This window comes from Bos javanicus, chromosome 29, assembly GCF_032452875.1.
Source record: "Bos javanicus breed banteng chromosome 29, ARS-OSU_banteng_1.0, whole genome shotgun sequence".
NCBI classification, from domain to species: domain Eukaryota; kingdom Metazoa; phylum Chordata; class Mammalia; order Artiodactyla; family Bovidae; genus Bos; species Bos javanicus.
This window is the reverse complement of record NC_083896.1, coordinates 26,910,742-26,971,689: the sequence shown is the minus strand read 5'-3', so window position 1 is coordinate 26,971,689 and position 60,948 is coordinate 26,910,742. Positions and strand designations below refer to the sequence as shown.

At 39.0% G+C, this 60,948-nt stretch overlaps 4 protein-coding genes across 4 annotated transcripts; 1 reads left to right on the top strand and 3 right to left on the bottom strand.

Moving 5' to 3' along the window:
* Positions 1 to 847: 847 nt before the first annotated feature.
* LOC133241775 (olfactory receptor 10G4-like) lies at positions 848 to 1,783 on the bottom strand. The gene has a single exon (XM_061407700.1). The coding sequence runs from the start codon at positions 1,781 to 1,783 to the stop codon at positions 848 to 850; it is 936 nt and encodes a 311-aa protein (XP_061263684.1).
* A 19,829-nt stretch (positions 1,784 to 21,612) lies between these two features.
* LOC133240950 (olfactory receptor 10G4-like) lies at positions 21,613 to 22,545 on the top strand. Its single transcript, XM_061405930.1, has one exon. It carries the CDS (start codon positions 21,613 to 21,615, stop codon positions 22,543 to 22,545), a length of 933 nt encoding a protein of 310 aa, XP_061261914.1.
* Positions 22,546 to 33,023: 10,478 nt separating this feature from the next.
* Positions 33,024 to 33,959, bottom strand: LOC133241774 (olfactory receptor 10G9-like). Its single transcript, XM_061407699.1, has one exon. It carries the CDS (start codon positions 33,957 to 33,959, stop codon positions 33,024 to 33,026), a length of 936 nt encoding a protein of 311 aa, XP_061263683.1.
* Positions 33,960 to 56,504: 22,545 nt separating this feature from the next.
* LOC133240949 (olfactory receptor 10G9-like) lies at positions 56,505 to 57,467 on the bottom strand. Its single transcript, XM_061405929.1, has one exon. It carries the CDS (start codon positions 57,465 to 57,467, stop codon positions 56,505 to 56,507), a length of 963 nt encoding a protein of 320 aa, XP_061261913.1.
* Positions 57,468 to 60,948: the final 3,481 nt, after the last annotated feature.

Below are 60,948 nucleotides of genomic sequence, written 5' to 3'. Positions count from 1 at the left end.
CATATTATGTGATGGCGACTAGAGGTGTCTGATGGTAGCTTCCTCCTGATCACACTGACCAAACCTGAGAAACCTCAGGGCTCTGTGAAGGTGGTGATGGTCCTCAGTCTCTGAAAGGAGCCTCTCAGATCCATAGCTTGTCCTGGCAGACCTACTTGGAGAGACAACAATCCTCTCAGATGTGTGGGACTCTTTCAGTGTGTAAGCACTGACCAGGGTCAAGATGTCCTGGGAAGCAGGGCAGTTACCTTGGAACCTTCATGCAAACACACACACAGGCATGCACACACACACACACACACACACACACACACACACATGCAGCCACAAAAAGAACTGAGGAAGCAGGTGCACAGCTGCCTCAGTAAGTGACTCTGATAATTTTGGCTGTTCTTAAGCAGTGTCCCCAGTTTGTGTGCATAAGACAGAAGCAAAAAAGTATATTATCAACTTAGGTATGTATAAATAGCTCACTATTCTGCATCCAAGATCCAAGTTGAATATTCACTCTTTAAAAAGGTAAAAATCATGTTATATGCCAATTGTATATGAAAAAAATTAAAAGAAAAGGTAAAATAAACATGTTGCAGAGAAAAGACTTCATAGATCAAAATTTAGCATGTTTATCATAAATAAAATATTTGTAATTTTTTCAATTTGAAAAAAATCCTTGGAACAAATATTTCTGACTAAGAAGTTTGGATAAAGATTAACACTGAGAACTTTATATACAAAATATTTTGCACTGATAAAATCATATATTGTACTATACACTCTTACATTTCTATGTTTCATTATACTATTCTATTACTATATTTGTTAAATGAGCAAGTCTACATTGCAGAGATTATTTGCTCTGTGAATGCACTACTTTGTCTTTAAGCTTCAACAGAGCTTTCTTCACTTCCTTGTTCCTCAGGGTGTAGACCACAGGGTTCAGAAGGGGCGTCATCACAGTGTAGAAAACAGCCACAATGCTGTCCATAGCCTCCTTGGAGCCTGGTCTCAGGTAAATGAAAACACAGGGAACAAAGAAGCAAAGGACCACAGTGCAGTGGGAGGCACAGGTCTGGAAGGCTCTCCATCTCCCTTCTGAGGTGCGGATCTTCAGGATGGAGTGGATGATGGACACGTAGGACAGCACTATCAGAAGAAAGCAGCCTGAAGCCACCACCCCAATGTTGACAAAGATCACCAACTCGTTGGCAGAGGTGTCTGCACAGGTCAGTTTGAGGATGGGTGGTGCATCACAGAAGTAATGCTGGATCTGATTGGGTCCACAGAAGGGCAAACGGAACGTCAGTGTGGTCTGGACAGCAGAGTGCAGAGAGCCACTGAGCCACGTGGTTGTGGCCAGGAGAGCGCGCGTCCTCCCACTCATCATGCTGGCGTACCTGAGCGGGTAACTGACGGCCAGGAAGCGGTCATAGGACATGACGGTGTAGAGGAAGCACTCGGTGCTGCCCAGGAAGTGGAAGGAGTAGAGCTGGGCCACACAGCCAGGAAAGGAGACAGGACTGCCTTCTGGGGACACCAGGGTCATCAGCATTTTGGGCACAGTGACCGTGGAGAACCACATGTCAATGAAGGACAAGTTGCTCAGGAAGTAGTACATGGGGGTGTGCAGGGGGGGATCCACTGTGATCACCAGCAGGATGAGAAGGTTCCCCACCACAGTGAAGGCATAGATCACCAGGAAGATTCCAAAGAGGAGCGTGTCCAGCTCTGGTGAATGGGGAAGGCCCATGAGGATGAACGTTGTCACTATGCTCATGTTTCTCATATCTCCACACTTTTGGTCTCTCTGTCTGTGTGGGTACATCAAGAGCATCCAACATTTTATTGAGAACTGAGAACTTCATTATACATGGTCTGTAATTCTAGAGTCATGCTCAACTTTGCTTACCACAAACCTCCCTTGAAAAAAGGAGATAGAATGATTTCATCTTCTCTCTCTTATATCCCTTTCATTCTCTCTGTGTGTCGCACACACACACACACACAGGCACACGCAGATAGATGTGAAAAAGGGAGAAAACAATACAAGTTTCTATTGATATATCATTAATACTACTAACAGCACCATAAAACGAGCCAAATTTTCTACTTTATACTTTCTCTGGATCATGTTAGCTTGTTGTATGCTCCAGGTCTCACAATGTTGAAATCAAAGTTTCAGGTTGGTCTCTCATCTCATCTGAAGTTCAGGATCACCTGCCTCAGTGGCAATGTCAGAGTGAAGTAAGATAATAAATGACAACTACTTAGTAAAGTAATGACATTCATAGGTACTCAGTAAATGACATCAAATTATTTGGAGCTGTTGCCTTGTTGTTTTAAATGTATAGATATAGCTATGGAGGGAGAGAAAGACAGAGACAGAGAGGGAGCAGACAGAGAAAACAAAGTCTCGTTGTGCTATAGAGACTTCTCAATTTCAAAGCTACAATTTTGAGGAAAATTTCATCACTGGTATTGGTACTGGTGTCTCACTAACTACCACTAATTATTTATATAGGAAATAAACTCAGAGCAGATTAAGAGTCTATAAACTTCATACAGAATCCTGACAATCTCTCATGTGATCCAGAAAATATGAACCGTCACAACACAGCTAGCTTCAAACTTGCCTTATTTTATGCAGTCACTTAGGAAGCTCTGAAAATATAAACTTCATATGTGTTGTCCCAACCACAATCCACTGGGAAGCGGCTAGTTTCTCACATATAGATTTCTATCCTAAACATTTAAATATAATACTTTCTCTTATCAGCTTTGTTAGAGATGATATTCTCCCTCAATCTTCCATTCCTTATACTCATAAATCCAGGCAATGGCCTCAAAAGAGAAGACAATTCTATGAAGCATATGACTCTTATGTAAAATCTACTACCTGTAACAAGAAAGAATCAAAATAAGAGAAAAAGGTCTATGTTAACTTAATATCAAGAAATATTGGAGAAATAACACCAGAAAGAATAAAGAGATGGAGCCAAAGCAAAAAACAATACCCAGTTGTGGATGTGACTGGTGATGGAAGCAAAGTCTTATGCTGTAAAGAACAATATTGAATAGGAACCTGGAATGTTAGGTCCATGATCAAGGCCAATTGGAAGTGGTCAAATAGGCAATGGCAAGAATGAACATCGACACTGTAGGAATCAGTGAACTAAATTGACTGGAATTGGTGAATTTAACTCAGATGATCACTATATCTACTACTGTGGGCAAGAATCCCTTAGAAGAAATGGAATAGCCATCATAGTCAACAAAAGAGTCTGAAATGCAGTACTTGCGTGCAGTCTCAAAAACGACAGAATGATCTCTGTTCATTTCCAAGGCAAACCATTCAATATCACAGTACCAACTCTATGCCCCAACCAGTAGGGGTGAAGAAGCTGAAGTTGAACAGTTCTATCAAGACCTACAAGACCTTCTAGAACTAACACCCAAAAAAGATGTCCTATTCATTATAGGGGACTGGAATGTAAAAGTAGGAAGTCAAGAGATATCTGGAGTAACAGGCAAATTTGACCTTGGAGTACAAAATGAAGCAGGGAAACAGCTAACAGTTTTGCCAAGGGAACACACTGGTCATAACAAACACCCCCTTCCAACAACACAGAGAAGACTCCACACGTGGACATCACCAGATGCTCAATACTGAAATCACATTGATTATATTCTTTACAGCCAAAGATGGAGAAGCTGTATACAGTCAACAAAAACAAAACGGAACTGACTGTGGCTCAGATCATGAACTCCTTATTGCCAAATTCAGACTTAAATTTAAGGGAGTAGGGAAAACCGCTAGACCATTCAGGTATGACCTAAATCAAATCCCTTATGATTATACAGTGGAAGTGACAAATAGATTCAAGGGGTTAGACCAGATAGAGGGCCTGAATAACTATAGAAAGAGGTTCCTGACATTGTACAGCAGGCAATGATCATGACATCCCTAAGAAAATGAAATGCAAAAAGGAAAAATTGTTGTCTGAAGAGGCCTTACAAATAACTGAGAAAAGAAGAGAAGCTAAACGCAAAGAAAAAAAGGAAAGATATACCCATTTAAATGCAGAGTTCCAAAGAATAGCATGGAGACATAAGAAAGCCTTCCTCAGTGATCAATGCAAAGAAATACAGGGAAACAATAGAATGGGAAAGACTAGAGATATCTTCAAGAACATTAGTGATACCAAGGGAACATTTCATACAAAGATGTGCACAATAAAGGACAGAAATGGCATGCACCTAACAGAAGCAGAGGATATTAAGAAGAGGTGGCAAAAAATACACAAACTATACAAAAAAGATCTTCATGACCCAGATAACCAAGATGGTATGATCACTCACCTAGTGTCAGACCTTCTGGAATGCAAAGTCAAGTGTGCCTTAGGAAGTATCACTACAAACAAAGCTAGAGGACTTGATGGAATTTCAGTTTGGCTCTTTCAAATCCTGAAAGATGATGCTGTGAAAGTGCTGCACACAATATGCCAGCAAATTTGGAAAACTCAGCAGTAGCTACAGGACTGGAAAAGGTCAGTTTTCGTTCCAATTCCAAAGAAAGGTAATGCCAAAGAATGTTCAAACTACCGCACAATTGCACTCATCTTTCACACTAGCAAAATAATGTTCAAAATTCTCCAAGCCTAGCTTCAGCACTACGTGAATTGTGAACTTCCAGACCTTCAAGCTGGATTTAGAAAAGGCAGAGGAACGAGAAGTCAAATTGCCAACATCCTTTGGATCATGGAAAAAGCAAGAGCGTTCCAGAAATACATCTTCTGCTTTAATGACTACACCAAAGCCTTTTACTGTGTGGATAACAACAAATTATGGAAAATTCTTCAAGAGATGGGAATATCAGACCACCTTACCTGCCTTCTGAGAAATCTGTATGCCAGTCAAGAAGCAACAGTTAAAACTGTACATGAAACAACATAATGGTTCCAAAGAGGGAAAGGAGTATGTCGTGGTTGTATATTGTCAATCCGCTTATTTAACTTATATGCAGAGTAATTCATGTGAAACGCCAGGCTGGACAAAGTACAAGCTAGAATCAATATTCCTGGGGAAAATATCAATAACCTCATATATGCAGATTACACCACACTTATAGCAGAAAGCAAAGAACTAAAGAGTCTCTTAATGAAAGTGAAAGAACAAAGTGGAAAAAGCTGGCTTAAACCTCAACATTTAAAAACTAAGATCATGACATCCAGCCCCATCACTTTATGGCAAATGGATAGGGAAGCAATGGAAACGGTGACAGACTTTATATTTTGGGGCTCCACAATCACTGCAGATGGTGACTTCAGCCATGAAATTAAAAGACACTGACTCCTTGGAAGAAAAGCTATGACCAAACTAGACAGCGTACTAAAAAGCAGAGATATTACTTTGCCAACAAAAGCCCGTTTAGTCAAAGCTATGATTTTTCCAATAGTCATTTATGGATGTGAAACTTGGACTATAAAGAAAGCTGAGTGCCAAAGAATTGATGCTTTTAAACTGTGGTGTTGGAGAAGACTCTTGAGAGTCCTTTGGACTGCAAGAGATCCCACCAGTCCATCCTAAAGTAAATCGGTCCTGAATATTTATCCTAACTGATGCTGAAGCTGAAACGCCAATACTTTGGCCTCCTGATGCAAAGAACTGACTCATTGGAAGGACCCTGATCCTGGGAAAAATTGAAGGCAGGAGGAGAAAGTGATGACAGAGGATGAAATGGTCGGATTATATCAGTGACTTGATGACATGAATTTGAACAAGATTCGGGAGCTGGTGATGGACAGGGAAGCCTGACATGCTGCAGTACGTGGGGTCGCAAAGAGTCAAACACAACTGAGTGACTGATCTGAACTGAACTGAATATCAAGAAAATCTGAAATTGTGTACAATGGAAAGTGAGGCAGAAATGATGTTTTTAGTTTAATCCAAAATATTGTTGAATTCAAGATTGTTGCTATTTTTCAAGGAAAGATTCACCAATGTGAGAGAAATGAGGTTCTCTGTTCTTAATAAAGCCCACACAGGGTGGATACTCTCGCCAGACAATCTGGCTGAAGCTACATTAAAGCTATATTCTTCAAATGATAGAGTAAACAGCAGTGACAATTACTCTAATATCATATGTGGGTATCAGAACCAAAAAAATGAAACAAACATATCTCTAAAATTTCTACTGTACCAGTGGAATCCCATCACCAGGATAAATCCCATAGATTAGATAAAGTATGAAATTTTTCATGCTGTGCATTGCAAGGTAGCCTGAGACCTAAGGCTGGCATTATCAGTGAGAGATAACAGGATTTGACTTGTCTGTTTATGCTGTAGCAACTTTGTCCCTTTTCGTATGTCCCTATTACTAATTGTACACATACAGATATGTATATGTTGTGTGTATATACATATATGTGTGTGTGTATTTATCTGCAGTTTGTGTTATGTATTACACATACAGAGAGAAAGAATAAGTATAGAAACAGGCAGAAAGTGAAAGACAGTCAAGAATTGATAACCACAAGTGATTAACAATAACTTATCTAACAATGTTAGATAACAATATCTTATCTCTCAGTGAAAGCTTAAGAGGGAAAGCAAGTGGAAATGAGAGAAATTTACCTTTCTAAGAACTCAACTTCACTGCATGATTATGTATATATATTTTATAAATTTATAAATATAACTATATTGATAATTTAAATTTAATATATTTAAATTTATAAAAATATAACTATATAAATTTATAAAATTCATTTGTGTTTACCCTTCACCCTGAAGAATGAACACTCAGCATGCTATGTCAAGGCACTAATTTGCAAGTTACTACTCAAAGAGCTGGTGTATCTGTGATTGCTTGTTGAGAAAGAGTGGTTCATTTCTGTTCAAGGACCCAATTAACTTAAGGGCAGAGATTGGAAACTCATGCAGCTAGAAAGGTGGAATGTAACCTGATTTGCTTTCTCGGGGAATAGGATTACTCTTGGGTGTTCAAGCTCCCTAGATGAACAGAAAAAAAAAACAGAAAGGGACTAATGAAGGATTTTTAATAATTACCTACATATTTCCCTATGTGTTTGTTATCTGAACACTCCTGAGAGGAGTTCATGACTTTCTGGAGCTAGTACTTATGCCTAAGAGGAAAGAAGGACTCAGTTACCCTATTTCCTTATCAGTGATACAGATAAACTCACAACTGTTTATTCTAAACATAAAATTGCCCAGAACCCATAAATGGTCATCTCAATTTTTCCCCTTTTATGTACCATGAAGTGATGGGACCAGATGCCATGATCTTAGTGTCTTGAATGTTGAGTTTTAAGCCAGCTTTTCCACTCTCAGTTATCCCTATTCATTAGGGAGTTGAGCCAGATTCTATGTTAACTATTTACTTCTTATAATTTAACTATTTACTTCTATAATTTAGGATCCTTTTCAAGTCCTAATAAACTCAGAGAAAACAGCTTCAAGGAATCAATCATACACATCATGTTACTACAAACAATATTTTAAAATTCAGGTTAACAGAGGAACAACACCATAATAATGTCTCTGAGAACAAGTTCAGGGCTCCACAGAAGTTATTTCAGTTATTTCAAGGAGAGTGTCAAGAGAATGCATCAAAATACAGCACAGTGTGTTGAAAGTTTCACTCAGCTTTCATCATTCCTAAGAAACCTGTATGCAAGTCAAGAAGCAACAGTTAGAACTGGACATGGGGGTGGTCCTAAGATGGTGGAGGAATAGGATTGGGGACCACTTTCTCCCCCACAAATTCATCAAAAGAACATTTATACTCTGAATAAATTCCACAAAACCACTTCTGAATGCCGGCTGAGGACATCAGGCACCGAGACAAAGAGCCCACTGTCTTCAAAAGGAGGTAGGAAAAAATATAAAAGATAAAAAGAGAGACAAAAGAGATAGGGATGGAGATCTCTCGGAGTCTTAAAAAAGAGAGAAGTTTCCAAACACCAGGAAACACTTTCACTGGCGAGTATGTGGCGAGCCTTGGAACCACAGAGGGCAACATAACCAGGAGGAAAAATAAATAAATAATTTAAACCCATAGATTATGTGCCCAACGGTAACTCCCAGTGGAGAAGCAGCATAGATGCCTGCATCTGCCACTAGCAAGCAGGGGCTGGGCAGGGAGGCGGGGGCTGCATTGCTTAGAGTAAGGACCTGGCCTGAATGCCCCAAGGGCAATCTGAGGGAACTAACTTGAGATAGCAAACCAGACTGTGGGATAGCCACCCTGCAAAAAACCCTAACTTAAGACACCACCAGGCCTGCTCACAGAACAGAGGACTGACTAGAGCTAGCCAGCTGCGGACCGGCCCATCCCCTGCCAGAGACAGGAAGGTGAGAGCAGCCAGAGCCAGAAGGGGGAGATCACGGCCCCAGAGAGGCATCATCTACCAAACTGCAAGCAGGCTTCATTGCTAACTAAGATTTCTTGGGATTCTGGACGGTTGACATCTGCCTGAGAAGGTACGCCGGTTGTACACCCAGAAAACGGAGCGGCAGGGACGGGGGAGATGATAAGTCACAGTGACTGCACTCGCCAAACACCTGGTCACCTGAGCTGCTCGGACCTGGGAAGGGCACACGACGCAGGCCCAACCAAGTCTGCACCTCTGAGGAGTACCTAAGTACCTGAACCTGAGCGGCTTAGACCTGGGGAGTGCATACAACCCAGGGCCAGCCTCACACAATTCCCACCAGAGCAACCTAGAGCCTAAGCAGTGTAGACAGGGAAAGCACACACGCTGTGAGCGGGGGCAAACCAAGTGTGGCTGAGACACTGCGAGCACATGCCAGTGTTATTTGTTTGCAGTGTTTCTCCCTCCCCACAGCACGACTGAACAACTGAGCCTAAAAAAGTGTTCACCACCGCCCCATTGTGTCAGGATGGAAATTAGACACTAAAGAGACCAGCAAACAGAAGCTAAAACAAACAGAGAGAACCGCCCTGGAAGTGACAGGTGCAATAGATTAAAACCCTGTAGTTAGCACTGACTACATAGGAAGGGGCCTATAGATCTTGAGAAGCATCGGTGCTGTATAAATGGAGAAGTCTTGAAGCTACTGTAAGAATAAGACTGAAACCAGAGACAGGGGGCTTAAGTCCAAATCCTGACAACACCAGAGAACTCCTGACTCCAGGAAACATTGATCAAAGGAGCTCATCAAACACCTCCATTCCTACACTGAAACCAAGCACCACACAAGGGCAAACAAGTTCCAGAGCAAGACATACCACGTAAATTCTCCAGCAACACAGGAACATAGCCCTGAGCTTCAATATACAGGCTGCCCAAAGTCACTCCACCCCCATTGACATCTCATAACTCATTACTGGACACTTCATTGCACTCCAGAGAGAAGAAACCCAGCTCCACCCACCCTAACACTGACACAAGCTTCCCTCACCAGGAAACCTTGACAAGCCACCTGTACAACCCCACCCACAGTGAGGAAACTCCACAATAAAGAGAACTCCACAAACTGCCAGAATACGGAAAGGCCACCCCAAACTCAGCAATATAAACAAGATGAAGAGACAAGGGAATACCCAGTAGGTAAAGGAACAGGATAAATGTCCACCAAACCAAACAAAAGAGGAAGAGATAGGGAATCTACCTGATAAATAATTCCGAATAATGATAATGAAAATGATCCAAAATCTTGAAAACAAAATGGAGTTACAGATAAATAGCCTGGAGATAAGGATTGAGAAGATGCAAGAAAAGTTTAACAAGGACCTAGAAGAAATGAAAAAGAGTCAATATATAATGAATAATGCAATAAATGAGATCAAAAACACTCTGGAGGGAACCAACAGTAGAATAACGGAGGCAGAAGATAGGATAAGTGAGGTAGAAGATAGAAAGGTAGAAATAAATGAATCAGAGAGGAAAAAAGATAAACGAATTAAAAGAAATGAGGACAATTTCAGAGATCTCTGGGACCATGTTAAATGCCCCAGCATGTGAATCATAGGAGTCCCAGAAGAAGAAGACAAAAAGAAAGACCATGAGAAAATACTTGAGGAGATAATAGTTGAAAACTTCCCTAAAATGGGAAAGGAAATAATCACCCAAGTCCAAGAAACCCAGAGAGTCCCAAACAGGATAAACCCAAGGCAAAACACCCCAAGACACATATTAATCAAATTAACAAAGATCAAACACAAAGAACAAATATTAAGAGCAGCAAGGGAAAAACAACAAATAACACACAAGGGGATTCCCATAAGGATAACAGCTGATCTTTCAATAGAAACTCTTCAGGCCAGAATGGAATGGCAGGACATACCTAAAGTGATGAAAGAAAATAACCTACAGCCCAGATTACTGTACCCAGCAAAGATCTCATTCAAATATGAAGGAGAAATCAAAAGCTTTACAGACAAGCAAAAGCTGAGAGAAGTCAGCACCACCAAACCAGCTCTCCAACAAATGCTAAAGGATCTTCTCTAGACAGGAAACACACAAAGGGTGTATAAACTTGAACCCAAAAAAATAAAGTAAATGGCAACAGGATCATACTTATCAATAATTACCTTAAAAGTAAATGGGTTGAATGCCCCAACCAAAAGATAAAGACTGGCTGAATGGATACAAAAATAAGACCCCTACATATGTTGTCTACAAGAAACCCACCTCAAAACAAGGGACACATATGACTGAAAGTGAATGGCTGGAAAAAGATATTCCATGCAAATAGAGATCAAAAGAAAGCAGGAATAGCAATACTCATATCAGATAAAGTAGAATTTAAAACAAAGGCTGTGAAAAGACACAAAGAAGAACACTACATAATGATCAAAGAATCAATCCAAGAAGAAGATGCAACAATTATAAATATATATGCACCCAACACGGAAGCACTGCAATATGTAAGACAAATGCTAACAAGTATGAAAGGGGAAATTAACAATAACACAATAATAGTAGGGGTAATACCCCACTCATACCTATGGATAGATCAACGAAACAGAAAATTAACAAGGAAACACAAACTTTAAACGATACAATAGACCAGTTAGACCTAATTGATAGCTATAGGACATTTCACCCCAAAACAATGAATTTCACTTTTTTCTCAGTGCAACGGAACCTTCTCCAGGATAGAGCACATCCTGGGCCATAAATCTAGCCTTGGTAAATTCAAAAAAATTGAAATCATTCCAAGCATCTTTTCTGACCACAATGCAGTAAGATTAGATCTGAACTACAGGAGAAAAACTATTAAAAATTCCAACATATGGAGGCTGAACAACACGCTGCTGAATAACCAATAAATCACAGAAGAAATAAAAAAAGAAATCAAAGTATGCATAGAGATGAAAGAAAATGAAAACACAACAACCCAAAACCTGTGGAACACTGTAAAAGCAGTGCTAAGGGGAAGGTTCATAGCAATACAGGCATACCTCAAGAAACAAGAAAAAAGTCAAATAAATAACCTAACTCTACACCTAAAGCAACTAGAAAAGGAAGAAATGAAGAACCCCAGGGTTAGTAGAAGGAAAGAAATCTTAAAAATTAGGGCAGAAATAAATGCAAAAGAAACAAAAGAGACTATACCAAAAATCAACAAAGGCAAAAGCTAGTTCTTTGAGAGGATAAATAAAATTGACAAACCATTAGCCAGACTCATCAAGAAACAAAGGGAGAAAAATCAAATCAATAAAATTAAAAATGAAAATGGAGAGATCACAACAGACAACACAGAAATACAAAGGATCACAAGAGACTACTATCAGCAATTATATGCCAATAAAGTGGACAACTTGGAAGAAATGGACAAATTCTTAGAAAAGTACAACTTTCCAAAACTGAACCAGGATAAATAGAAAATCTTAACAGACCCATCACAAGCACAGAAATTGAAATTGTAATCAGAAATCTTCCAGCAAACAGAAGCCCAGGTCCAGATGGCTTCACAGCTGAATTCTACCAAAAATTTAGAGAAGACCTAACACCTATCCTACTCAAACTCTTCCAGAAAATTACAGAGGAAGGTGAACTTCCAAATTCATTCTATGAGGCCACCATCACCCTAATACCAACACCTGACAAAGATGCCACACAAAAAAAGAAAACTACAGGCCAATATCACTGATGAACATAGATGCAAAAATCCTTTAAAAAAAAATTCTAGCAATCAGAATCCAACAACACATTAAAAAGATCATACAGCATGACCAAGTGGGCTTTATCCCAGGGATGCAAGGATTCTTCAATATCTGCAAATCAATCAGTGTAATACACCACATTAACAAATTGAAAAATAAAAGCCATATGATTATATCAACAGATGCACAGAAAGCCTTTGACAAGATTCAACATCCATTTATGACAAAAATTATCCAGAAAGCAGAAATAGAAGGAACATACCTCAACATAATAAAAGCTATATATGACAAACCCTCAGCAAACATTATCCTCAATGGTGGAAAATTGAAAGCATTTTCCCTAAAGTCAGGAACAAGACAAGGGTGCCCACTTTCACCACTACTACTCAACATAGTTTTGGAAGTTTTGGCCACAGCAATCAGAGCAGAAAAAGAAATAAAAGGAATCCAAATTGGAAAAGAAGAAGTAAAACGCTCACTGTTTGCAGATGACATGATCCTCTACATAGAAAACCCTAAAGACTCCACCAGAAAATTGCTAGAGCTAATCAATGAATATAGTAATGTTTCAGGATATAAAATTAACACACAGAAATCCCTTGCATTCCTATACACTAATAATGAGGAAATAGAAAGAGAAATTAAGGAAACAATTCCATTCACCATTGCAACGGAAAGAATAAAATACTTAGGAATATATCTACCTAAAGAAACTAAAGACCTGTATATAGAAAACTATAAAACACTGGTGAAAGAAATCAAAGAGGACACTAATAGATGGAGAAATATACCATGTTCATGGATCGGAAGAATCAATATAGTGAAAATGAGTATACTACCCAAAACAATCTACAGATTCAATGCAATCCCTATCAAGCTACCAACGGTATTCTTCACAGAGCTAGAACAAATAATTTCACAATTTCTATGGAAATACAAAAACCCTCAAATAGCCAAAGCGATCTTGAGAAAGAAGAATGGAACTGGAGGAATCAACCTGCCTGACTTCAGGCTCTACTACAAAGCCACAGTCATCAAGACAGTATGGTACTGGCACAAAGACAGAAATATAGATCAATGGAACAAAATAGAAAGCCCAGAGATAAATCCACGCACCTATGGACACCTTATCTTTGACAAAGGAGGCAAGAATATACAATAGATTAAAGACAATCTCTTTAACAAGTGGTGCTGGGAAAACTGGTCAACCACTTGTAAAAGAATGAAACTAGAACACTTTCTAATACCATGTGTGTGTGTTAGTTGCTTAGTCCTGTCCGACTATTTGCAAGCCCATAGACTGTAGCCCACCATCCCTCTGTCCATGGGATTCTCCAGGCAAGAAAACTGCAGTGGGTTGCCATTTCCTTCTCCAAAACGAACTATAGAAAGAAAGAAAATGAAGTCGCTCAGTTGTGTCCAACTCATTGCAACCCCATGGACTGTAGCCTACCAGGCTCCTCCATCCATGGAATTTTCCAGGCAATAGTACTGGAGTGGGTTGCCATTTCCTTCTCCATTCCAAAAATAAACTCGAAATGGATTAAAGATCTAAACATAAGACCAGAAACTATAAAACTCCTAGAGCAGAACATAGGCAAAACACTCTCCGGCATACATCACAGCAGGAACCTCTATGACCCACCTCCCAGAATATTGGAAATAAAAGCAAAAATAAACAAATGGGACCTAATTAAAATTAAAAGCTTCTGCACAACAAAGGAAACTATAAGCAAGGTGAAAAGACAGCCTTCAGAATGGGAGAAAGTAATAGCAAATGAAGCAACTGACAAACAACTAATCTCAAACATATACAAGCAACTCCTGCAGCTCAATTCCAGAAAAATAAACAACCCAATCAAAAAATGGGCCAAAGAACTAAATAGACATTTCTCCAAAGAAGACATACAGATGGCTAACAAACACATGAAAAATGTTCAACATCACTCATTACCAGAGAAATGCAAATCAAACCCACAATGAGGTACCATTTCATGCCAGTCAGAATGGCTGCTATCCAAAAGTCTACAAGCAATAAATGCTGGAGAGGGTGTGGAGAAAAGGGAACCCTCTTACACTGTTGGTGGGAATGCAAACTAGTCCAGCCACTATGGAGAACAGTGTGGAGATTCCTTAAAAAAACTGGAAATAGAACTGCCATACGACCCAGCAATCCCACTGCTGGGCATACACACTGAGGAAATCAGATTTGAAAGAGACACATGTACCCCAATGTTCATCACAGCACTGTTTATAATAGCCAGGACATGGAAGCAACCTAGATGTATGTCAGCAGACGAATGGATAAAGAAAGCTGTGGTACATACGCACAATGGAGTATTACTCAGCCATTAAAAAGAATACATTTGAATCAGTTCTAATGAGGTGAATGAAAATGGAGCCTGTTATACACAGTGAAGTAAGCCAGAAAGAAAAACACCAATACAGTATACTAATGCATATATATGGAATTTAGAAAGATGGTAACGATAACCCTGTATGCAAGATAGCAAAAGAGACACAAATGTATAGAACAGTCCTTTGGACTCTGTGGGAGAGGCAAAGGGGTGGGATGATTTGGGAGAATGGCATTGAAACATGTATACTATTATATATGAAATGAATCTCCAGTCCAGGTTAATGCATGATACAGGATGCTCAGGGCTGGTGCACTGGGATGACCCAGAGGGATGGTATGGGGAGGGAGGAGGTAGGGGGCTTCAGGATGAGGAACACGTGTACACCCGTGGTTGTGATGTGTGGCAAAACCAATACAATATTGTAAAGTAATTAGCCTCCAATTAAAATAAATAAATTTATATTAAAAAATAAAATAAAAGTAATTATGCTCCAAAAAAAAAAAATTAGTGGTTTTGGGGCTGAATATCGGTGGTAGTGGCCACATTTGTGGGGAACTAGGTCAGGATAGGCCAGAATTTTTCATCTTATTTTTCATTTATTTTTACTTGTTTTGTTTATTCTTATTATTTACTTGTTTCTTTTTGTTAACCACTTTGTACTGAAGTATAGTTAATTCACAATGTTTTGGTAGTTTCAGGTGTACAAAATGTGATTTAGTTACATATATACATATATGTGTACTCATATATATGTATATATGCATATATATATATTAAAATTCTTTTCCATTATAGGTTATTATAAGATATTGAATATAGTTACTGTTCTATAAAATATGCCCTTGTTATTTATCTATTTTATATATAGCAGGGTGTTTACGTTAACTACAAACTTCTTATTTATCCTCAAGTTTCTTTTATTTCATTTTATTCTTGAAGCACTAAATAAATACTTCAAATAATCTCAATGAGGTCCTGACATAGAAGGGAAAACATGCCTTCCTATTTTCATATGGAGAGACTTTCTTGGCATAATGTATAATAAGACTTATCTGGCCTGTCATATGAACACAAAATTGTAGAATGACTGGCTTTTATCCCTCTACTGAACAACATGCTGATACTGTACTAATGCATAGGCAGTAATTTTGTACTTTGCCCTCTTCCTTACTCAGACAGTGCAGTGCTGTGCTCAGTTGCTTCAGTCATTTCCAACTCTTTGCGACCCTATGGACTGTAGCCCACCAGGCTCTTCTGTCCATAGAATTCTCCAGGCAAGCATACTGGAATGGGTTTCCATTCCTCTGCCAAGGGATCTTCCTGGCCTAGGGATTGAACCTGTATCTCCTGCATCTCCTGCATGGAGGGGAATTCTTTACCACTAAGCCACTGGGGAAGCCCAATCCAGACAGTGAATCTAGGTAACTCCATGGGATGCCTCTGCATTTGAGTATATCCAGAAGGAAAAATTAATAGCAAATGACTGTAACCTAATTTAGTGAGCTCAAACATGTTTGTGTGTTGCAGAAATAATGGTTTGATTCATCTTTTTGGCAACACTGGCATGTTGAATTTCCTGATAATAAAATGTTGAAGAAGAGAGTGTCATGAATATTAGCTGTTACCTCCTAACCATTTGGGAAATCAGTATCCAACCTTCTCCATGTGTTTTCTGCATTGTTTCAGTGTATATTTATTTTTGTGTTTTAATTTTCTCCCCTCCATTCACTCCATTGTCACATATAAGACAGGTTCATGATAACTTTATTATTTTATCCAAGTGTCACGTTTTGTGATTTATGGACAAAATGCATCTATACATTTTTTGAGACTCCAGATTTGATCTGTATGAAATAAACGGTGATATATTAGCATGACATTTTCTCTGAGAGGAGTGACATGAGGAATTAACTTGCATTGTTTTAGGTGCTGATATTGTGTGTGTATAAATCCAAGGGGTAGTATGTTTACAACTTGTATGTGATCTTTGTGGTGAACTGTCATGGATTGTTATTGATGTATTTGCTTATTCATATATTTTGGCTGTGTATCTTCTATACTCTCTGTGTATGTGGCACTGCTTTCTGCTATAGAAGCCAAAATACCAGATAGTTTCCCATTCATGTAGCTCAGCTGGTAAAGAATCCGCCTGCAGTGCAGGAAACCCCGGTTTGATTCCTGGGTTGGGAAGATCCCCTGTAGAAGGGAATGGCTCCCCACTCCAGTATTCCTGGGCTTCCCTGGTTGCTCAGCTGGTAAAGAATCTGCCTGCAATGTGGGAGACCTGGATTCGATCCCTGGGCTGGGAAGATCCCCTGGAGAATGGACTGGCTACCCACTCAAGTGTTCTGGCCTGGAGAATTCCATGGGCTGTATAGTCCATAGGGTAGCAAAGAGTCGGACATGACTGAGTGACTTTCACTTTCATAGCAAATACAGAACATGGGTATGGGATCTAGCCTTGAACAACAGAATTTATCAACCTTAACTTTGGATCAGAAGCAAGCAACAATAACAAGCACATATAAGGGAGAATGAATTTGGATGATGCAGTGATAGCACTGGCAACATCTGGGTTTGAAAGGCAGGACTGACTTCATGCCAGCCATGCTTTAGGAGGTTTACGTTTGTGGTGACCCTCTGTGGGGCTAAACTGCATGGAGATAGCAGTGGACCCTCACCAGATATTCATTGGCATGATTTTGCAATAATTCTACCAGTTTCCTATTTCTTTTACAAGTTTGGTTCTTTGGCTTTTCTGGGTTGTTACGTGTGAGTGTGTATGAGAAAGTATAATGGTATGCTTTAGCTGACACATAAAATTTTGTTTACCCTTCTTTCTTTCACTTAAAAATTATATTATGGGCCACTCTTCAATCAGTAAATCAATATCTAATTCTTATATTTTCTGGTTTCCTTATGCATATGAAAATGTATATAATTTAAATACAATTACATTATATCATATATGCTATATTATTATTTTTGCATTTTTTTTTAGTTTTCCTTCACTCCCACCCCTCAACCCCAGATTAGTTTAATAATTATATTTTCTGCTCCTTTATCAATACTTTTATAATATATAAACTGTCATTGTTTTCTTTACAAAAATGGCACAATGTTATCTACACTATGTGCATCATATATGCCCCCATGAAAATATCTCATGAAAACCCTACAAAGTTAACTGCTGTTGTTACAATCTTTTATATAGCTGCTTGATATTTTATAATGTAGCATATTTTGTTCACCCATTCCTCCTTAGGGATATTCTGTTGGCTTTTAGTTGTCATGCCACCATAAAACATGTGTCAGCAATAAAATCTTATTATTGTTATCAACTTGGAAATAATTATCTTTAGGTATTTCTATAGGAAAAGTCTCTCTAAAATTTTAAATAATAAAAAATCTTCGGAAATGTAGATGTTTTAAGCCACCTGAAGAAGATGGTGGAAGAGAGACAGTGAGATGAAGAGTGGCAGCAGGTGATGAGAGTTATAATTTCTGGACCATTTTAAGTTCAGAGAAAGCAGTTACAAGTCTACCTGCATCCCCTTTGAGGGGATGGGGTAACTGGATCCTTCTTTCTTCTTAGGTATAAATATTAGTTTCTGAAAGACATGAACTCTTCTCAAGATGATTCAAGTAACCAGCACATAGGAGAAATATGCATGATTATTAAAAACCTTTTATTAATCTTTCTGTTGTTCCTCTGCTTATCAAGGGAACCTGAAGACTCAAGAGTAATCCTATCCCTTGAGACACTAAATCAAGATAATCTCCTACCCATCCAGCTGTGTTAGTTTCCATTCTCTGCATTTAAACTAGTGGGGTTCTTGAACAGAAATCAAGCACTCTTTCTCACTGAGCAATCGCAGGAGCGTGTGTTCCTTTAGTTGTAACCTGCAAACAAGTATCTCAACATAGCATGTAGGAAGTAAGATTTTGGTATAAACAACAACAACCAAAAGCACAGATCAGTTTTATACTGAAATGAATCACATACTAGAAGGTGAGTTCTTAGAAAGGTGTATTTCTCTTATTTCCTCTTGTTTCCCTTCTTAAACTTATTCAGAGTTAAGTTACTTGGGGATTGTTAGACTTCCATCTAAATGTAGTCATCAAGTCTCTCTCATATATGTATACACACACACACACACATATGGTTGAACCTGGAATAAAACAAGTTTGAACACTCATCCATTTACAGAGTTTTTGAATAAATATATTGGAAAGTTCTTAGAGATTGCAACAATTTGAAAAAAATCACCTAGAAATCATAGCCTAGAAATATCAAAAAAATTAAGAAACTGTTAGGTATGTCATGAATACGTAAAACATATGGAGATACTAGTATATCCTTAAAGAGGCAAAGATGAGTGACATTTAACATAAAACTAATATTGTGTTAGCTTTTGTGCCATTTTACAACTTTACTTTCAAAGAGTTACATTCCCATACAGAATGCCTCTCTTCATCATAATGGAAGAAACTACATTAGCCTATCATCACAGATATATGGTTTTTTTTTTTTAGTAACAATGTTGTTAATATTGTACAATGAATATAGCTGTAATACTGTATCGCATAGGAGTTTTCTAACAATTCATTCATTAGTGTATGAACTAGGCTACCTTGAGGCAATCATTTAACTACATCTTCATTATCAATGCATGAATTGTTATAGCTGTAAATAAATGTGAATTTCTTTTTCACTTATCTTTTCATTTTGATGTCTAATATTAGTGATATGAGTAACACCTACAGTGTCTTCCATCCTAAATGACAACATTAAAATAGTGCTAAAACAGGTGATTCCCTTTGTAAACAGTTGACATAAACTTGCAATATCCATAAATACAGTACAATAAGGGTATTTTCTTATAATTTTCTTTATAGCATTTTCTTTTCTTTAGTTTATTATACAAGTATAGGATATAGTACAATATAACATACAAAATATTTGTTAATTTATTGCTATGCCATCAGTAAGGGAAGATTAGCGGTAGATTATTGGTCATTAAGTTTCTGGGAAGTCAAAGTTTTATATGGATTTTTGACTGTGCAGGGGCTGAGTGAGAAGTTGGTGCCACTAAGCCCTGCATTGTTCACAATGTAAATACATAGATGTATGTATGAAATAGTAATAAGGACCTATGAATAGCAACTAAGTTGCTATTGCATGGACAGGCAAGTCAAACACATACCTCTCAATGATATTCCTGCCTCAGGTCTCAGGCTACCTTGCAATTCACCTGATGAAAATTTTCATACGTTATCTAACCTGACTGTGATTTATCCTGATGATGGGATCCCCCTGGTACAGTAGAAATTTTAGAGATACATTTGTTCCATTTTTTGAGTTCTGATATCTGTCTATACATATATAGGGTTAACTCTGACTCCATTATTTATTCTCTTATACGAAAAATATAGCTTTAATGTAGCTTAAATCACATTGTCTGCAGATCAGATCCATTTTGTATAGGCTTTGCTAAGAGTAGATATCCTCAATTCTCCTATCTTGGTGAGTCTTCCCTCAAAAAATAATTCATAATAACCCTGACCTCAACAGTATTGCATTGTTACAAACATCATTTCTGCCTCACTTTCCATTGTACACAATCCCAACTTTTCTTGACTTCAAGCTGGCATATGCTCTTTTCTCTTATGTTGGCTCTCTCTTTCTTGTAACAGGTAGTAACTTTAAATAAGAATCAAATACTTGACAGAATTAACTTCTCTTCTGGGAGTATCACCTGGATTTATGAGGAGTGGAAGATGGGGGGTGGGGAGTTGCTGGGGAATATCATCTCTAACAAAGCCAACATTAAAGAATACATATATATTTAAGATAGTAATATGTATCATTATATTAGAAACCAGTCCCTACCCAGGGACTGTGGTTGGGATAACACATATGAAGTTTATGTTCTCAGAGCCTCATGAAAAACTATCTAAAAGAAGACAAGCATGAGGCCAGCAGTGTTGTGAGTGTTGCCATTTTCTGGGTCATATGGGAGGTTGTAGGGATTCTGGATGGAGTTTAGATTCTTAACCTGCTCTGAACTTACTCAAAAAACTGTAAGACAGTAAATTTGAATTGTTTTATGCTACTAAACGGAGAAGGCAATGGCACCCCACTCCAGTACTCTTGCCTGGAAAATCCCATGGACAGAGGAGCCTGGTAGGCTGCAGTCCATGGGGTCACTAAGAGTTGGACACGACTGAGCGACTTCACTTTCACTTCTCACTTTCATGCATTGGAGAAAGAAATGGCAACCCACTCCAGTGTTCTTGCCTGGGGAATCCCAGGGATGGGGGAGCCTGGTGGGCTACTGTCTATGGGGTCGCACAGAGTTGGACACAACTGAAGCGACTTAGCAGCAGCAGCAGCAGCATGCTACTAAATTTGTGATATTTACTAGAAGGAGTGATGCTGAAATTGAAGCCTCAATACTTTGGCCACCTGATGCAAAGAGCTAACTCATTGGAAGAGACCCTGATGCTGACAAAGATTGAGGGCAGGAGGAGAAGGGGATGACAGAAGATGAGATGGTTGGACAGCACCATTGACTCAATGGGCATGAGTTTGAGCACACTCTGGGAGATGGTGAAGGACAGGGAAGCTTCGTGTGCTGCAGTTCATGGGGTCACAAAGAGTCAGACATGACTTAGTGACTGAACAACAATAACAATGATGCATTAATAAATACATGCAATGGATTTCTTGTACTTTCATCTGCATATGTATGTATATATATATATCTCAATTTGTGTGTGTGTGAGAGAGAAAAAGAGAGACACAGAGGATGATAATGAAGGTATTCCATGCAGAAACGATCACAACATTGTAATTAACACCCAATTAAAAATAAAATTATTGTAAAGTAATTAACCTCCAATTAAAATAAATAAATTTATATTTTAAAAAAAGAAAAAACAAAGAAGTTTTGTAATAAAGTGGAGTATAATTTTAGAATTATCTACCATGTATAATGCAATTTCTATATAGAGAATAGGTTCTCAGTTCTCAATTAAATGTTGGATGCTCTTGATATTCCCATAGAGAGAAAGAGAGATCAAAAGCCTGGAGAAATGACAAATATGAGCCTAGTGACAACGTTCATCCTCACGGGCCTTCCCCATGCACCAGAGCTGGACACATTTCTCTTTGGAATCTTCCTGGTGATCTATGTCCTCACTGTGGTGGGGAACCTTCTCATCCTTCTGGTGATCACAGTGGATCCCCACCTGCACACCCCCATGTACTACTTCCTAACCAACCTGTCCTTCATTGACATGTGGTTTTCCACGGTCACTGTGCCCAAAATGCCGATGACCCTGGTGTCCCCAGAAGGCAGTCCTGTCTCCTTTCCTGGCTGTGTGGCCCAGCTCTACTCTTTCCACTTCCTGGGCAGCACCGAGTGCTTCCTCTACACCGTCATGTCCTATGACCGTTTCCTGGCCATCAGTTACCCGCTCAGGTATGCCAGCATGATGAGTGGGAGGACTTGCGCCATCCTGGCCACAACCACGTGGCTCAGTGGCTCTCTTCACTCTGCTGTCCAGACCACACTGACGTTCCGTTTGCCCTTCTGTGGACCCAACCAGATCCAGCATTACTTCTGCGATGCACCACCCATCCTCAAACTGGCCTGTGCAGACACGTCCACCATGGAGATGGTGATCTTTGTCAACATTGGGGTGGTGGCCTCAGGCTGCTTTCTCCTGATAGTGCTGTCCTACGTGTCCATCGTCCATTCCATCCTGAAGATCCGCACCTCAGAGGGAAGATGGAGAGCCTTCCAGACCTGTGCCTCCCACTGCACTGTGGTTCTTTGCTTCTTTGTTCCCTGTGTTTTCATTTACCTGAGACCAGGCTCCAAGGAGGCTATGGACAGCATTGTGGCTGTTTTCTACACTGTGATGACACCCCTTCTGAACCCTGTGGTCTACACCCTGAGGAACAAGGACGTGAAGAAAGCTCTGTTGAAGCTTAAAGACAAAATAGTGTATTTGCAGAGCTAATAATCTCTGTAATGTACACTCGCTCACTTAACAAATATAGTAATAGAATAGTACAATGAAACATAGAAATACAATATAGTATAGTACAATATATGATTTTATCAGTGTGAAATATTTTATGTATATAGTTCTCAGTATTAAACTTTATCCAAACTTCTTAGGAAAATTTGTTTCAAGGATATTTTTTAAATTGAAAAAATTACAAAATTTTTATTTATGATAAACATGTTAAATTTTGATCTATGAAGTAATTTCTCTGCAACATGTTTATTTTACCTTGTCCTCTAATTGTATTCATATATAATTGACATATAACATGATTTTTACCTTTTTAAAGAGTGAATATTCAATTTGGATCTTGGATGCAGAATAGTGAGCTATTTATATATACCTAAGTTGATAATATACTTTTTTGTTTATGTCTTATGCACACAAATTGAGGATACTGCTCAAGAACAACAACAATTATCAGAGTCACTGACTGATCAATACAGCTGTGCACCTGTCTCCTCAGGTTTGTGTGTGTGTGTGTGGCTGTGTGTGTGTCTGTCTGTCTGTCTGTGTGTCTGTGTCTGTGTGTGCATGTGTGCACACCTGTGTGTGTGTTTGCATGAAGGTCCCAAGGTAACTACCCCACACTTCCCAGGACCTCTTGACCCTGGTCAGTGCTCCCACACTGAAAGAGTCCCACACATCTGAGAGGATTGTTGTCTCTCCAGGCAGGTCTGCCAGGCCAAGATATGGATCTGAGAGGCTCCTTTCAGAGACTGGAACCATCACCACCTTCATAGAGCCCTGAGGTTTCTCAGGTTTTGTCAGTGCGATCAGGAGGAAGCTACCATCAGACACCTCCAGTCTCCATCACATAATCTGACCTTAAATTCCTGTATTAATGGACCAGATGCTCATATTCAGCACAACCATCCTATGCTGGGTCATTTCACTGTGGATGGTGATGAAGGTCATGCTGTTCTCTCAATATTTCTCTCAATACTTCAATATTTCTGTCAACTTCTCTCAATAGTTCAGAGTCTTGGAAATTCAGATTCACCAAACCTCAACCTGCTCTAGGACAAGGACACCCTACATTGTAGGCTGGAGCCAAGGGTGCTTCCTATTTAGAAGAAAGTCGAAAAATTAATGTGTAATTAAATCACTTGGCATCATGAGATTTCAACATATTTCTTTCACAAGTTAGAAAAATCAGGCCTAGTAAAGACAAAACACCCTTAGAAACCCCCCAGTGCATAGCTACACAGCTCATACAAGTGGACTTCTACGTGCAATGGGTGAAGTGCTATAACTGCATGTAAACAAAAGCAAATATTGGTTCAAATAAGGTTAGAAATAGTCATGCTTTGTATCTCTGTTTTTCAGCTGTGAAAGACCTTCTCTAGCAATACTATTTGGAGGATTCAATGAATTAGTAGAAGTAAAAGTGCTTTGAGAAGTGAAAGTATTGGTCATTCAGTCTCATCTGACTTTTTGTGACTCTGTGGACAGTAGCAGTACCAATATGCAATAGCTTCTTAATTAAAGTTTTAAAATTCAAACCTGGGACCACCAGCTAGATAGCCTGATTCTCAGTTCAATGCTTTTAAGAACTATTTTCGTGATTGACTAGTGATTCATGCATCTTCAGAAATACTGTATTTGTGAAGATGCATGTAAGTAGTTTTCTTTAAATCACTGATAATAAATTAGTATCATGATTAACACCATTATTGACAATGCATTTATTCCAAATGTTTTAATAAATTTGATATTCTGTATTTACTAGTTTTCAAGTAATTTAACTGCAATAAAGTTCATGAAACATTAAAATTACATGGAATTAAATTATTCTGGAATAATTCAGAGGCAAAAACATAAATGTTATTGAGCTTGGGATATATTAGACACCTTATTTATTCTTTACTAGAGACCTTATCATTACATGAACACTATGCCATAGGTACTACTGATACCTAATGTAGAAAACTGAAGATGATCAGGTTTCTTACTCAAATTCACACAGTTAGTAAGGAATGTGGTTAAGGTTTAATCCCAAATGGGTTGGGTTAAGTCATTCAGTTGTGTCTGACTCTTTGCAACACCAGAGACTGTAACCTACCAGCCTCCTCTGTCCATGGGATTTTCCAGGCAAGAGTACTGAAGTGGGTTGCCATTTTCTTCTCCAGGGGATCTTCCTGCCCCAGGGATTGAACCCAGGTCTCCCACATTGCAGGCAGATGCTTTACCATCTAAGCCCCCAGGGAAGCCCTGCACCCAAATACCCAGCATCAAAACCCATGGAGTGAAATTCTAGTGAAATTCTGTATTGGTATAACATAATTTCAGGAACCTTTTAATTCTTTGAGGACAAAACATCAGTTAACATCAATAATCACTGAAGCAACAAAGAAGAGAATTTTGTACAGTCGTGTGTAGTTTATATATCAAATGTAGGTTTTAAAAAAAAAAACGTATTTCCCCCATATACTATGAAAAGCACCTTAGCTACCCTAACTCTGCCTGACTTAGGTTCTAAGTGCTTTATAACACTATATATTTGTGAGCTTCACATTAAGGTGTGGACTTCTCAAGGAAAAATATTGTCTTTTTTTGTAGTATTCCACCTTCATAATTGTTGGTATCATTTATTTAAGATGCTCTCCCTGCTACAGACTCTTTCCACTTCCCAGTATGTTTATACATACTGAGGGACCCAACTTCTGATGCACAGTCATAATTTTAGATATCAATCCTAAACAGAGGCCTTCTCTTTCTGTACATGCTGTTCCTGCCTTCCTTGTTCAAGTCCCTAATAACTTCAGTTTGTCAGATATTTCCATTAGTAGATAAAGTTATTGCATCAAATTTCATGTATTTAAACTTTTTTCCCTCTTATTCAACATTTGCCTCTTATGTGCTGATTGTCCCAGCAAAGTATGCTGCATTTTGGACTCTTTGGTTGACCATGACGGCTACTTCATTTCTTCTAAAGGATTCCTGCCCGCAGTAGTAGAAATAATGGTCATCTGAGTTAAATTCACCCATTCCAGTCCATTTTAGTTCGCTGATTCCTAGAATGTCAACATTCACTCTTGCCATCTTCTGTTTGACCACTTCCAATTTGCCTTGATTCATGAACCTAACATTCCAGGTTCCTATGCAATATTGCTCTTTACAGCATTGGACCTTGATTGTATCACCAATCACATCCACAACTGGGTATTGTTTTGCTTTGGCTTCATCCCTTCATTCTTTCTGGAGTTATTTCTCCACTGATCTCCTGTAGCATATTGGGCACCTACTGACCTGGAGAGTTCCTCCTTCAGTATCCTATCATTTTGCCTTTTCATACTGTTCATGGGGTTCTCAAGGCAAGAATACTGAAGTGGTTTGCCATTCCCTTCTCCAGTGGACCACATTCTGTCATACCTCTCCACCATGACCCGTCCATCTTGGGTGGCCCCACATGGCATGGCTTAGTTTCATTGAGTTAGACAAGGCTGTGGTCCATATGAACAGACTGGCTAGTTTTCTGTGATTGTGGTTTCAGTGTGTCTGCCCTCTGATGCCCTCTCGCAACCATCTCACTTGGGTTTCTCTTACAGGCGGCTGCGCCAATGCAGGAGGGCTGAGAGGAGCTACTCCACATTCAAGGTCAGGAGGGGCAATCTCGTCCAAGGTAAGGAGCAGCGACTGTGCTTTGCTGGAGCAGCCATGAAGAGATACCCCACGTCCAAGGTAAGAGAATCCCAAATGAGACGGCAGGTATTGCAAGAAATTCCACTACTGGGCATATATACTGAGAGAACCATAATTCAAAAAAACCCATGTACCCCAATATCCATTGTAGCACTATTTACAATAGCCAGGATACAGAAGCAACCTAAATGTCCATTGACAGATGAATGGATGAAGAAGTTGTGATGCATATATACAATGGAATATTACTCATCCATGCAAAGGAGAAAAAAACGGGTCATTTGTAGTGATGTGGATGGACCTAAAGGCTGTCATACACAGTGAAGTAAGTCAGAAAGGAAAATACAAATACTATATATTAGTACATATATATATAGTCCATAGGGCTGTAAAGAGTTGGACATGAAATCTGGAAAGATGGTGCAGATGTGACTATTTTCAGGGTAGGAATAGAGACTCAGATGTAGAGAATGGACATGTGGACACAGTGGGGGAAGGAGGGGTGGGAAGAATCAAGAAAGAAGCATTAGTTCACCGACATGTATGAAACAGATAGCTAGTTGGAACCTGTTGTATAACACAGGGAACTCAGCTCGGTGCTCTGTGATGACCTAGAGGGGTGGTATGGGGCACTGGTGGGATGGAGGCTCAAGAAGGAGGGGATATGTGTATACTAATAGCTGATCTTCAGTTACCCAATGGGCAATTGAAACTTTGTAATAAACGTACATTGCAACACTGTAATAAAAATATAATTATCAAAACTATGATTGTTTTATATTTCAAAAAAAAATTAAGTCAATTAAGATGCTATACTTAATAGAGAGGATTTCCTTATTAATCAGAAAGTGTCAGGCTCCTCAACTTTCCACACTTCTCAAAATAAGACATCCTCCAAAAGACATCATGAAGAAGGTAAAAAAAACAGCACATAGAATGAGAGAAATAAGCTCAAAATATCAATTTGATAAGGACCTAGGATTCAAAATGCATAAACCACTCTGAATTTCAGAGGAAATATGATTAGAAACCATGCAATCAAGAAAAGAGTGGAGTGAAATATTTAAAAGGTGATAAAAAAAAATTACCATGTTGAACTTCTAAACCCAATACTATTATCCTTCAACTTGAAAGTAAAATAATGACTTTCTCAGACAAACAAATTTGTTGCCAACAGACCTGCCTTGCAAAAATTATCAAGAGAACTTCTTTAGGAAAAAAAACTATTGTTCAGAAGATATTATCTGATGTTTTCACATTGTTGTTCAGTTTGAAAAGAAGAGAGAGGAAGTACAGAAAAGCAGAGGAAAAAAAGTCTTATTCATAAAACAGATACTACAGAATTTTTTAAAATTTTAAGTAACTACAGACACCAAAGTCAAATATTTTAAACAGATATTTTTAGGTTAAAATGCTGCTGCATGGTTCCATTTATATGAGTTCAAAACAGGAATGAAACATAGTTGGTAAACTTACTGGTAAAAGAAAATCAATGGGAGTGCTAACAGTAATGTCAGGGTAGTTGTTATCTCTCATACCAAGAGAAGAGATTGCTATGGGAGAAAATCACAAAGGATGCTCCAGGGGTTCAGGCAACATTTTGTTTCAAACTGGATCATGTTCACACATATCTCATTTTAGCATTATGAAATATGTGTGCTATGCATGTAACTATTATGTGTATGAAAATTTTTATGCATGAGATTGTGTTTCGGAAATTTTCACAAATTAGAAGTGATTAACAGCTAGAGATCACCTTACTCGTGGCTGTCCTAACACACACTAATCAGACCACATCTAGATCAGGAGCTGTGACTTTAGTCACTATACCATTAAATCTATGATTCTGTATCATTCTGCACCTGTAGAGTTAAACAGGAATGTAATCAAAATTTTCATCCTGAATCTTTCTAATTTTTGATAGTACTATTAACCTCTGTGAGTCTCCTCAAAAACAAAAGTTTTTATGACTCTTCTTCAAAGTGGGAAGACCAAGGGCTTCCACATGGCCTAGAACAGCTCCTACTTACTCCAGGGTCAGAAAACCAACAAGAAGACTCTCTCAGATGCTGAGATATCAATTCCTACTCCACACTTATGAACTAGGAACTAATTGCAGGGTAAAGTATTTTTCCAAGGTAGACTTGGTTCAGCTCTCCATTTATCAGCTTGCAAAGCCAAAATTTAAGAAATTTAAAATGGTGTGGTATTTTCCTTCACTAGTTACTCTATGGAAAGAACATGGATCCATTTGAGGAAGGCTAGGAAAAATATTCAGAGTACAATGCTTATATTGTTACTGTAGGGAATACCTTATCTTTCATTCTTGACTGTGATAGATAGATATAGATATAGATATATCTCACCACAGTATATATATGTGTGTATATATGTGTACACACACACACACATATATATATAATGGGATATTTAATATAAATTACCAATGAGAAAGAAGGCAATCCTGCCATTTGTGACAACATGAACAGACCTTGAGGACATTAAGCTAAGTGAACTAAGTCAAAGATAAATATCTTATGATCACACATGTATGTGGAATCAGCAACAACAACAAATAGTCAAGTTTATAGATATAAAAAAAACAGAATAGTGATTGCTAATGTCAAAATCACTGCAGATGGTGACTGCAGCCATGAAATTAAAAGACGCTTACTCCTTGGAAGGAAAGTTATGTCCAACCTAGATAGCATATTCAAAAGCAGAGACATTACTTTGCCAACAAAGGTCCGTCTAGCCTTGACTAGAGGACTCAAGGCTATGGTTTTTCCTGTGGTCATGTATGGATGTGAGAGTTGGACTGTGAAGAAAGCTGAGCACCGAAGAATTGATGCTTTTGAACTGTGGTGTTGCACAAGACTCTTGAGAGTCCCTTGGACTGCAAGGAGATCCAACCAGTCCATTCTGAAGGAGATCAGCCCTGGGATTTCTTTGGAAGGAATGATGCTAAAGCTGAAACTCCAGTACTTTGGCCACCTCATGCGAAGAGTTGACTCATTGGAAAAGACTCTGAGGCTGGGAGGGATTGGGGGCAGGACGAGCAGGGGACGACAGAGGATGAGATGGCTGGATGGCATCACTGACTTGATGGCCGTGAGTCTGAGTGAACTCCCGGAGTTGGTGATGGACAGGGAGGCCTGGCATGCTGCAATTCATGGGGTCGCAAAGAGTCGGACATGACTGAGCGACTGAACTGAACTGAACTGAATATGGTAGTGGCAGGTGATAGAGAGTGAGCAAAATGAATGAAGGGGGTCAAAAGGTGAAAACTTCCAGTTATTAAATAAATAAGTCATGGGACAGTACAAACAATGTAGTGATCATACTTAATAACATTCTATTATATATTTGAAAGTTGCTGAAGAACAGATCTTAAAAGTTCTTACAAAAGAAAAAAATTGTCACTATGAATTTTGACAAATGTTAACTAGACTTACTGTGGTATTTTGCAATATATACAAATATTGAAATATTATTTTGTACACCCACTACTAATGTTATATGTCAAAAGGCAATCTACAGATTCTTAGCAATCCCTATCAAATGACCAATGACATTTTTCACAAAACTAGAGTAAAAAAATATTTAAGTTATAAGGAAACAGAAAAGACTCTGAAGAACCAAACCAATCCTGACAAAGATAAGTGAAGATGGAGGTATCAGGCTCCTTGACTTCAGACTATAATACAAAGCTACAGTAATCAAAACAGTACAGTACTACACAAAAACTTAAATTTAGACCAGTGGAACTAGATCGAAAGCCCAGAAATAAATCCACACAAATATGGCCAAGTAATCTATGACAAAGGAGGCAAGAATATACAGTAGAGAAAAGACAGTCTCTTCATAAGTGGTTCTGGGAATACTGTAAAGCTACATGTAAAAGAACTAGTTTGGAACACTCTCTAACACAAAAATAAAGTAAAAATGGTTCAAAAACCCAAATATAAGGCTGGACACTACAAAACTCTTAGAGGAAAATATAGGCAGAACACTCAGACATAAATCGCAGAAGTAGCTTTCCTATTCACCTACTAGATTAATGAAAATAAAAGCAAAAATAAACAAATAGGACCTAATTTTACTAAAAGCATTTGCACAGCAGAGAAAACTATAAACAAAACAAAAAGACAAGCCATGGAATGGGAGAAAATACTTGCCAATGAAGCGATTGTCAAAGGATTCATATCTAAAATATTCAAGCAACTCTGTGATTCATATCTAAAATATTCAAGCAACTCTCTCAAAAACACAACAGGAACTCAATCAAAAAATGAGCAAAAGATCTAAATACACATTTCTCAAAGGAAGGCCTGCATGCTGCATTCTCAGTCACTCAGTTGTACCCAACTCTTTGCAGCCTCATGAATTGTAGCCTGCCAGGCTCTTTTTTCCATGGGATTATCTAGGCAAGAATACTGGAAAGTGTTGCCACTTCCTTCTCCAAGGGATCTTCTACGCCCAGGGACTGAACCCACATCTCCTGCATCTCCCACATTGGCAGGCAGATTCTAACCACTTAGCCACTTGGGAAGTCCAAAGGAAGGCATACAGAGTGCCAAAAGCACATAAAAAGATGCTCAACATCACTAATAATTAGAGAATTGCAAATGAAAACTACAATGAAGTATTACCTCACACTGGTTAGAACAGCCATCCTCAAAAAATCTACAAATAATAAATGCTGGAGAGGCTGTGGAGAAGAGAGAAACCTTGTACACTATTTGTGAGAATGTGAATTGTCACAACCTCTATGGTGAACAGTATGGAACTCCTTAAAATAGTAAAAATAGAAATATCACATGACCTAGTAATCCCCTCCTGTGCATATATCCAGAGAAAAAACATAATTTGAAAAGATACGGACACTACAATGTTCATAGCAACACTATTTTAGAATATCCAAGACATAGTATCAACCTAAATGTCCACAGAGGCATGGAAAGAGAAAGTGGTATTTTTATATATTTTTTAATTATATAAATGAACTTATTTACAAAACAGAAACAGACTCACAGATTCCAAAAACGAACTTTATAGTTACCAAAGGGGAAACAAGGTGGGGTGAGAGATAATAGTTAGTAGCCTGGGATTAACATTCATATCAGTTCAGTTCAGTCACTCAGTCATGTCCAACTCTTTGCGACCCCATGGACTGCAGCACACCAGGCTTCCCTGTCCTTCACCAACTCCTGGAGCCTACTCAAACTCACGCCTATCAGGTCAGTGATGCTATCCAACCATCTCACCCTCTGTCGTCCCCTTCTCCTCCCGCCTTCAATCTTTCCCAGCATCAGGGTCTTTTCCAATGAGTCAGTTCTTTGCATCAGGTAGCCAAAGTATTGGAGTTTCAGCTTCAGCATCAGTCCTTTCAATGAATATTCAGGACTGATTTCCTTTAGGATGGACTGGCTTGATCTCCTTGCACTCTAAGGGACTCTCAACAGTCTTCTCCAACACCACAGTTCAAAAGCATCAATTATTTAGCACTCAGCTTTCTTTATGGTCTAACTCTCACATCCATACATGACTATTGGAAGAACCATAGCTTTGACTAGATGGACCTTTGTTGGCAAAGTAATGTCTCTTCTTTTTAATATGCTGTCTAGAATGGTCATAGCTTTTCTTCCAAGGAGTAAGCGTCTTTTAATTTTATGACTGCAGTCAACATCTTCAGTGATTTGGAGCCCAAGAAAATAAAGGTCTGTCACTGTTTCCATTGTTTCCCTATCTATTTACCATGAAGTGATCAGACCGGATGCCATGATCTTAGTTTTTTGAATGTTGAGGTTTAAGCCAGCTTTTTCACTCTCCTCTTTCACTTCCATCAAGAGGCTCTTCAGTTCCTATTCGCTTTCTGCCATAAGGGTGGTGTCATCTGCATGCCTGAGGTTTTTGATATTTCTCCCAGCAATCTTGATTCCAGCTTGTGGTTCATCCAGCCTGGCATTTCACATGATTTACTCGGCATATAAGTTAAATAAGCAGGGTGACAATATACAGCCTTGATGTATTTCTTTCCCAATTGGGAACCAGTCCATTCATATACAACTATATATAAAATAGATAATGAATAAGGACCTATGATACAGCACAAGGAACCCCACTCAGCATCCTATAATAACCTCCCTAGGAAAAGAATCTGAAAAAGGATGAATATATGTATATGTATAACTGAATTGCTATGCTCTATGCCTTAAATTAACATATTATTAGACATTAACTACACTCCAACAAATTTTTAAAATGATATTCAATAGAAAAGGTCAAATCAAATTACATTGCAAGGAACTATGCAGTTTAAGATAATATGATACATGCCTTGGTTTCACTAAATTAATAAACTGGAAGTGTGAAAGTGTATTAACATGTTAGTTGGTCTGTCGTGTCTGACTGTTTTTGACCCCATAGACTGTAGTGTGACAGACTCCTCTGTCCAGGAATTCTCCAGGCAAGAATACTAGAGTGGATAGTCATTCTCTTCTCCAGGGATTCTTCCTGACCCAGGGATCAAACCCAGGTCTCCTGCGTTGTAGGCAGTCTCTTTTCCATCTGAGCCACCAAGGAAACCCAATAAACTGAAATATCATGTTTAGAAAACCTAATATGGCCTTAAAATTTTCTCAGAAAAATTAGTCAAACAAATATTCCTGAGTAGCTGATTTAGATAAAATTTCATACTGAGAACTATAAATGTAATACATTTCTTGTTGATGACTAAATTATATTACTAAGTTTTTTAAATATGTGTATCTACATAATATAGCTTATTTGCTTTCTGAGTGCACTACTTTGTCTTTAAGCTTGAGCAGAGCTTTCCTCACATCCTTGTTCCTCAGGGTGTAGACCACAGGGTTCAGAAGGGGCGTCATCACAGTGTAGAAAACAGCCACAATTCTGTCCACAACCTCCTTGGAGCCTGGTCTCAGGTAAATGAAAACACCAGGACCAAAGAAGCAAAGGACCACAGTGCAGTGGGAGGCACAGGTCTGGAAGGCTCTCCATCTTCCCTCTGAGGTGCGGATCTTCAGGATGGAATGGATGATGGACATGTAAGACAGCACAATAAGAAGAAAGCAGCCTGAGGCCACCACCCCAATGTTGACAAAGATCACCATCTCCATGGTGGACGTGTCTGCACAGGCCAGTTTGAGGATGGGTGGTGCATCACAGATGTAGTGCTGGATCTGGTTGGGTCCACAGAAGGGCAAACGGAACGTCAGTGTGGTCTGGACAGCAGAGTGAAGAGAGCCACTGAGCCACGTGGTTGTGGCCAGGAGAGCGCACGTCCTCCCACTCATCATGCTGGCGTACCTTAGTGGGTAACTGATGGCCAGGAAACGGTCATAGGACATGACGGTGTACAGGAAACACTCGGTGCTGCCCAGGAAGTGGAAAGAGTAGAGCTGGGCCACACAGCTGGGAAAGGAGACAGGACTGCCTTCTGGGGACACCAGGGTCATCAGCATTTTGGGTGTAGTGACCGTGGAGTACCACATGTCAATGAAGGACAGGTTGGTTAGGAAGTAGTACATGGGGGTGTGCAGGTGAGGATTCACTATAATCACCAGCAAGATGAGTAGGTTCCCCACCAAAGTGAGGACATAGATCACCAGGAAGATTCCAAAGAGGAATGTGTCCAGCTCTGGTGCATGGGGAAGGCCCGTGAGGATGAACATTGTCACTAGGCTCATGTTTGTCATTTCTCCACTTTTGATCTCTCCTTCTCTCTATGGGAATATCAAGAGCACCCAGCATTTAATCAAAAACTGAAAACCCATTTTCTATACAAAAACTGCATCATATATGCTACATAGTTCTAGGATCATACTCAACTTTGTTTATAACAAGTCGCCTTTGAAAAAAAGGATAGGATGATTCTGTCTTCTCCCTCTCTTACCTCTCTAACTCTCTCTCACACAGAGAGACAGAAACACACAGATATATGTAAAAAAAAATAGGATAAATCAATTTTAAATTTCCACTGTTGTATCATAAATATTGCTAGTTCAGTTCAGTTGCTCAGTCATGTCTGAATCTTTGTGACCCCATGGACTGCAGCACACCAGGCTTCCCTGTCCATCACCAACTCCTGAAGCTTGCTCAAACTCATGTCCTTGCGTCACTGATGCCATCAAACCATCTCATCCTCTGTCGTCCCCTTCTCCTCCCACTTTCAATCTCTCCCAGCATCAGGGTCTTTTCCAATGAGTTAGCTCTTCGCATCAGGTGGCCAAAGTATTGGAGTTTCAGCTTCAGCATCAGTCCTTCTAATGAATGTTCAGGACTGATTTCCTTTAGGATTGGCTGGTTGGATCTTCTTGAAGTCCAGGGGACTTGCAAGAGTCTTCTCCAACACTACAGTTCAAAAACATCAATTATTTAGCACTCAGCTTTCTTTATAGTCCAACACTCACATCCATACATGACTGCTGGAAAAACAATAGCCTTAACTAAATGGACCTTTGCTGGCAAAGTAATGGCTCTGCTTTTTAATATGCTGTCTAGGTTGGTCATAGCTTTTCTTCTAAGGAGCAACTCTCTTTTAATTTCATGGCTGCAGTCACCATCTGCAGTGATTTTGGAGCCAAAAAAAAAAAAATAGTCTGTCACTGTTTCCATTGTTTCCCCACCTATTTACCATCAAGTGATGGGACCAGATGCCATGATCTTCGTTTTCTGAATGTTGAGTTAGAAGCCAACTTTTTCACTTTCCTCTTTCACTTTCATCAAGAGGCTCTTTAGTTCTTCTTCACTTTCTGTCATAAGGGTGCTGTCATCTGCATATCTGAGGTTATTGATATTTCTCCCTGAAAACTTGATTCCATGTTATGCTTCATCCAGCCTGGCATTTCACATGATGTATTCTGCATATAAGTTAAATAAGCAGGGTGACAATATGCAGCCTTGACATACTCCTTTCCCTATTTGGATCTAGTCTCTTGTTCGATGTCCAGTTCTAACTGTTGCTTCTTGACCTGCAAACAGATTTCTCAGGGGGCAGGTAAGATGGTCTGGTATTTCCATCTCATTAAGTATTTTCCACAATTTATTGTGATCCACACAGTCAAAGGCTTTGGTATAGTCAATAAAGCAGAAGTAGAAGTTTTTCTGGAACTTTCTTGCTTTTTCTATGATCCAATGGATGTTGGCAATTTGATCTCTGGTTCTTCTGCCTTTTCTAAATCCAACTTGAACATCTAGAAGTTCACAGTTCACATACTGTTGAAGCCTGACTTGAAGAATTTTGAGCATTACTTACCTAGCATTGGTAAAGAATCCGCCTACAGTGCAGGAGACCCCAGTTTGATTCCTAGGTGGGGAAGATCCGCCAGAGAAAGGATAGGCTACAAACTTGGACTTCTCTTTGGTTCAGCTGGTAAAGAATCTGCCTACAATGTGGGAGACCTGGGTTTGATCACTGGGTTGGGAAGATCCCCTGGAGAAGGGAAAGGCTACCCACTACAGTATTCTGGCTTGGAGAATTCCATGGACTATACAGTGACTGTGTGGATCACAATAAACTGTGGAAAATTCTGAAAGAGATGGGAATACCAGACCACCTGATCTGCCTCTTGAGAAACCTATATGCAGGTCAGGAAGCAACAGTTAGAACTCGACATGGAACAACAGACTGGTTCCAAATAGGAAAAGGAGTACGTCACGGCTGTATATTGTCACCCTGCTTATTTAACTTCTATGCAGAGTACATCATGAGAAACGCTGGGCTGAAAGAAGCACAAGCTGGAATCAAAATTGCTGGGAGAAATATCAATAACCTCAGATATGCAATGACACCACCCTTATGGCAGAAAGTGAAGAGGAACTCAAAAGCCTCTTGATGAAGGTGAAAGAGGAAAGTGAAAAAGTTGGCTTAAAGCACAACATTCAGAAAACGAAGACCATGGCATACAGTCCCATCACTTCATGGAAAATAGATGGGTAAACAGTGTAAACAGTGTCAGACTTTATTTTTGGGGGCTCCAAAATCACTACAGATGGTGACTGTGGCCATGAAATTAAAAGACGCTTACTCCTTGGAAGGAAATTTATGTCCAACCTAGATAGCATATTCAAAAGCAGAGACATTACTTTGCCAACAAAGGTCTGTCTAGTCAAGGCTATGGTTCTTCCAGTGGTCATGTATGGATGTGAGAGTTGGACTGTGAAGAAAGCTGAGCACCGAAGACTTGATGCTTTTGAACTGTGGTGTTGGAGAAGACTCTTGAGAGTCCCTTGGACTGCAAGGAGATCCAACCAGTCCATTCTAAAGATCAGCCCTGGGTGTTCTTTGGAAGGAATTATGATGAAGCTGAAACTCCAGTACTTTGGCCACCTCATGTGAAGAGTTGACTCATTGGAAAAGACTCTGATGCTGGGAGGGATTGGGAGCAAGAGGAAAAGGGGACGACAGAGGATGAGATGGCTGGATGGCATCACCGACTCAATGGACATGAGTTTGAGTGAACTCTGGAAGATGCTGATGGACAGGGAGGCCTGGTGTGCTGCGATTCATGAGGTTACAAAGAGTTGGACACGACTGAGCGACTGAACTGAATTGAACTGATACAGTCCATGGGGTTGCAAAGAGTCAGACACAACTGAGTGACTTTCATTTTGCTAGCATCTGAGATGAGTGCAGTTCTGCGGTAGTTTGAGAATTCTTTGACATTGCCTTTCTTTGGGGTTGGAATGAAAACTGACCTTTTCCAGTCCTGTGGCCACTGCTGAGTTTTCCAAATTCGCCGGCATTTGAAGGCAGAACTTTCACAGCATTATCTTTTAGGATTTGAAATAGCTCAGCTGGAATTCCATCACCTCCACTAGCTTTGTTCATAATGATGTTTCCTAAGGCCCACTTGACTTCACATTCCAGGATGTCTGACTTTAGGTGAGTGATTACACCATCGTGGTTATCTGGGTCATGAAGATCTTTTTTGTATAGTTCTTCTGTGTGTTCTTACCACCTCGTCTTAATATCTTCTGCTTATATTAGGTCCATACCATTTCTGTCCTTTATTGCGCCCATCTTTGCATGAAAGTTTCCCTTGGTGTCACTAATTTTCTTGAAGAGATCTCTAGTCTTTCCCATTCTATTGTTTTCCTCTATTTCTTTGCATTGGGTATCTCTCAATGCTATTCTTTGAAACTCTTCATTTAAATGCAAACTAGTACAGCCACTATGGAGAACAGTGTGGAGATTCCTTAAAAAACTGGAAATAGAACTGCCTTATGATCCAGCAATCCCACTGCTGGGCATTGTTGTTCATCGCAGCACTGTTTATAATAGCCAGGACATGGAAGCAACCTAGATGCCCATCAGCAGATGAATGGATAAGAAAGCTGTGGTACATATACACAATGGAGTATTACTCAGCCATTAAAAAGAATACATTTGAATCAGTTCTAATGAGGTGGATGAAACTGGAGCCTATTATACAGAGTGAAGTAAGCCAGAAGGAAAAACACCAATACAGTATACTAACGCATATATATGGAATTTAGAAAGATGATAATGATAACCCTGTATAAAAAAAAAAATTAAATGGGTATATCTTTCTTTTTCTCTGTTGCCTTTTGCTTCTCTTCTTTTCTCAGTTATTTGTAAGGCCTCCTCTGACAACCATGTTGACTTTTGCATTTCTTTTTCTTGGGGATGGTCTTGATCACTGCCCCCTTTATAATGCCATGAACCTCCATCCATAGTTCTTCAGGCACTCTGTCTATCAGATCTAATCCCTGATTTGATTATTTCCACTGTATAATCATAAGGGATATGATTTAGGTCATACCTGAATGGTTTAGTGGTTTTCCCTACTTTCTTCAATTTAAGTCTGAATTTGGCAGTAAGGAGTTCATGATCTGAGCCACAGTCAGCTCCCAGTCTTATTTTTGCTGACTGTATAGAGCTCCTCCATCTTTGACTGCATAGAATATAATCAATCTGATTTCACTGTTGACCATCTGGTGATGTCCATGTGTATAGTCTTCTCTTGTGTTGTTGGAAAAGGGTGTTTGCCATGACCAGTGAGTTCTCTTGGAAAAACTCTGTTAGCCTTTGCCCTCCTTTATTTTGTATTCCAAGGCCAAATTTGTCTCTTATTCCAGGTATCTCTTTACCTCCTACTTTTGTTTTCCAGTTCCCTATAATGAAAATGTTGGTAGGTGCCCAGTATGCTACTGGAGAAACAATGGAGAAATAAACCCATAAAGAATGAAGAGATGGAGCCAAAGCAAAAACAACACCTAGTTATAAATGTGACTGATGATGAAAGTAAAGTACGATACTGTAAACATCAATATTGCATAGGAACCTGAAATGTTAGGTCCATGAATCAAGGCAAATTGGAAGTGGTCAAACAGGAGATTGCAAGAGTGAACATTGACATTTTCAGAATCAGTGAACTAAAATGGACTGGAGTGGATAAATTTAACTCAGATGACCATTATATCTACTACTGTGGATAAGAATCCCTTAGAAGAAATGAAGTAGCCATCCTAGTCAACAAAAGAATCCAAAATGCAGTAGTTGGATGAAATCTCAAAAACGACAGAAAGATCTCTGTTCGTTCCCAAGGCAAACCATTCAATATCACAGTAATCTAGGTCTATGCCCTGACCAGTAATGCTGAAGAAGATGAAGTTGAATGGTTCTATGAAGACCTATAAGACCTTCTAGAACTAACATCCAAAATATATATATGTGTATATATATATATATATATATATGTATGTATATATATACATACATACCTTCTAGAACAAAATATATATATTTTGGGGGGGGGTGTTAGTTATATATATGTGTGTGTGTGTGTGTGTGTGTGTGTGTGCGCGTGTGTGTGTGTGTGTATATATATATATATTAGCACCATAAAACAATTCAAATTTTCTGTTTGATTCTTTCTATAGGTCAGGTCACCTGGGTTCTCTACTTCAGATCTCACAAAGCTGAAAATCAGTGTGTCAGCTTCATTTATAATCTCATATGGGGCACAAGATCACCTACCTCAGTGATCTTAGTAAAACCCATATACAATAGATAAGATAAATAATGTAAAGTAGTTAGCAAAGTACCCAGTGCTTTGTAAGTTCTCAATAATAGATAGCAAATTATATGATACTGTTGTCCTGCTTTAAAAAGCCATATAGGTATAGATAATATGGAGAGACAGAGACCGTAAGACAGAGAAGGAGGGAGACAAAATAAATAAATTATCTTGTGCTATAGAGACTTTGCAGTTTCAAAGCTACAGCTTAAGGGGAAATTTCATCACTAGTAGTATTGATTAGTTCTGCTGTTTCATTAACACACACCACCTGCTCATGTAGGAAATACCCTCAGTGCAGTTCAAGAATCTAAACTCCATACAGAATCCCTATCACCTCCCATATGATCCAGAAAATACCAGCCCTCATAACACTGCTGGCTGCATGCTTGTCTTTAAAATTTTAGACTAGACTAACGTTTGTTGTTGTTGTTCAGTCGCTCAGTCATGTCCGACTCTTTGCAACCTCCTGGACTGCAGCACAGCAGGCTTTCCTGTCCTTCACTGTCTCCCGAAGTCTAACCTTTAGGAGGTTCTAAGAACATAAACTTCATATGTGTTCTCACAACCACGATCCACTGGGTACAGGCTGGCATCTAATATTTTGATGCATATTTCTATCTTAAATATCTAAGTGTTTTCCAGTATTGGCTTTGTTAGTGATGATATCCCTTCCCCATCTTCCACTCCTCATACTCATAAAACACAGTGACACCCTCATAAGAGAAGACAATTCCATCAAGTATCTGATTCTTGTTTAAAATCTACTCCTTGTGACAAAAAAGTACAGAACCAACATAAGAGAAAGGAACCTATTTTTTACATGAATGTCAAGAAAAGTTGGAATTGTGTACAGTGAAAAGTGAGGTAGATGTTCTTAATTTAATCCAAAATGTAGTTGATTTCAAGATTGTTACTGTTTTTCAAGGAAAGACTCACCAATATGAAAGAAATGAGTTTCTCTGCTCTTAGCAAAACTCATACACAATGGATCCTATCGCCACACAAAGTGCCTTAAGCTACATTAAAGGTCAGTTCAGCTCAATCGCTCAGTCCTGTCTGACTCTGTGACCCCATGGATTGCAGCACACCAGGCTTCCCTGTCCATCACAAACTCCCAGAGCCTACTCAAACTCATGTCCATCACATCAGTGATGCCATCCAACCATCTCATCCTCTGTCATTCCCTTCTCCTCCTGCCTTCAATTTTTCCCAGCATATATTATACAATATATTTTAAAAATATACATTAAAGGTATATTGCCCAAATAAAAGAGTAAATAACAGAGACAATTACAGTAATCACCTATGTAAATATCAGAACTCAAAAAAGGAACAAATATGTCTCTTAAATTTCTACTGCACCAGTGGGTCCCATCATCAGGATAAATCACATTTATATTAAGTATGAAATTTTTCTTCAGGTGAATTGCAAGGCAGCCTGAAACCTAAAGCAGGAGTATCAGTGAGAGGTATTGATGTTCAACTTGTATGTTCATGCCATAGCAACTTAGTCACTATTCGTAGGTCCTTATTACTAGGGAAGATCCCCTGGAGGAGAAGTATGGCAACCCACTCCAGTATTCTTGCTTAGAGAATCCCATGGACAGAGGAGCCTGACAGGCTACAGTCCGTGGGGTCACAAAGAGTCAGGTATGACTGAGAGACTAAGCACAGCACAGCGTATTACTCACTGTGTATATACAGATATGTATATCTGTGTGTATAAACATATACATACATATGTATGCAGTGGGTGTGTGTCTGTGTGTGTGTGTATATAAAGAGAGAAAGAGAGAAAGAAAGAGAAAAAGAGAGAGTGAAATAGAGACAAAGACTTGATAACCACATTTAGAAGGAAGTCTAACAATCCCCAAGTATCTTACCTCTGAATGGAAGTTTAGGAAGGAAAGCAAGAGCAAGAGGAAATGAGAGAAATCTACTTTTCTAAGAACTCATCGCCACTGTGTGATTCCTTTCAATATAAAACTCATTTGTGTTTATCCCTCACCCTGCCAAAATGTTTAACTTGCTACATGCTATGTCGAGGCACTTGTTTGCAAGTTAATACTCAAAGTATTAGGTGTACCTGTGGTTGTTTGTGGAGTGGTTCATTTCTGTTCTATGACCCCACTACTTGAAGGGCAGAGAATGGAAACTCACATAGCTAGACAGGCAGAGAAGCACAACTTGATTTACTTTCTCAGGGAATAAGATTCCTCTTGAGTTTCCTGGATGATCAGAAAAACAATTGAAAGGGACTAATTAAAGGCTTTTAAAAATCACGCATATATTTCCCTGTGTGTTTGTTATTTGAACACTCCTGAGAAAAGTTCGTGTATTTCTGGAGCTTGCAGTTTTACCTAAGAGGAAAGAAGGATTCAGTTATCCTATTCCCTCATCAGTGTTGCAGATAAGCTCACAATGGTTTATTCTCAACATAAAATTGCACAGAACCCAAAAGTGATCATCTCCTTTTGTACTCCCATCTTATATCTCACTCTCTCTTGCACCTTATTTTACAGTGATTTAAAACTGCTGAATTTCTAAACATTTTTAAAAACTGAATTTATACATAACTATGGCATTCTTTATTATAGTTGTTTAGGTAAAGATATTTTAAAGAAAACAAAGAAGGCTGACCATAAAAAATGATGCATTGAACTATATTTATTGCATTTTATTTGGTTTTGAAACTTGAATGAGAAAAAAAATATATCAAGCTCAAGAACACTGTGTGTGGGGTGGGGGGTTGATTTCATTTTAAAATACAAATTTAGATGTGACATAATAGAGGTGCTAACTATTGATACAATAGCAATTATAGTATATAAGTACATCAGGTCAACATGCTGTAAACCTTAAATTTACACAGTGTTATATGTCAAATATATTTCAATAAGAAAGAACACTTGTGATGTAAATAAATGAATCTTTGAAGAATTATTTAAAAACAAAACAAATTAAAAAATAAAATAAAAATTATGCAGCTAATTTTCTTTGATCTTATGTAATACAGCTAGAGCTTAATAACCATACTACAGGTAGAGAAGAGTTGAGAACTTAAACCAATTTTCTAAATAGCACTTTAGTTAATAAAATAATTAAATTATAATTCCTTATTTTGCAGAAAATACTGACAGTATGCCATATCTAAAATGAAATTAATTCCAGATGAAGTAAAGATTTAAATAAAGAAGGAAAAAACAAAGCATTAAGACAACATATAAACAAAACCAGAAAATCTAGGGAAAACTTTCATAATGAATTTTGATATCTGGTCTTTCAAATCTTCCAGCTTTTCCTTTTCTAGATTATCTATGCCATTTTGTGAGTCACTCTCCATTTGAAAACACACTATAGGGTCCACATATCTACAGAATAAAGTGATGAGATTATATCTAGAATTTCACTGAATCTGTAAGCAATTTGAGGAGAATAAGAATCTTTAAAATATTGTCTTTCAAGCCATGAGCAATTTATGATGCATCATTTCTTCAGAAACTTTTATATATCTCTCAAAAAGCATTTTTCAGTTTCTATTGTTGTGGTCTTATACATCATTACTTATATTTTTATCCAGATCAAGGTTTTTTCAACCTCAGCACTATTGACATTTGGAGCAAGACGAGTCTTGTGGGGGTCTGTCCCATGCATCATAAGATGTTCAGCAGCATCCATGATCTCTAGCCAGTAGATGCCAGCCTCTGAGACAATCAACAACTTCTACAGACATTTTCAAATCACAGTTGAAAGCCAGTGATCTAGATATTTAATAAACATTTGCTTTTTATTTTGAACCAAAACAGCTGGGCACAAATTATAAGTGCATAAACCATTTTCACGTGTGTTATAAAGCACAGATTCTCTTTGCTATAATCCAATGTGTGGCTATACCACAATTTATTTTTAATTCCACAGTACATAGGCTGTTGAATAGCTTCCAATTTAGCCTGTTAAAATAGTGATACAAAAAATTAGAATATATGTTTCATGTGTATGTACATATGAAATTTTCTTTGGCAAATCTATATATAATATACTATATATAATATATATAATGTTATATATGTTATATTTTGTAGGTTATATGCTATATGTCTTCCTTTTGAGGCTTCCCTGGTGTCTCAGTGGTAAAGTGTCTGCCTGCCAATGCAGAAGATGTGGGTTTGATCCTAATGTGTCAGGACGATCCAATGGAGAAGGAAATGACAACACACTCTAGTATTCTTGCCTGGGAAACCCCATGACCAGAGAAGCCTAATGGGCTACAGTCCATGGGGTTGCAAAAGAGTTGGACACGACTGAGCGACTAAACAAAAACAGTCTTCCTTTTGGAGCCACATTCAGATTTGTGTAAGCACACACATGTGTTTCTATCAGATATATACCTAGGAATGGAATTGCTGAGTCAAGAGAATGTTTATCATTGTTTTAGTAGATCCTGCCAGAGTTTTACCAGTTTATTCTCCCAGTGTCAGTGCATAAAATTTCCAGTTGTTTCACATATGACCATCATTTGGCATCATTGGTCTTCTCCACTTTGGCAGCTAATGGGTGTGAACTGATATTTTATTGGGGTGGAATTTTTCCCTTCCTGATGAAAAATAAAGTTGAGTATCTGTTAGTTATTTGATTTCTAGATGATATTGTGAATGTTATCTTTTTGAAATTTCACTACTATCTTTCATTCTTAAACTTATCATTTCTTTTATTACCAAGTCACATTAACAGGATGAAAGGCAAACTGCAGAGTGGGAGATAGTACTTGTAATACATATTTTTCACAAAGAACTTAGATCCAAAATAAATTGTATTCACAAATCAACAAAAAATATAGAGAGCCCCCTCTCAAATTGGAAAACTGAGCAAAGAATACAGATCAGCAATTCACAGTTGATGATTAAAATAACCTTGGAAAGATGAGTAAACTCATTGAAAAGAAAGTGAAAGTGAAGTCGCTCAGTCAATGTCCGACTATTTGCGACCCCATGGACTGTAACCCACCAGGCTCCTCCGTCCATGGAATTTTCCAGGCAAGAATACTGGATTGGGTTGCCATTTCCTTCTCTGGGGGATCTTCCCAACCGAGGGATTGAACCCGGGTATGCTGCATTGCAGGCAGATGCTTTACCCTCTGAACCATCGAGACCCAGTTTCAATGGACACTATTTGTCCATCTATTCGTTAGATGGACAAATAGTGAAAACATCTGTTGGTGGCCTGGATGAAAGAAAAAGCTTTATCTTATATATTGTTGGTATAAATATGAATAGTTATAAGAAAGTAATTTGGTAATTGTTACTGAATTTATATATATTTATATAATTTAATCCAGTAATTCCAGTCCAGGAAGCTACGTCATAAAAATAAAAGAACCAGTGCTAAGTATTTATTCATATATGTGTTAATAGATAACTTATATTTGCAAAACAACTAAAAAGAGTGAAAATTCCTAAATGGAATGGTTGAATAAATCATGGTACTGCTACATCATGAAATATGTAGCAGCTAATAAAAGACTTATTTATAATCACATCAATTAACCTTGAGGGATTTTCATGATATTTTCTAATAGGAGTAGGTGTGGCTATCATTGTCAGTTTGTGTAAAACAAACTGACAATGTGTGTATTATAGGAGCATAGAGAGAGGAGTAAAAAGATAAAATCAGGTTACTAATTATAGGCTGAAGACTAGTGATGATAAAAACAAGCAAATATACTTTTAAGGATGAAAATAATAATATGAGATGGGTAATATAACCTAATTAATTAATAATTACATGCATATATATGTAAAATTGTAAAATAATAATTACATGCATACATATGTAAAATATGTAAAAATAATTACATGCATATATATGTAAAAAGAAACCAGAAAATAAAATAACTGGATATTGATATGTAGGGATGATTACAATACATATTTTAAGTGGAAAAAGCAAACTTATAAAAAGTATTTATCAGTTAAAACATACCCCCACATGCCCAAATCCAGGTAAAAAGAAACTCAAAAAGCCAAAGAGTCAAACTTATAAAAGGAACAGGGAACATGAAAGCCAGGCAGAATGTTTGCAAAATAATGCCAAAGGAATAACTGGTGAGGGTCCATGGCTGTCTCCATGCAGCTCAACTCCTCAGATGGCCCACCAGTACTACAAACATAAACCAACCTCCTAAAGCATGGCTGATACCTTGTTAGCTCTTTCAAAATTCTATGTTACCCTTGCCATTTCATTTTGAGTTTATTTGCCAATGAAGGAGATGTGGGTTCGATTCCTGGGTCAGGGAGATCCACTGGAGCAGGAAATGGCAAGCTACTCCAGTATTCCTTCCTGGGAAATCCCATGGACAGAGGAGACTGGTAGGTTATAGTCCATGGAGCTGCAAAAGAATCAGACACCTATTGAAAAGACTGTATTTTCTACATTGTATAATCTTGCCTCTTTTGTCATTGTAGAGATGTGGATGGACCTAAAATCTGTTATATTGAGTGATGTCAGAAAGAGAGAAACAACTATTGTATATTAACTCATATATGTGGAATCTAGAAAAATGGTACAGAGGAATCCATTTGCAAGGCAGGAATAGAGATGCAGATGTATGAAACAGACTTGTGGACACAGTGGGGAGGGTGGGACAGATTGCGAGATTAACATATACATACCACCATGTGTAGTACATATACATACCACCATGTGTAGTACATACAGCCTGTATGCAGGTCAAGAAGCAGCAGTTAGAACCAGACATGGAACAACAGACTCATTCAAAATTGGGAAAGGGGTAGGACAAGATTGTATATTGTCTCACTCTGCTTATTTAACTTATATGTAGAGTACATTGTGTGAAATGCTGGGCCGTATGAATCACAAGCTGGAATCAAGATTGCCAGGAGAAATATCAACAACCTCAGATATGCACATGACTGACACCACTCCAGTACTCTTGCCTGGAAAATCTCATGGACGGAGGAGGCTGGTGCACTGCAGTCCATGGGGTTGCTAAGAGTTGGACACAACTGAGTGACTTTACTTTCACTTTTCACTTTCAGTATTGGAGAAGGAAATGGCAACCCACTTCAGTGTTCTTGCCTGGAGAATCCCAGGGACGGGGAGCCTGGTGGGCTGCATAGTCCAGTCTATGGGGTCACATAGAGTCGGACACGACTGAAGCGACTTAGCAGTGGCAGCAGCAGACACCACTCTAATGGCAAAAAGGAACTAGAGTCTCCTGATGGGGGTGAAACAGGAAAGTGAAAAAGTTGGCTTAAAACACAACTTTCAGAAAACTAAGATCATGTCATTCAGTCCCATCGCTTCATGGCAAACACTTCTTGGAAAAGAGTGGAAACAGTGACAGATTTTATTTCTTGGTCTCCAAAATCCCTGTAGATGGTGACTACAGCCACCAAATTAAAAGATGCTTGCTCCTTGGAAGAAAACCTATGACAATCCTAGACAGGGTATTAAAAAGCATATAGTCAAAGCTATGGTTTTTCCAGTAATCATGTACAGATGTGAGAGTTGGACCATAAAGAAGGCTGACTGTCAAAGAATTGATGCTTTTGAACTATGGTGCTGGAGAAGACTCTCAAGAGTCCTTTGGACAGCAAGGACATCAAACTCATCAATCCTAAAGGAAATCAGCCCTAAATATTCATTGGAAGGACTGACGCTGAAGCTGAAGCTCCAACACTTTGGCCACTTGATGTGAAGAGCCGACTCATTGGAAAAGACCATGATGCTGGGAAAGACTGAGGGCATGAAGAGAAGGGATGACAGAGGATGAGATGGTTACATGACATCACCAACTCAATGGACATGAATTTGAGCAAACTGCAAGAGAGAGTGAAGGGCAGGGAAGCCTGGTGTGATGCAGTCCATGGGGTCGCTAAGAGTCAGACACAGCTTAGTGACTGAACAACAACCACGCATAAAATAGATAGCTAGTGGGAAGCTACTGTATAGCAGAGGGAGCTCAGCTTGGTGCTTTATGATGACCTAGAGAGGTAGGATGGAAATGTGGGGGATAGAGGTCCAAGAGGAAGGAAATATAAGTAAACGTATAGCTGATTCAAGCTTCCCAGGTGGCACTATTGGTAAAGAACCTGCCTGCCAATGCAGAGATATAAGAAACACTGGTTTGATCCCTGGGTCAGGAAGACCCCCTGGAGGAGGACATGGCAACCCACTCCAGCATTCTTGCCTGGAGAATCCCATGAACAGAGGAGCTCAGCAGGCTACAGCCCATAGGGTCGCAAAGAGTCAGACATAGCTTAAACAATTTAGCAGGCAGGCAGGCATAGCTGATCCACTGTGTTATACATCAGAAACTATCACAACATTGTAAAGCAATTACACTCCAATTTAAAAAGAAAGAAAGATCTTTAATCCATTTTGAGTTTATTTTTGTGTATGGTGTTAGAAAGTGTTCTAGTTTCATTCTTTTACAAGTGGTTGACCAGTTTTCCCAGCACCATTTGTTAAAGAGATTGTCTTTTCTCCATTGTATATCTTTGCCTCCTTTGTCAAAAATAAGGTGCCCATTGGTGCATGGGTTTATCTCTGGGCTTTCTATTTTGTTCCATTGATCTATATTTGTCTTTGTGCCAGTACCATACTGTCTTGATGACTTCGGCTTTGTAGTAGAGTGTGAAGTCAGGCAGGTTGATTCCTCCAGTTCCATTCTTCTTTCTCAAGATTGGTTTGGCTATTTGAGGTTTTTTGTATTTCCATACAAAAGTAAACTCAAAATGGATTAAAGATCTAAACATAAGACCAGAAACTATAAAATTCCTAGAGCAGAACATAGGCAAAACACTCTCTGACATACATCACAACAGGATCCTCTATGACCCACCTCCAAGAATATTGGAAATAAAAGCAAAAATAAACAAATGGGATCTAATTAAACTTAAAAGCTTCTGCACAACAAAGGAAACTATAAGCAAGGTGAAAAGACAGCCTTCAGAATGAGAGAAAATAATAGCAAATGAAGCAACTGACAAACAACTAATCTCAAAAATATACAAGCAACTCCTGCAGCTCAATTCCAGAAAAATAAACAACCCAATCAAAAAATGGGCCAAAGAACTAAATAGACATTTCTCCACAGAAGACATACAGATGGCTAACAAACACATGAAAAGATGTTTGACATCACTCATTATCAGAGAAATGCAAATCAAAACCACAATGAGGTACCATTTCACGCCAGTCAGAATGGCTGCGATCCCAAAGTCTACAAGCAATAAATGCTAGAGAGGATGTGGAGAAAAGGGAACCCTCTTGCACTGTTGGTGGGAATGCAAACGAGTACAGCCACTATGGAGAACAGTGTGTAGATTCCTTAAAAAACTGGAAATAGAACTGCCATACGACCCAGCAATCCCACTGCTGGGCATACACACTGAGGAAATCAGATTTGAAAGAGACTCGTGTACCCCAATGTTCATAGAAGCACTGTTTATAATAGCCAGGACATGGAAGCAACCTAGGTGTCCATCAGCAGATGAATGTATAAGAAAGCTGTGGTACATATACACAATGGAGTATTACTCAGCCATTAAAAAGAATACATTTGAATCAGTTCTAATGAGGTGGATGAAACTGGAGCCTACTATATAGAGTGAAGTAAGCCAGAAAGAAAAACACCAATACGGTATGCTGCTGCTGCTGCTGCTAAGTCACTTCAGTTGTATCCGACTCTGTGCGACCCTATAGACGGCAGCCCACCAGGCTCCCCCGTCCCTGGGATTCTCCAGGCAGGAACACTGGAGTGGTTTGCCATTTCCTTCTCCAATGCATGAAAGTGAAAAATGAAAGTGAAGTCGCTCAGTCGTATCCGACTCCTAGCGACCCCAAGGACTGCAGCCTACCAGGCCCCTCCATCCACGGGATTTTCCAGGCAAGAGTACTGAAGTGGGTTGCCATTGCCTTCTCCCCAATACAGTATACTAACACATATATACGGAATTTAGAAAGATGGTAATGACAACCCTGTTTTCGAGACAGCAAAAGAGACACAGATGTATAGAACAATCTTTTGGACTCTGTGGGAGAGGGATGGGGGGGGGGATGATTTGGGAGAATGGCATTGATACATGTATAATATCATATAAGAAATGAATCGCCAGTCCAGGTTCGATGCAGGATACAGGAAGCTTGGGGATGGTGCACCAGGATGACCCAGAGGGATGGTATGGGGAAGAATGTGGGAGGGTGGTTCAGGATGGGAAACACGTGTACACCCATGGCGGATGCATGTTGATGTATGGCAAAACCAATACAATATTGTAAAGTAAAAAAAAAAAAAATTAATTTAAAAAAAGGGAAAAAAAAGAAAGAAATTCAAAGAGCATTTTACAGTAATTAACATATGATATTCATCTAGTGTCTTTTGGGTTCCATAAATGTTTCTTTCAAACTAATAAGCATGACCCCTGGTCACTTTTGATAGGATGGGTATCCAAAATATGAGAACAATGTTCCTTGAAAATATTTTGCTGATGATAACCTTGAATGCAGAAAACATGCCCCACATTTTACCAAGGAAGAAGAGAGATATTTTTGTCTTCATTTTGCCCACAGTGAGAAAAAGAGGATCACACTGTAAACAAGTTAACACCTTAACGCAGTCCACCTAATGTCTCCACGTGCCCACCACAGGGACACGGCAGGAATGCGCCTCCTGGCTTCTTGTGGTTGGATGAGGCAGGTCCTGGGCAATATGAATGCATGGTCTGGGCATTGAGATTATCAGAGCAAGAAGGAGATCTGAAATGTTTTGAATTTAGCCTCCTGTGTCCAGATTTTCTTCTTAGAACTAAAAGACTCAGAATACATTATGATTTGGCCTGAAAAGTAGAAGCTCTGTGAATTTGGGTCAGATGCCAAAACACATAAGCTGAAAGAGATTTTGTATTATTCATATGCTACCTCTTATAATTATGAGTTATATGTTTGGGGTAATATTTTATCTTCTATGTAATTTTATTTTCAGACTGTGACTCACTCAGCTATCTAACTTCAGTTAGATGCCATGCAGTTTACTATGGCACCACGTATACACTTTATGACAATCTGAACCTCACTTGCTTACTTATGGGTTTCACTTTTGGTGGTACACAGTACCAGAGTTTTTGGAGCACACATGCTGTCTTGACATTCTGGATTTCCTGTGCCTTAAATACAGATGTGTGTGTGTGTGTGTGTGTGTGTGTGTGTGTGTGTGTGCGTGTGTGTGTGTGTGTGCACGTGGGCTCAGTCACTTTTGTCATGTCTGACTTTTTTCAACCCTATGGACTATAGCCTGCCAACCTCCTCTAGGTCCAGGGGATTCTCCAGGCAGGAATATTGGAGTGGGTTGCTATTTCCTTCTCCATAGAATCTTCCTGACAAAGAGATCAAACTCGTTTCTCCCACATTGGCAGGCAGATTCTTTACTGCTGAGCCACAAGGGAAGACCCGTTACCTATTTACTTTTTATAATGTAACTATTTACTTCTATAATTTAAGATCCTTTTCAAGTACTAATTAACACAGAAAATATAACTTCAAGCCATCAATCATACATATCACGCTACTACAAACAATATTTTAAAATTTCAGGTTAACAGGGGAATGACATGATACTAATGAGTCTCAGAGGACAAATTCAGTGCTCCACAGCGGTTATTTCAAGGAGGGACTCAAGAGAATACATCAAAATACAAGCATAATGTGTTGAAAGTTTTGCTCAGCTTTCATCATTTCTTAAGTGGAAAGCAAACATCACTCTGAATTATTTGATTCCTTTTTATTATTAATAATGAGATGGTAAAGTGTTTATACAATAAAGTAGCTCCAATTAATATTTGATAATAAAAGGGATTGCTGAAGTATTCCAATTATCCATTACTCTTTGTTTTCTGAGATCTTTCATTCCATCCCACCTCTATCATCTCTATTTATCTCTTCTCTTATCCCTTTTTCAATTGTATAAATTAGAAATGTACAAGGAATGATTATAGGCAGACCCTCTGAGTTTTAGGGTAATTTATACTGCTTCAATCATAGCACCTACAAGCCAAACGAGGAAAAAGAGGGGGAAAAAATTTAGACATAGGAAATTTGATGCAATAGTTTTATCTCCTAATGGAAATACCTGACAAACAAGGATTTGAAAAAGGAAATCAGGAATAGCATGGTGAGAAAGAGAAGGCCCCTGTTTAGGAGTGATATCTAATATTATGAGTGTGCATAAGAACTTGGGTCCCTCAGAAAGTATGAACATCCTGGGAAGTGGAAAGTGCCTGTAACAGGGAGAACATCATAAAGAAAACAGACCAAGATTTATGAAGGTGGATTACTATACAGGATAAGACAGTATTTCTCCTTCAGGAGTCCACAACTTAATGTGGAGCATGTAAGTAAGCAGTGTGATGAAGCATTTAGAATCTAAGTCAGGCAGAGGTAGAGTAACTAAGGTTCTTTTCACAGTATATGAGGGAGAGTTGTTCCAAAACCTACATTTGATATGTAAACTACACATAACTGTACAAAACTCTGCGCTTTTTTATTTCAGTGGTTATTGACGTCCAATGATATTGTCCTGCTCCCCCAAACAGTTAAAAGTTTCCTGATATTTAGTGGTAGCAATGCAGGGTAGAATTTAACACAATGGGCTTTGGTGTCAGATATCTGGGGTTAAGCCTTGACCAAATTCCTCACTAACTGTGCGAATCTGAGTAGCCAACCTAATGTTCAGTTTTGACTTCTTATGTATCAACAGTACCTATTTTATAAGGTTATTATAATGCTGCACTCAATATGCCAGCAAATTTGGAAAACTCAGCAGTGGCCACAGGGCTGGAAAAGGTCAGTTTTCATTCCAATCCCAAAGAAAGGCAATGTCAAAGAATGCTCAAACTACCGCACAATTGCACTCATCTCACATGCTAGTAAAGTAATGCTCAAAATTCTCCAAGCCAGGCTTCAGCAGTATGTGAACCGTGAACTTCCTGATGCTCAAGCTGGTTTTAGAAAAGGCAGAGGAACCAGAGATCAAATTGCCAACATCTGCTGGATCATGGAAAAAGCAAGAGAGTTCAAGAAAAGCATCTATTTCTACTTTATTGACTGTGCCAAAGCCTTTGACTGTGTGGATCACAATAAACTGTGGAAAATTCTGAAAGAGATGGGAATACCAGACCACCTGATCTGCCTCTTGAGAAATTTGTATGCAGGTCAGGAAGCAACAGTTAGAACTGGACATGGAACAACAGACTGGTTCCAAATAGGAAAAGGAGTACGTCAAGGCTGTATATTGTCACCCTGTTTATTTAACTTCTATGCAGAGTACATCATGAGAAACGCTGGACTGGAAGAAACACAAGCTGGAATCAAGATTGCCAGGAGAAATATCAATAACCTCAGATATGCAGATGACACCACCCTTATGGCAGAAAGTGAAGAGGAACTCAAAAGCCTCTTGATGAAAGTGAAAGTGGAGAGTGAAAAAGTTGGCTTAAAGCTCAACATTCAGAAAACAAAGATCATGGCATCCGGTCCCATCACTTCATGGCAAATAGATGGGGAAACAGTGAAAACAGCGTCAGACTTTATTTTTCTGGGCTCCAAAATCACTGCAGATGGTGACTGCAGCCATGAAATTAAAAGATGCTTACTCCTTGGAAGGAAAGTTATGACCAACCTAGATAGCATATTCAAAAACAGAAACATTACTTTGCCAACAAAGGTTCGTCTAGTCAAGGCTATGGTTTTTCCTGTGGTCATGTATGGATGTGAGAGTTGGACTGTGAAGAAGGCTGAGTGCTGAAGAATTGATGCTTTTGAACTGTGGTGTTGGAGAAGACTCTTGAGAGTCCCTTGGACTGCAAGGAGATCCAACCAGTCCATTCTGAAGGAGATCAGCCCTGGGATTTCTTTGGAAGGAATGATGCTAAAGCTGAAACTCCAGTACTTTGGCCACCTGATGCGAAGAGTTGACTCATTGGAAAAGACTCTGATGCTGGGAGGGATTATGGGCAGGAGGAGAAGGGGACGACAGAGGATGAGATGGCTGGATGGCATCACTGACTCAATGGACGTGAGTCTGAGTGAACTCCGGGAGATGGTGATGGACAGGGAGGTCTAGTGCGGAGAGCGAGCTCCGCCCATGGCAAAGGTCATGAGGAAGGAGGCTTGGCATACGCAAAGGCGGGATCAAACCTCAGGAGTCTCCCTGGAAATTCTCGAGCATTTACACCCAAAACCAGAGTCTGCCTACTTTCTGCTTTGTGCTTTCACCTACACCTCTGACTTTACGGGGGGCTGTCCCCCACTACCTCTCTGAAAAAGAGTTAGCTTACAGCTCCAGTTAATAATTCCCGGATGTGACAGTGTTTCAACCTACAAACTCCTTTGGAAATCCTCTAGCCTGCCTGAATAGGTTTTTCCGGCCACATGTGATTGTTCAGAGCCTCCCAACTGTGAGAGGCATGAGATGTTCTAAACTGTCTAAACACAGATTCTTTTGAGTAGTTAAAAGATTGATTAGAAATTGTATTGGTGAAGGGTTTTTCACTTATTGGGCCAATGTTTGCTGCTAAGTCTCCATACTCCTTACCTACTGTGTCCTTGGCAGTGTATTGATTGATATAATAGGTGTATAGAAATGTAAGTAGTAGCCTCAATGTTTGTAACCTTGGACCCTTGAGTTAATTCTTTTCTTGATTGAGCCCACCTCACCTTTGCCCTATAGGAATGCAGCTTTGTCCAATGCTCTTTTGGAGGCTGGTGCCTGACTTTGGAATAATCACATTTAGAGAAAGATAAGTTTCTTAAAATGTTAACAGGCCTCCTGGCCAGAAGATGATGTAATTCACCTGAACTTTTGCATATGATAAGTTTGAAAGCCTGGCTTCGATTAGGACCAGGAACTGCTGTCCTTGCATGACTCCACCCCTTCCCCCATTATCCTCTATGCACAACTTAAGGTATAAAAACTACTTTGGAAAATAAAGTGCGGGCCTTGTTCACAGAAACTTGGTCTCCCCATGTCGCTCTCTCTCCCAAATTCTGGCTGAGTCTCCATCTGGAGCGCGGAACCCGCCATGCTTACTAATTATGCCTGGGCTTCTAAGAGCCCACCGGGGAGGCCTCAGTGTCTCCTCTCCTTCGGGAGAATGGAAGGATGCCTGCGGCCTATGTAAGTGGTACAAACTTCTTGTCTTGAAGTTTTATTGGTCTCCTGCATAAACCAAGCTACTCAGCCTCTTTTCTCCACTGAATTTTCCTACTGAGCTATCCTCATTCTATTACTCTTTATATCTTTGATAAAATATTTAAATAAATAGGTCGCTGACGCCGTCCCCGCTTCGAATACCCTGGATCAGCCGGGGCTAGTCCCCGGCAGTCTAGCATGCTGCGATTCATGGGGTCGAAAAGAGTCGGACACGACTGAATGACTGATCTGATCTGATCTATAATGGTTAACTTATAAAATGTCCAGTATATCCCAAGCTCAAAAATGTTTATGCTTTTGTCTCTCAATTGTTCTGGAATAATTTAAGACCATATAACATTAGTGTTTCATGGATTTTATTATGGTTGAATTATGTGAAAACTAGTAAATATGGAAATGTCAAATTTATCAAAATAATTAGAAAAATTACATTGTAATCAGTAATGGTGTTAATCATGACAGTAATTTATTATCAGTGATTTAAGGAAAGTTATATTCATGCATTTTTCAAATATTATGTTAGTGGCTAAGGAATCATTGAAATAACTCAGAAATGATTCTGAAAATCATGCTATCTGGCTGGTAGTCCCACGTTTGAATTTTAAAACTTTAAGAATTTATTGTGAATCAGTATCACTCAAAGCACTTTTACTTCTACTAACTCATTTAATCCTCCTGAAAGTATTGTGAGACAAGATCTTTCACAGATGAGAAACAGAGATACAGAGCATAAAATTATTTCTAAACTTATTTGAGCCAATACATGCTTTTGTCTGCATGCAGTTATAGCACTTCATGCATTACACATGGAAGTCCACTTGTATGGGCTGTGTAGCTATTCATTGAGTTTTTTAGGCTATTTTTTCTTTACCAGGCCTCATTTTTCTAACTTGTAAAAGAAATATGTTGAAATTCCATGCTACCAAGTGACTTAATTGCACTTTAATTTTTCTGCTTTCTAAGTAGGAATCACCCTTGGCTCCCTGCAATGTAAGGTGTCCTTGTCCTAGAGAAGGTTGAGGTTTGATTAATCTGAATTTCCAAGACTCTAAAATATTGAGAGTAGGAGCTCTCTGAGCAACATGACCATCACCAACATCCATAGTAATGACCCAGCATAGAATGATTGTGCTGAATATGGGCACCTGGTCCATTAAAACAGGAAATCAAGGTCAGATTATGTGATGGAGACTGGAGATGTCTGACGGTAGCTTCCTCCGGATCACACTAACCAAACCTGAGAAACTCCAGGGCTCTTTGAAGGTGGTGATGGTTCCCAGTCTCTAAAACGAGCCTGTCAGAGCCACAGGTTGTCCTGGCAGACATACCTAGAGAGACAGCAAACTGCTCAGAAGTGTGGGACTCTCAATGTGGGAGCACTGACCAGGGTCAAATGTGCTGGGAAGAGGACTAGTTACTTTGGGACCTTCACGTACAACTCACACATATATATACAGACACACACAGCCACAAAAAGAATTGAGGAGACAGGTACACAACTGCACCCATGAGGAAGTCACCTCCGATAATTCGTGCTATCCTTGAACTGTGTCCCCAAAATTCTATATCCCCAATTCGTTGCATAAGACATAAACAAAAAAGTATATTGTCAATGTAAGTATATATAAATAATTCATTCCTCTGCATCCAAGATCCAGGCTAAATATTTCCTTCTTAAAAAGGTAAAAATGATGTCATAATCAATTACAAGTCAACAAAACTAGGGGAAAAGTAAAAAAGAAACATGTTGCAGATAAATGAGTGAATGGCACGTTCACAGTAAATTTAAAAATTGCAATTTTTAAATTCCTTTTAAAAATCTGTGAAACAAATATTTCCAAGTATTTTGTTTATAGTTTAATATTGAGAACTATTGACAAAGTACATTTCACATTGAAAAAATTACATTACTATATTATACTATACTATATTTCTATGCTATATGATACTATTTAATACTATATTTTTTAATGAACAAGTCTACATTGCAGAGACCATTTGCTCTGTGAATACATTACTTTGTCTTTAAGCTTGAGCAGAGCTTTCTTCACGTCCTTGTTCCTCAGGGTGTAGACCACAGGGTTCAGAAGGGGCGTCATCACAGTGTAGAAAACAGCCACAATCCTGTCCACAACCTCCTTGGAGCCTGGTCTCAGGTAAATGAAAACAAGGGGAACATAGAAACAAAGGACCACAATGCAGTGGGAGGCACGGGTCTGGAAGGCTCTCCATCTCCCCTCTGAGGTGTGGATCTTCAGGATGGAATGGACGATGGATACGTAGGACAGCACTATCAGGAGAAAACAGCCCAAGGCCACCACCCCAATGTTGACAAAGATCACCATCTCCACGGTGGATGTGCCTGCACAGGCCAGTTTGAGGACAGATGGTGCATCACAGATATAATGCTGGATCTGGTTGGGTCCACAGAAGGGCAAACGGAATGTCGGTGTGGTCTGGGCAGCAGAGTGCAGAGAGCCACTGAGCCACGTGGTTGTGGCCAGGATGGCACAAGTCCTCCCACTCATCATGCTGGCGTACCTGAGTGGGTAACTGATGGCCAGGAATCGGTCATAGGACATGACGGTGTACAGGAAGCACTCGGTGCTGCCCACGAAGTCAAAGGAGTAAAACTGGGCCACACAGCTATGAAAAGAGATAGGACTGCCTTCTGGGGACACCAGGGTCATCAGCATTTTGGGCACAGTGACCGTGGAGTACCACATGTCAATGAAGGACAGGTTGGTTAGGAAGTAGTACATGGGGGTGTGCAAGTGGGGATTCACTATAATCACCAGCAGGATGAGGAAGTTCCCCACCACGGTGAGGACATAGATCACCAGGAAGATTCCAAAGAGGAATGTGTCCAGCTCTGGTGCATGGGGAAGGCCCGTGAGAATGAACGTTGTCACTAGGCTCATGTTCGTCATTTCTCCAGGCTTTTGGTTTCTCTCTCTCTCTCTCTATGGGAATATCAAGAGCACCCAGCATTTAGTCGAGAATTGACAACTCATTCTTTATATGAAATCTGCATCATACATCATACATAATTCTAGAGTTATATTCCACTTTGCTTATCATAAGTCTCCTTTGTAAAAGGAGAGAGAACATTTTCATCTTCTATCTCACTCTCAATGACATAGAGTCATACACAGATACATGCAAAAAAATTGGTAGAAATTCATTGTAAATTTCTCTTGGTGTATCATAAATATCACTAACGTAGCACCATAAAACAATGCAAGTTTTCTATTTGGTATTCTCCATAGGTCATGTCAGCTTGGTCCTCTGCTCCAGGCTTCACAATGTTGAAACCAAAGTTTCAGTTTGTTCTCTAATCTCACCTGAAGCTCAGGATCACCTGTCTCAGTGAAGATGTCAGTACAAAATAAGATAATAAATACAAGGTATTTAGTAAAGTGCCTATGTTAGTAGGTACTCAATAAATGATAGCATACTATATGAAGCTGCTGCCTTATTTTTTTAATGTATAGATATAGATATATGGAGAGAGAAACAGACAGAGAGGTGAGTAGAGAGGAAAAGTAAATTCTCATTGTGCTATAGCGACTTCTCAATTTCACAGCTACAACTTTGAGGAAGATTTCACCACTGTTATTGGTACTCATGTCTCACTAACACCACTATCTGCTTTTATAGGAAATAGTCTCAGAGCAGGTTAAGAGTCTAAACTGCATATAGAATCCCTGCTGCTGCTGCTGCTGCTGCTGCTGCTGCTGCTAAGTTGCATCAGTCATGTCCGACTCTGTGCGACCCCATAGACAGCAGCCCAACAGGCGCCACTGTCCCTGGGATTCTCCAGGCAAGAACACTGGAATGGGTTGCCATTTCCTTCTCCAATGCATGAAAGTGAAAAGTGAAAGTGAAGTCATTCAGTCGTGTCCGACTCTTAGCGACCCCATGGACTGCAGCCTACCAGGCTCCTCCATCCATGGGATTCTCCAGGCAAGAGTACTGGAGTGGGGTGCCATTGCCGTCTCCCTACTGCCTCCCATATGATCTAGGAAACAGCAACCCTCATAACACTGCTGGCCACATGCTTGTCTTATTTTAAATAGTCTTTCGTGAGGCTCTAAGAACATAAACTTCACACGTTCTCCCAACTGCAATCCACTGGGTAGGGACTGGCTTCTAGTATATTGACACATATTGCTATCTTAAATATATAAGTATTTTATAGTATTGGCTTTGTTAGAGATGATATTCCTGCCCCCCACCTTCTACTCCTCATATTCATAAATCCAGGTGATGCCCTCATAAGGGAAGACAATTCCATCAAGTATCAGATTCTTACATAAAACCTACTACTTGTGACAAGAAATACAGAACCATTGTAAGAGAAAAGGACCTATGTTAGCATAACATCAAGAAACATTGGAATTGTGTACTATGGAAAGTAAGGCAGAAATGATGGTTTTAATTTAATCCAAAATATTGTCAAGGTCAAGACTGATAGTATATTTCAAGTGAAGACTCATCAACATGAGAGAAATGAGGTTCTCTGCTCTTAGCAAAACCCATACACAACAGATCCTATCTCCACACAATGTGCCTTAAGCTACATTAAAGCTGTATTTCAAATGAAAGAGTAAATAACAGAGACACTTACCCTAACAACCTATGTGGGTATCAAAATTCAAAACACAGAACAAATGTATCTCAAAAATTTCTACTGCACCAATGGGGTCCCATCATAAGGAAAAATCACGTTTAGATTAAAGTATGAAAATTTTCATCAGGTGAATTGCAAGGTAGCCTGAGACCTAAGGCAGAAGTATCAATGAAGTTATCAGTGTTTGACTTGTCTTTTATGCCATAGCAACTTAGTAACTAATCATAGGTCCTTATTACTAACTGTATATACAGATATGCATATGTTGTGTGTATATATATGTGTGTGTGTGTGTGTGTGTGAAATTTGTATATATACATACATACATACAGAGAGAAAGAATAAATTAGAAACAGAGACAGAGTAAAAGACAGGCAGATAGGACTTGATAGCCACATTGAGAAGGAAATCTAACAATATCTTATCTCTGAATGGAAGCTTAAGAAGGAAAGCAAGTGGAAATGAGAGAAAGCTACGTTTGTAAGAACTCACCTGCACTATGTGATTCATTACAATGTAAAACTCATTTGTGTTTACCCTCAAGCCTGCCAAAATATTTAACTTTCTACATGCTACATCAAGGTACTTGTTTGCAAGTTAATACTCAAGGAGCTGGCATACCTGTGATTGCCTGTGGAGAAAGAGCGGTTCATTTCTGTTATAGGACCCAACTAGTTGAAGGGCAAAGAATGGAAACTAACATAGCTAGACAGGCAGGAGCTTAATTTGATTTACTTTCACAAGGAATTGGATTACCCTTGGGTTTCCTGAATGATCAGAAAAACAACAAAAAGAATCTAATTAAAAGTTTTTAAAAATCACACGTGTATCTCCTTGTATGTTTGTTATTTGAACACTCCTGAGAAGAGTTCATGTCTTTCTGGAGCTAGCAGTTTTACCCAAGGGGAAAGAAGGACTGTTACCCTATTCCCTCATCAATGATGCAGATAAACTCACAATGGTTTATTTTCAACTTAAAATTGCCCAGAACCGACAATTATCATCTCTTATTTCTGTGCTCCATCTCATATCTCACTCTTTCTTTCAGCATATTTTAAGGTGATTTAAATTTAGTTGTCTAAATTCCCAAACTGTTTTACAGCTGTTTTTAGATATGTGTGGTAGTCATTACTTCATTTGTTTAGGTAAAGACATTTTAAAGAAAATAAGCAAACAAGCCAACCATGAAAAATAATGCTCTGAACTAAATTGATTGCATTTTAAAATACAAATTTTGCATCTCATTCTCTTTGATCATATGTTATAAAGTTAAAGAGCTTCATAATCATACTATATTATAGAAAACAAAACAATTGGGAACTTAAACCAATTTTCTAAATACCACTTCAATTAATGAGATAATTACTGCTATAATTCTTAATTATTATAAAATAATGGCATCTTTATACCATATCTAAAATAAAACTAATCCCAGATGAAGTAAAGATTTAAATAAAGGGGGAAAACTCAAAAGCACTAACTAAGATAATACATAAATAAAACTTGAGAATCTAGAGGAAACCTTCATAGTGACTTTTTAAAAATATTTTAATGTACTTATTTATTTATTTTTGGCTATGCTAAATCACATGTGGGATCTTAGTTCCCCAACCAGGGTTCAAACTCTGGTCCCCTGCAATGCAAGTCCAAGGTCTTAACCCACTCAACCCCCAGGGAAGTCCGCATGGTGACTTTTGATATCTGGTATTGTGAATCTATTAATTTTAACTTCTCTGGATTATCTTGGCCATTTTGGAATCTCTCTCCACTTGAATATA

Excerpts from the sequence above, each read along its gene's own strand:
- LOC133240949 (XM_061405929.1), bottom strand. The coding sequence starts at position 57,467 with ATGACGAACATGAGCCTAGTGACAACGTTCATTCTCACGGGCCTTCCC.
- LOC133240950 (XM_061405930.1), top strand. The coding sequence starts at position 21,613 with ATGACAAATATGAGCCTAGTGACAACGTTCATCCTCACGGGCCTTCCC.
- LOC133241774 (XM_061407699.1), bottom strand. The coding sequence starts at position 33,959 with ATGACAAACATGAGCCTAGTGACAATGTTCATCCTCACGGGCCTTCCC.
- LOC133241775 (XM_061407700.1), bottom strand. The coding sequence starts at position 1,783 with ATGAGAAACATGAGCATAGTGACAACGTTCATCCTCATGGGCCTTCCC.